General features: G+C 40.6%; 1 protein-coding gene and 1 long non-coding RNA gene across 5 annotated transcripts; one reads left to right on the top strand and one right to left on the bottom strand.

The window, feature by feature from the left end:
* Positions 1 to 18052: 18052 nt before the first annotated feature.
* On the top strand, positions 18053 to 23348 carry PAGE4 (PAGE family member 4). Of its 4 annotated transcripts, XM_042241920.2 has the most exons (6): positions 18556 to 18642; positions 19163 to 19263; positions 19859 to 19944; positions 20422 to 20527; positions 21960 to 22085; positions 23235 to 23348. In XM_042241920.2, exons 3-6 carry the CDS (start codon positions 19867 to 19869, stop codon positions 23246 to 23248), a joined length of 324 nt encoding a protein of 107 aa, XP_042097854.1. In that variant the 5' UTR covers positions 18556 to 18642; positions 19163 to 19263; positions 19859 to 19866; the 3' UTR covers positions 23249 to 23348. The 4 variants fall into 4 exon arrangements, with proteins under 4 accessions (XP_011962103.1, XP_060263216.1, XP_042097854.1 ...); XM_012106713.5 differs by lacking the exons at positions 18556 to 18642; positions 19163 to 19263 and adding an exon at positions 18053 to 18124; XM_060407232.1 differs by lacking the exon at positions 23235 to 23348 and having other exon boundaries at positions 21960 to 22744.
* Positions 23349 to 34406: 11058 nt separating this feature from the next.
* On the bottom strand, positions 34407 to 71084 carry LOC132658842 (uncharacterized). Its single transcript, XR_009598916.1, has 3 exons — positions 70999 to 71084; positions 47566 to 47820; positions 34407 to 42752 (listed from the first exon to the last, which is right to left on the bottom strand). It is a non-coding gene; the product is annotated as an uncharacterized LOC132658842 (long non-coding RNA).
* Positions 71085 to 72089: the final 1005 nt, after the last annotated feature.

Below are 72089 nucleotides of genomic sequence, written 5' to 3'. Positions count from 1 at the left end.
GGCTCCAAAATCACTGCAGATGGTAATTGCAGCCATGAAGTTAAAAGACACTTACTCTTTGGAAGAAAAGTTATGACCAACCTAGACAGTATATTCAAAAGCAGAGACATTACTTTGCCGACTAAGGTCCGTCTAGTCAAGGCTATGGTTTTTCCAGTGGTCATGTATGGATGTGAGAGTTGGACTGTGAAGAAGGCTGAGCACCGAAGAATTGATGCTTTTGAACTGTGGTGTTGGAGAAGACTCTTGAGAGTCCCTTGGACTGCAAGGAGATCCAACCAGTCCATTCTGAAGGAGATCAGCCCTGGGATTTCTTTGGAAGGAGTGATGCTAAAGCTGAAACTCCAGTACTTTGGCCACCTCATGCAAAGAGTTGACTCATTGGAAAAGACTCTGATGCTGGGAGGGACTGGGGGCAGGAGGAGAAGAGGACGACAGAGGATGAGATGGCTGGATGGCATCACGGACTCAATGGACATGAGTCTGAGTGAACTCCGATAGTTGGTGATGAACAGGGAGGCCTGGTGTGCTGCAGTTCATGGGGTCGCCAAGAGTCGGACACGACTGAGCAACTGAACTGAACTGAACTGATACACTGAACACTGAATGCCAGATACCTGGGAATAAATCCCTGAAAAACAGGTTGTCAATGAGTTCAGAGACCATATGCACTGAACACGGATTCCCCCATTACCTAAAACTTTGGTCAAAGATCATCAAAGTGCTGAGAAACTTCTAATCCTGAATGCACCCACCAAAATGTCACAATAAAACCTTGGGAAAAACATACTGAAAGAGTTCAGAGACTTCTCATCTGAATGTAGACCTCAGAAACCTTCAGATTCAATCCTGGAACACATGGGTGCATGCGAAGTCACTTCAGTCATGTCTGACTCTCTGTGACCCTGTGGACTGTAGCCTGCCAAGGTCCTCTGTCCAGGGGATTCTCCAGGCAAGAATACTGGAGTGGGTTGCCATGGCCTCCTCCAGGGGATCTTCCTGACCAGGGATCAAATCCACATCTCTTATGTCTCCTGCATTGGCAGGCAGGTTCATATACAATGAATTAAGATACTTCCTACTCCCTGAATACAGAATCCCAAATATCTCTGATTCAAAATTTGAAACAAAGGCCTACAAAGAATTTAGAGACTTTACATCCTCAACACACAACCCCCCAAAAGCCACACACTCAAATTTTAGAACACAGATCCTCAAAGAGTTCAGAGATCTCACATTTCAAACACAGACCCTGAACACCTCAGACTCCAACCTTAGAACACAAACTCTACAGTGTTCTACAGTCTTACAACCTGAAGAAACATTTCCAAATACCTGAGACACAATATTTGAAACTGAGGCCCTCAAAGAGTTCATAGACCTCATACCCAGAACACAATTTCCAAATACCTCAGACTCAAATTTTGTGACAAAACTCTCAAGGAGATCAGAAACCTAAAAACCCAAACACAGAGTCCCCCCCAAATACCTGAGATTTAAATTTGGGTCATCAAAACGTAATGAGTTCAGAGATTACACTGACTGAACACAGAACCCAAATACCTCACATTCGAACTTTAAACCACAGATGTTAAAAGAGTTGTGAGTGCTTATACCTTGAACACAGATCCTGACACCAGAGACTCAATATATAGAACATAGATGCTCAAAGGGTTGAGAGACCTGACATCTTAAACACAGACCTGAAAATGCATCAATTAGAAATCTTAGGACACAGACCTCAAAGGCTTCAAAAATGACTTTAAAGATGGCGGGGATCATTCTAAGACAAAGGCTTTCAAGGAATCAGAAACCATGTACACACCCTCAAAGACTCTGACCTTGCAACACAGACCCTTGATTGAGTTCAGAGACCTCATGTCCTGAAAACAGATTCCCAAATTTATCAGTTAAATCACAGACTTTCGAAGGGTTCAGGGACATCACAGTCTAAACACAGATTGTCAAATATGCCAGACTCAAATCTTAGAACACCAGTCTTCAAAAAATTCTAAGGGACTCCCCAAATGTACATCCTAACACAGACCTGCAAATATTATACATGAGACTTTACACCCTAATATGGGTCTGCAAAGACACCAAGCTCAGATTCTTAGGACACAGATTCTCAAAGAGGTCAAAGACCTCATACTATGCAAAAAGTCCCCTACGTACCTCAGACTCAATCCTGAAAAAAAAAAAAAAAAAAAAGAACTTCAAAGAGTCAGAGACTTTCACTCTAACACCTACCTCCAAATATCATATCTCAGGTCTTGTAACAGAGATACAGAGATGCTTAAAGAGTTCAGAGCTCTCACATCCTGAATATAGATGCCTAAACAGCTCAGATTCAAAATTTGTATGACAGGCCCTTAATGATTTCAGAGACCTCACATCCTAAATACATGTTCCCTAAATACATTCATTAAAACTTTAATATACAGAACCTCTAAGAATTCAGAAATCACAGTTTAAACACAGACTCCCAAACTTCAGAATTAAGCCTTGGGACACAAAACCTCAAAAAGATCAAAGGTCCCACACCCTGAACTGAGACATCCGAAAACTCATTTGCAAATTTAGGGTACAGACTCCGAAAGAATTCAGAGATTGCTTGCCTCAAACACCTCAGACCAAAACCTTGAGAAATACACACTCGATGAGTTCATAGAGTACACATCCTGAACATAGAATCCAAAATACTTCAGGGCTCATATATTGACAGACAGATTCTTAATGAGATAAGGACCCTCACACCCTGAATTCAGAACCCCAAATGCAAAAGATTCAATCTTGGAACACATATATGCAAAGATTTCAGAGACTTCACAATCTGGACCTTTATGTCTGTACCCTAAACACTTCACACCCAAACCTTAGGCACAGGTTTGTGGCTCTAAAATTTCAGAGATCTAATGTGCTGAACCCAGACTACCAAGTGTATCAGGCTCAACCCTCACAAAATAGACTCTAAAATTTCATATACCTCATACCTTGAACAATGACAACCAATACCTCCAGCTCAACACAGGCTCTATAAGATTTCAGAGACTTCTAGCTTGAACACATATCCCCAGACACTGCTGACTCAACACTTGGAATACAGACCATCAAGGAGTTCAGAGACCTCACATCTTGCATACATACACCCAAGAGCTCACACTCCAACTTGAAACATATATACTCTAAAATTCAGAGATGCCCACCTGAATACATACTATCCACTGCCTCAATGGGACACAGATCCTCAAGGTGTTCAGAGCCTAACTAATGCTCTGCAGATCAGACTAAAATCTTGAAATAGAGACAAGATTATAGAGACTGAATACAGACCTCCCAATATCTCAGACTCAAACTTGGAATACAGATCATCAATGTGTTTGGAGACCTTAAATCATGAACTCACACCCTTATACATCAGAATCAAACACTGGGACAAACACCCTCAAAGAGGTCACAGGTCTCTCATCCTGACCACAAACCCCCAAATATGTCAAGTTCAAACCTTGGTGCATAGACAATAAGTTCATACACTCCTTACTCCTTGAAAACACACCTGCAAATAACTGATTTACATGCTGGAACATAAGCCCTCAAAGAATTCAGAAACTTAACATCCTAAACATAAATCCCTCAAACGCTACAAACTCAGATTTTCATACGTGGACACCCAAAGAGTTCAGAAAACTCAAACCCTGAGCAAAGAGCCAAAGAACTTCAGAAGAAAACTTAGTACACAAATTCTCAAAAATTTCAAAGACCTCTCACCTTGAACACTGACTGCAAGAGTTCTGTGACCACTCAACCTGTTCACACACTTCTAAACACCTCAGAAACAACATTTGGAACCCAATTCTTCAAGCGTTTATAGTCCTCAGACCCAAAACATAAACTTCCAACCATTCAGACTCAAATGTTGTGACACAAAGCCTGAAAGAATTCTGAAGATCTCTCAACTGAACACAGACCAGAAATAACTCAGATTGATATTTTGGTCACAGTCCCTCACAAGTTAAGAGACCCAACTCTTGCTCATAGAACCCATAAACCTTATATTCAAATATGAAAACACAGGCCCTAAGGATTTGTGAATGTTTACACCCTAAACAAAAACCCAAACACCCCATACTCAATCTTGGAGACACAGACTATCAATGAGTTCAAAGACCTTACTCAGGCCACAGATACCTCAGACTTAATTCTATGAAAAAAAGAACTTCAAAGAGTTCAGAGACCTCATACTTTGAACCTGAACCCCAAAATACTTCCGATTCAAACCTTGGAGCCTAGATACTTAATAAGTTCACACTCCACTCACTCCATGAGTACAGTCCTACAAATACCTCAAGAGTCAAACCCTGAAACACAGGCCCTCAAATAAGTCAGAGGCTTCTCACCCTAAATATAAATTCTCAAACACCACAACTCAAACATTGGAACAGAGAACCTCCAAGAGTTCAGAGACCTCATACTCTGAAGAGAGACACTAAAACCTCTGGAGCAAACTTAGGACAAAAACCTTAAAACAGTTCCTAGACCTCGCACTCTGAACACTGACCCAAACACGTCAGATGCTAACCTTGGAACAGAGAGCCTGCAAGAGTTCTGCATCTTACAGCTTGAACGTGCGTGTGTGAGTGCATAGTTGCTTAGTTCTGTCCAACTCTTTGTGACCCCATGGACTGTAACCTGCAAGCCTCCTCTGTCCCTGGGATTTCCCAGGCAAGAATACTGGAGTGGGTTGCTATTTCCTACTGCAGGAGCTATTCCCAACCCAGGGATTGAAACCACGTCTCCTGGATTGCCTACACTGGCAGGCAGATTCTTTACCACTGAGCCACCTGGGAAGTAACTTGAATATACACCTCAAAATATATCAAGTGTAATATTTGGAATGCAGACCTTCTAGAGTTCACAGACTTCACATCCAGAACAGGGATTTCTAAACACCTCCAACTCCAACCTTGTGACACAAATGTTCAAAAAATTCAGAGATCTCACACCCTAAACCTAGAATGCATATGCTTTGTATTTGTATATTAAAACACAGACCCTAAGATATCTGTAAATGCTTATTATGAATACAGATCCCAAATATCTCAGACTCAAATCTTGTAAAACATGCCCTCAATGACTTTGGAGACCAAAACGCTAAATGAAGAACCACAAATACATCGAACTCAGAATTTTATGTCACACTCAAAGAGTTCAAGACCTCAAACTCTAAATACAGAACACAAAATAACTCAGACTCAACCCTATGAAAAAAAAACAAAAAAACCTTCAAAAACTCAGTGATCTCACACTCTGAACACAGACCCCAAAATAATATGCATCTGAACATTAGAGAGTGCTCTGCATCATCACAACTGAACACATACCTCCAAATACTAGTGATTCAATTTGGAACCCAGGCCCTCAGTAAATTCATAGACCTCATACTCAGGATGAGGTCTCACAAATACCTTACAAATATCTGAGACTCCAACCTTGGGCCACAGGTCTTCAGCAAATTCAGAGAACTTACTTCTTTCAAAAATAACCTATATATGTCATATAACCATTAAAACACAGGCCTTAAAAGATCTGTGAGTACTAACACTCAGAACACAGATATAAAACACCTCAAACCTTGGAACACAGATCCTCAAAGATTTCACAAGATGAAAACTCTAAACACAGATGCACAAATACATCAAATTCATTATCTTAAGACATAGGCTCTCATAGACTTCAAAGACCTTACATTCCATATATAGATGTTCAAATGCTTCAGACTCAATCTTATATTTTTAAAGATACTCAGATAGAGAGGAGTCAGATACTTCATACCCTGAGATGTAGCACCAAATGCCTAAGACCCTTACCTGACAACATAGCCCTTCAAAGAGTTCAGAACTCTCATACTCTGAATGCAAGCTCCAAAAACTCATATTCAAAATTTATACCAAAGACCCTCAATGGTTTTAGAACCCTCACACTCTAAATCCCCAAATACATCAATGAAAACTTTAAGACACAGACCTTCTGAGATACCATATTCTAAGGACAAAGTCCCAAATACCTCAGATTCCAATGTTGGATCACAGAACCTTCAAAAAAAAAAATCAAAGATCTCATGTCCCAAAGTTAGATATCAAATAACATAGAAACATACTTAGGGCACAACTACTCAAAGAGCTCACAGACTTTATATCTTGAACACTTGAGCTAAATACCTTAGATAAAAACTTTGAAAAAATGGACCTTCAATGAGTTCAGAGACTTCTTACCCTAAACACCAACCCCAAAATACTTCATACTCAGACAATGGAAGACAAACCCTCAATAACATCACAGTCTTCTAACCCTGAATACAGAACCCCAAATCTCACAGGTTCAGTCTTGGAACACGGATAAAGAAAATATGAAAACATCAGACACTGAAAGAGTTGTGAGTATTTATAACCTATATGATGGTGGTGGTGGTGGTTTATTCACTAAGTCGTGTTTGACTCTTGCAAACCCATGTGCTGTGGCCTGTCACACTCCTCTCTCCATGGGATACTGACCCCAAATACTTAAGACTCAAATTTGGAATATAGACTGTCAAAGGTTTCAGAGTACTCACATCCTGAACACAGACCTGCAAATATACCAGATTCCACTCTTAGTAAACAGATCCTCATAGAATTCAAAGAATTTACATTCTAAACCCAGAACCCAATACCTCAGGCTCAATTCTGAGAAAAACGTATTTCAAGTTAGAGGCCTCACATTCTGTACAAACACTGCAAAACATCTCAAACTCCAACCTCACAAGACAGACCCTGAAAGATTTTGGAGCCTGCCTATCTTGAATATAGACTTCCAAAAAGCTCAGATTCAAAACCTGAACCAAAGAAAGACCTTCAATGATTTCAGAGCCCTCACAAGCTAAACACAGATCCTCAAATATAATCAATTAAAAATTTAAGACATAGCCCCTCAGTGAGTTTTGAGACATCCCGTTCTAGAGTTCCAAGCATCTCACACTTAAACCTCCGGATGAAATTGAAAGTGTTAGTTGTTCAGTCATGTCCCACTCTGTGCAACCCCATGAACTGTAGCCCGCCAGGTTCCTCTGTCCATAGAATTTTTCAGGCAAGGATACTGGAGTGGGTTGCCATTTCCTTCTCCAGGGGATCTTCCCCACCTAGGGATCAAACCCAGGTCTCCCACATTGCAGGGAGACTCTTTACTGTCTGAGCCACCAAGGAAACCTCAGGATACCAAACCTCAAAAAGATATCTGAACTCACACACCAAATAACACAGAAGTAATCAGGATACAAACCCCCAAAGGCGTCAAAGACCTCATACTCTGAACACTTCCCTCACATACCTCAGACTAAAACTTTGAAAAATAGACCTTCAATGAGTTCACAGACTTCTTACTCTGAACACTTAGTCCAAAATACTTCATGCTCAAAAATGGGGGACAAAACCACAATGATAACACAGATTTCACAGCTTAAATTCAGAAACCAAATATCTCAGATTCAGCTGTGGAACAGAAACAGCAAAAGATTTCTCTTCTGAACAAAGACCATAAACATCTCTCACATAAACCTCACATGTTGAAGTCAGACTCCCAAATTTCTCAGAATTAATACTTGGGAAACAGGCCCCATAAAATTCCAGATAGCTTGGGTACTGATACATAATATCTCCTCCAACTCAAACATTGGAACATAGGCAATATAAGATTTCAGAGGTTTCATATTCCCAACACAAATCTCCTAATACCACAGACTCTCCAGTTGCAGCGGAGACTCTCAGAGGATTCGGAGACTTCATGCCCTGCTCATAGACTTTCAAACACTTCAGACTAAAAGTTTGAAACAGAGATGCTCAATGATTTCAGAGACCTAAGGGACAAACCCAAATTCCCCGTAACATCAGACTGAAATCTAGGAAGGCAGATCATCAAAGTGTTTCAGAACCTCTAACCTTGAACTCAAAGCCCACCCCATAGAGCATGATCAAACTTTGGTACTAATGCCCTTACAGCATCAAGAGACCTCATAACCAGATCACAGACCCCCAAATACTTCAGATCAAATCTGAGAGCACAGACAGTTGATAAGTTTGGACACCTCTCACACCTTGATCACAACCTTCCAAGAACCCTGAACATATACCCTCAAAGAATTTGGAGAGCTCATACCCTTAACACTGATCCCCAAATACCTCATATTCAAACTTAGGGACACAGGCTTCAATGAATCCAGAGAATGTGCACACATAACACAAACCTCCAAATTTCTCACATTCAAATCTGACTTTCAAAATTTCAGACACCCTTCTTCCTAAACACAGATCTCCAAATATTTCAGATTTAAACTTTCATAAACTGACAGAGACCCACTAGTGCTTCATATTCAAATCTTACAACATAGACCTTCAAAACTTCAGATGAAACCTTGGAGCACAGTTAATAAGTTTGCATACCTCTTAAACCCTGATCACAGACCTCCAGAACCTTGGAATACAGACCCCTAAAAGAGTTCAGAGACCTCACACCCTGAACAAAGATGTCTAAACAACTCAGACTAAACAAACAAACAAACAAAACTAGGAACCCAGAACTTAAAAGATTCAAGGACCTTACTCTTTGAATACAGAGTACAAATACCTCTGAAGCTTGGGATCCAGGATTAAATTTCAAAGACTTCACAGCTTGATCATAGGTCTTCAGTTACCTCATATTCAAACCTTACAATGCAGACCCTGAGAAAAATTCAGAGATCTTATACCTGAACCACATACCAGCAGTTACCTCAGACTCAAACATCTGGACTGACCCTGAAAATTTTCAGAGAACATGAGCATATACCTCTGAGTATCTAAGACTGAAAACATAGAACATATGCCTTTAGAGAGATCAGAGACCTCATACCTTAAATATGCACTTCCAAACACCTTGGGCAAAAAGTTGGAACAAAGACCTTCAAACAATCCATGAACTTCATTTCCTGAACACAGACCCCCAAATACCTTGGACCCAAATGTGGGGCTGAGACCTTCTAAAAGTGCAAAACCCATACACGCTTTGAACTCAAGTCTCCTAATCCCTTAGAGTAAAACCTTGGAACAGAAACTGGAAATCTCAGGGACCTCAAACTCTGAATACAGACCTCTAAATAACTCAAGCTGAATCCTTGAGACACAGATCCTCTAAAAATACAGAGACCACAGGCCATGAATGCAGGCCTCCAGATACATGAAACATAACTTTTGAAAATGGATCCCCATAGATTTCAGAGACCTCTCACCCTGGACACAGACCCACAATGACTTGAGATTCAAACCTTAAATCCTCAAAGACTTTACACTGTGAACACAAACCACTACTTTAAAGGCAAAACCTTGAGTCACAAACCTGAAAGAAGTTAGAGAGCTCACATCCTGAACACAGACCTCCAAAGCCCTCAGAATCAAACAGAGACTCTTAGAACAGAGACTCTCAAAGTTTTAGAGGCCCTGCATCCTAACTATGGATCCTCAAATAACTCCAAGCGAATTCACGTATCTATGAGCACCTTATTTTTGATAAAGGATCTAAGAATATACAATGGAGAAAAGACATCCTCTTCAATACGTGGTGCTGGAAAAACTGGACAGGTACATATAAAAGAATGAAACTAGAACACTTCCTGACACCACACACAAACTCAAAATGGATTAAGGACTTAAATGTAAGGCCAGAAACTATAAAGCTCTTAGGGAACACATAGGCAGTACAGTCTTTGCCATAAATCACATCAAGATCCTCTATGACCCCACCTCTTGAGTAATGGAAATCAAAACAAAAATAAACAAATGGGACTTAATTAACCTTAAAAACTTTTGCAAAGAAAACAATAAACAAGATGAAAAGACAACCCTCAGAATGGGAAAAAATAATTGCAAATGAAGCAACTGACAAAGGATTAATCTCTAAAATATGTAAGCAGCTCAATATCAGAAAAATAAACAGCCAAATCAATAAATGTGAAAAATATCTAAACAAACATTTCTTCAAAGAAGATACACAGATGGCCAATAAGCACATGAAAAGATGCTCAACATTGTTTATTACTAGAGAAATGCAAATCAAAACTACAATGAAGTATCACCTTATACCAATCAGAATGGCCACCATCAAAAAATTACAGACAATAAATGCTGGAGAGAATATGAAGGAAAGGGAACCTTATTGCACTGTTGGTGGGAATGTGATACAGCCACTATGGAGAACAGTATGGAGATTCCTTAATAAACTAGGAATAAAACTGCCATATGACCTATGGATCCCACAACTGGGCATATACCCTGAGAAAACCACAATTCAAAATGACACGTATACTTCAATGTAGACCGCAGCACTATTTACAATAGCTAGAACATGAAAGAAACCTAGATATCCATGACAGATGAATGGATAAAGAAGTTGTGGTACACAAATAGCTAGAGCAATCTTGATAAAGAAAAATGGAGCTGGAGGAGTCAGACTCTCTGTCTGCAGACTATACTACAAAGCTACAGTCATCAAAACAGTATGGTACTGGCACAAAAATAGAAATATGCATCAATGGAGCAGGATAGAAAACCTATAAATAAACCCATGCACCTATGGTCAATCAGTCTATTACAAAGGAGGCAAGACTATACAATGTAGAAAAGACAGTCTCTTCAACAAATTGTGCTGGGAAAACTGGACAGCTACTTGTAAAAAAATGAAATTAGATTATCCTTTAACACCATACACAAAATAAGCTCAAAATGGATTAAAGACCTAAATGTGAGACCAGACACTATAAAACCCCTAGAGGAAAAGGGAGGCAGAACACTCTCTGACATAAATTGTAGCAATATCTTTTTTGATTCACCTCCCAGAATAATGGAAATAAAAACAAAACTAAACAAATGGAACCTATTTAAAAGTTTTTTGCACAGCAAAGGAAACAATAAACAAAATGAAAATACAACCCACAGACTGGGAGAAAATATTTGCGAATGATGTGACTGACAAGGGATTAGTCTCCAAAATTTACAAACAGCTCACAACACTTAACAGCATAAAAACAAACAACCCACTCAAAAAATGGGAAGAGGACCTAAACATTTCTCCAATTTCTCCAAAGAAGACATACAGATGGTCAAGAGGCACATGAAATTATGTTCAACACCACTAATTATTAGATAAATGCAAATCAAAACCAAAATGAGATATCACCACACCAGCCAAAATGGCTATCATCAAAAAATCCACAAATAATAAATGCTGGAGAGGGTGTGGAAAGAAGGGAACCCTTCTACACTGTTGGTGGGAATGTAAATTGGTAGAGCCACTATGGAGAACAGTATAAGGTTCCTTAAAAATCTAACAAAAGACCTACCATATGACCCTGCAATCCAAATCCTGGGTATATACCTGGAGAAAAAAATGATCCCAAAGGGTACATGCACCCCAATGTTCTTAGCAGCACTGTTTACAATAGCCAGGACATGGAAACAACCTCAATGTCCATTGATGGATGAATGGACAAAGAAGATGTGGTATATATATACAATGGAATAATACTCAGCCATAAAAAGGAATGGATTTGAGTCAAGTGTAGTGAGGTGGATGAAACTAGAGCCTGTTTTACAGAGTGAAGTAAGTTAGAAAGAGAAAAACAAACATCATATATTAATACATATATGGAATCTAGAAAAATAGTATGGATGCACCTATTCACAGAGAAGAAATGGAGACACAGACATAGAGAACAGACTTGTGGACACAACAGGTGAAGGAGAGGCTAGTACAGATTGTGAAAGTAGCATTGACATATATACAATATCATGTGCAAATTAGATAGCTCGTGGGAAACTGCTGTACAACTCAGGGAGCCCAGCCTGGTGCTCTGTGATGACCTAGAGGGGTGGAATGGGAGGGAGGAGGCTCAAGAGGGAGAGGACTGATTCACACTGATGTAAGCAGAGACCACTATAACATTGTAAAGCAATTATCCTCCAGTTAAAAAAGAAAACTCCGAGCCCAGATGGCATCACTGGAGAATTCTACCAAACATTTAAGGAACAAATAATACCAATTCTACACAAATGATTCCAAAATACTGAATAGGATACTTTCCTATTTATCTCATTCTATAAAGCCAGAATTTCCTTGATTCCAAAACCAGCTAAAGATCTTAATAGAAAAGGAAATTATAGTTCAATAACCCTCATAATATAGACACAAAAATTCTAAAGAAGATTTCAACAAATTAAGTCCAACAATATCTTCCATCATGACTAAATGGAATTTATCTCAGTAATGCAGGGCTGGCTCAACATTTGAAAAGAAACCAATGAAATTCACCATATTAACAAACTTGAAAAAAAAAAAAAAGACCCATATGATTGTCTCAGTGCAGAATGCTTTTGCCCAAAGATCAGGAACAAGACAGGGATGTTCACTTTTACCACTTGTATTTGACATTGTACTCGAGGTTCTAGGTAGTGTAATCAGGCAAGATAAAGAGATAATATGCATCCAGTTTGGAAATGAAGTAGTAAAACTGTCTATTCACAGATAACATGATCATTTTCATAGAAAGTGTGATTAAATCTAATTAAAAATTACCCAAACTAGCAAGTGAGTCTACTGAAGTTGCAGAAAACAAGCTCAATGTAAATAAATCAGTTGTATTTCTATATACTAGCAACAATCAAAAATTGAAATAAAAACCAATTTACAAGAGCATAAAACATAAGAAATAAATAGGGATAAATCTGACAGACAAAGTAAAAGATATGTATATTGAAAACTACAATATATTGCTGCTGAAAAAAATTAAGATCTATGTTAATGGAGATATATATTGTTCATGGGTCTGAAGACTCAAAATTGTTAACATGGCAATTTCCTTCAAATTGACCTATAAATTTAATGCCCTCCTAATCAGTTCTTTTTTTGTAGAAACTTACAGGCTGATTCTAAAATTTATATGGAAATGCAAAGGACCTAGATTGCAAGAATTCTTATAAAACTACATCATAGCAGCATAGTATCAGTGTAGATCAATGTAACAGAGTCCAGAAATAAACCCCTACATATACAGACAACTGACTTTAGGCAAAGGTATACAAGCAGGTGGATAAGAGCCAGCAAAGGCCAGGATGACCATACCCTTACCAATTCATTGCCTAATTGCTGGCATATGTGCCTAAGAGGAAATTTCCTGGAGAGAATGAAGTCCAAAACCAGATGAGCTTTCTAGGCCACATGAGAAGCCTGAACAGCATCAATAAAGACTGAAAGCACAACTACAAATTTGAATTCTGTTGACATGGAAAGGTAAATTTGGAGGCTTCTGTATATGGAGGAGGGGGAAAGGGGCAACTCCTTTGGGTGATGGAGCTGCCAAGAACCTTCCTTCCTCACTACTACTTCAGGTGAACCATCCAGATATGCCAACACTAAGTAATTACTATCTGAATATATGTGTGTGTGCAACAACTACATGGGCATGAGTAGTATCTGAAGGGGTTTATAGATTATTGGAATGAAAGTTCAAAATTATATACTTTATCATTGAGATTTACATGAATGCTCCTTTGCAATCAGGTAAACTTCCTTTGTGTTTACCAGACATTGATTTAGAAAAATTCCCTCTCAGGGTATTTATATTCACAATCTACTTGTGCACTTATTGTGGTCTCCTATTGGTTAGGAACACCAAAGAAAGGATCCCCGTTTCATCTGTAGCCTGAATCTCCAGCCTCACTGACCTCTGCAGTTGCCAAGCATGTCATGGCCTGCCAGCTTCCATGCCAGCTTTCATGATGTTCCTTCTGGGAGTGTTCCACCTCACACACATGGGTACTGACACCACCTGCACTTACACTTGTGCATGGCGGTCATGGGGTTGCTAAGCTTCTCCTTGAGCTAAGGGATTCAATGGAACCAGCAGATCTATAAGTCAGAGATGTAAAGAAACAAGCAAAGGCAAGAGGAGCTGCAGAAAGATACAGGTTTACTGCCTGGAATACCTTGCCAAGGGTGTGATGCTGGACATGTTAAAAATACTCTCAAGCCCCTATTCCTTATGTAGGATTTTTTCCTAAAGAAATCATTAAGGAAGTGGGTGGGGTAAGGATGTTTGTACGGATGATAATCTAGAATGAATGTGTGAGACATACATATGGAACTATATGAACTAAAATGGCAAAAGAAGTTTTTAATGAATGCTTGAGTTATAAGGTTGATTCTTAATTCTCCTCTTTCTGATTTTATGGACTTTTTTTACAAGCATAAATTATTTGAATAATATTGTTAAACCTTATTACTTATAAAAATACAAATTCAGATACTAGCATCCATCAAAACAGCAGGAAAAAAACCTAATATTATACACAACAATTGCAAGGGTAGAAGAAAACAGGGCTTTGTATATGCCAGTTGGAGTATAAATGGCTTCTCATTTCTTTGAGTCATTTAGCAATACATATTAAAAACCTTTGAATGCTTACTTTCCTTTCATCCAGCAATTCAATTTACAGAAATATATCATAAGAAAATATGAGAAAAGTATGCTACAGCACAAGTGTGTTACAGTACAAGTTCATTCCAAAACAACACTAAAAAAGAACATGAACAAATCAATATAAATACATACACACAGATATAATCACATGTCTGCTTAAAACAACCATAGACTACTAGAGTGTTCTACAGATCTATTTTGTACTATTTAACTTTCATTAATGGATATCATTCTATATCAATACCTGTTAATTTATCTAACTCTTCAACTTTCATGGTCTAGTTTTACTGCAATTCATAAGGGCAAGTACATCACTGAACACACAGGCACTTTCGAATTTTCACTTTTGCAACTGTTATGTATTTACTGCAGTCTGCTTGGCCAGATATACCTTTAGGATGAGTTCCAAAAGGCAGATTTCTGGCAAAGGGTGCTTAGAGCACTACTAACTGAGAGACACTGAGAGTATTAGGAGTTTCTCACAAACCTCTAAACCTGCTCCCTCCCCACCATCTAAAATAGGATGGGGATGGGTTGCACGAACTGCTGGGGCTCAACAGACATCCTGTAATACACCCCAGTTGCACCCTCTATTGTTCTCTCTCTCCAAGGCTGGCTGTTGGGATTTCCGCCAACTTTGGGTGAGGGTAATGGTTGTTGGTAGTAATGCCCCCAGGTCTGGCCTACCCCTAGACCCACAGGGCTGGTACCCTAGGACGGAAGAAGGCCAGAGTACCCCCTACCACCATAACCTCACCCTGGAGCACACACCTGTAGTCAGTATGTAACCCTGACTCTTTCCCTTCTCCAGGTATAGGAAATGGGTGGGGTCATCATTTCACCCACTGCATAGCCACAGCTGCCGCCTCACCACAGCCTTGTGTCTGTACGTTCTGTTCACAGCTGGCCCAGGTAGCATTTCCCACATTTCTCCAATTGAGTTTCTGGACAGTCTGCAGATAGCTAACCTTTGACCCATGTACCACCTGGGCCTTGAACTTGACACCTGCTCCACTTCACACTGGGTACAGTTGCCAGTTCCCATTCTTGATAATCATCTCTGACTGTAGCAAATGGATGAATAAAGGGTCTTTTTTCCCCTCTGCTAACCTGAGGAAGGGCTTCCTTGGTGGCTCAGATGGTAAAGAATCTGCCTGCAATGCAGGAGACCCAGGGTCGATCCCTGAGTCAGGAAGATTCCCCTGGAGAAGGAAATGGCAACCTATTCCAGTATTCTTGCCTGGAGAATCCCATGGACAGAGGAGCCTGGCAGGCTACAGTCCATGGGGTCACAAAGAGTTGGACATGACTGAGCAACTAACACTTTCACTTTCAACATGAGGAAGGGAAGTATGGAGGGACAGGAGGGGATGCCTTGTGGCTCCCCTCAGTGGTCCCAGAAACACAATTACTGTGAGGTTGGGTGACTTTATACTGGGATTTAAATAATGACAAAGACCGTGGGACTGGCCAATTCTTCATGACTGAATTATTTATAAGGAGCAGGTATCACCTGTGTCATAGAACAAAATCAAATCATATCTACAGTCATCACAGTGATACAAACAAGGGCTTGGGAGTGCCCGACTGTCCTTGGTGAGAGTACTTGCTCTGCACTAATACTGCTTGAGGATGAGGTTACCCAGGAAAGCTTGCAGCACTGAGCAAGTCAACGTTTCTTTTTCAGTTCAGCCTCCAAGCTCTCACACAGAAATGGCCCCAACTTTCCTCTAACTACTTTGCAGTGTCATGGAGAAACTTGATCCTAACTCAGAGAAGATAGCTGCTGCATATAGGCAAAATCCCAAGGTAAGGAAGCTGGGCTGCAGATAGCCTTTCACGGAGATAAGAAAAGACTAAGAGTCAATGAAAGCACTTTGCATGAGGAGAAACTTAAGACTGAGGTCAGCATCCACAGTTTATGCTGATTAAACAATGTGAGAACTCAGTGCTTCTTAAATTTTTATTTCATACACATAAAAATCTGAGTTGTAGAAGTAGTTCCTGCATGTGTGTGTGCTTAGTTGCTCAGTTGTGTCTGACTCTTTGTGACCCTTTGGACTGTAGCCCGCCAGGGTCCTCTGTCCATGGGATTCTTCAGGCAAGAATATTGGAGTGGGTTGCCATGCCCTCCTCCAGGGGATCTTCCCAACCCAAGGATGGAACCCTCGTCTCTTTTGTCTCCTCCACTGCAGGTGGATTCTTTACCTGCTGAGCCACTGGGGAAGCCCTTGAAGTAGCTCCTGATTAGATATTAAAACTGATGATCTCTAACTGGTGAGATTAAGGAAGAATCATATATTTATACTTGGCTCTAAATAAACTGTATCTTATTTGTATGAGAAGATGAGGGAGAGGGAGGGACAAAGGGTGGGATGTGGAATTCTATTTTTGCCACAGGGGATCTTTCTAATTTTCAAAGAATATGTGCTTCTCTAAAGGTAACCTGTAGGGCCCAGGAACTGTCCTGGACATACAAGTACAGAAAAGTTTTTTTTTTTTCTTTTGGAGGGAGGAGGGGTGGGGAAAGCAGGGAAAATTCCTTCCTGTCCTGTAGGTACTCATCTACCTTTGTTCACCCAAAGCAGGAACAGTGGGCTGCTGTCCTCCTCCCTTCCCCTCACCCCACCTCTTCCCTGAGAGGAGAGGACCAGCCCACCTAAGTGATGTTGAAATCCACCCAGGTGCACCAGGCACAGAAGACGTATAACCCCGAGGGCTGAATTTTATCTGCTGGGTTACCCTTGGAGAACCAGATGTCTTTGGAGCCCTGGAAACTGTTGACTTCAGAAAAACAAAGAATATTTACTGTCTGAGAGGAGAGTTGGTGGTGATAGTGCTGGTAAACTTCTCCAAAGCCTCCCACTTCTACTGGGATCAAGTTGCACACAAACAACGCTACATAACTGGCTGTTTCTAGTTAGTAACAATGCGAGCGGCACCTCTATGACAGCAAACGTTTAGTATTCGTTTTGATGGGCAGTCATATCTCAAATGTGCCTCAGTTTACTGATATATCAAGTCTGTGACCATGCATTTACAAATTAAGCTGCTTTGGAAGTCCCATGTATCTAGGTCTTTGTTCACATGCAAGGTAGTTACCTTAACACAAAATTCCAGAACAGAAATGCTGGGTCATAGGACCGCTTAAGGCTTTAGTTTTATTTGGATTTATCAACACATTTCTTACATTTTCTGGATCCCTCTCATGCTTAAAAATGCCTTTGTTCTCTTTCAGATCCTAAAAGCTTTCACACACCTCTGGGGAGACTAAAGACTCCCTTGAGGGCCACCGACAGCTGCACTGAAAGAATTTGGAACATTCAATCAGGGTTGGGAATGTTCTAGACACAGGACTGAAAGATTTTTGGTGTAGAGAAAAAAAAGAAAAACCCCTTTTGGGACTGGGATGTAACACTCTTTCAGGTGGGGCGGAGCCTCTACCTGGTCAGAGAGGGCTGTAACCATGGCCCACGTGACATACACATTACTGTACCGGCGCGGGGGAGTTACCTTGCACATCTCCGAGGCTTGGGCTTGGCAGGTGGTGGTGACTCTGCAGAGGTCCTGTTTCGGCGGCAACGAAAGGTAGGTAGATTATCATTCCCTTTCTGATTCTCCACCAGGTGCTCTGCTGTCACACTTGGTTTGTGAACAGATATTAATGAGTGACTGTGAGCAAGGGGGATCTGGGTGGGTGGGTGCAATACCTGGCTTCCCAGGAGGAAGATCCTCGGGGGGTCGTCATTGTTCTCTTTACCAGGCATCGCGGCTATGGCCGTTTGCAGTGGGGCAGAGAAGGGAGAACGGTGGGCCACAGAGGGGAGAGAGGCAGTTGAAAGTAAAGCGAGTCTTGGGGGCATTACTTGAGATATCTGAGCCCTGGAAGCACCAGAACTGGCAACAGAACACATATTTGGGAGTCATCCTTTTGGAGACGGGGGAACCAGCCCACGCGGCTCACGGGAGACAGAGTGCGCAGGCCCAGGGTTGCGTGCCTTCCCGTCGGCCCTTGCGGTGAAGCGTGTGCAACACGGTCTGGGTGCCAAACTTTGCGTGTTATGTTTTAGCATCTGGATTCTTTCTACCTGGCTGAGACTCACCAGGTAGGTCCACAGATCAGTCCTATCTGGAGTTTAAGTGTGCGTGCATCTGAGGGGGAGCCAGCGGGCTTTAAACTGGCCAGGCGGTGTGGTCTTTAGTCTCTTGAGGAGGAAGGTCCTCGAGGTCGTCGTCTTTCTCCTCACAAGTGTTGCGGCCGCCATAGCTCTTGTCCTAGTGGTGGGGGAGTCGGGTGGAGTGGGGTAGGGGAGGGGTGGTGGTGGGTGGGAATGGGGGATGGGAGGCAGGGAGGAGGAAGGGGGTGGGCGGCAGAGAGCAGGGGGTCAGATGAACGTGGGGCTAGCCATGGGGGTGTTATTTGCTGTATTTGGGTCCTGGAGGCACCGGAACTGCTGACAGAGCACCCATCAGGGAGTCTTGGGGGGGCGGGGCGGGGGGACGAGGGGGGGGCGGGGGGCGGGGGGCGGGGGGCGGGGTCGGGGGGCGGGGGGGGGGGGGGGGGGGGGGGGGCGGGGCAAGGGTGTAGGCCACGCAGCTCACGGGAGAGAGTTGCTCACTTTCCAGTTGGCCCTTGGCGTGAAGTGTGCGCAAAGCGTTCTGAGTGCCGAGCTCTGCGGGTCGCGTCTTAGTGTCTGGGTTCTTTCTACCTGGTTGAGACTCGCCAGGTAGGTCTACAGATCTGTCCCTCTGGAGTTTAAGTGTGCGTGAGTGTGAGAGGGAGCCACTGGGCTTCGGGCGGGTTGGGCGGTGCGATCTGTGGCCTCTGTGGAGGAAGGCCCTTAAGTCGTCATCTTTCACCTTACAGGTTTTGTGGCCGCCATACCTCTTGTCCTGGTGGTGGGAGAGAGGGCGGTGCACAGAGGAGGGTAGGGGATCAGATGAAGGTTTCGAGTCTTGAGGGTGCTATTTGAAGTACCTGGGTCCTGGAGGCCCTGACACTGACGACAGCACAGAATCCAGAGTTGGAAATGGGGAGCTGGACGTGGTCGTATATTACAAAATCTTTCCATATTCAAGGGTTAGAAAGTGAGATCGAATTTCTTTAGTAAGGTCATGCCTTTTTTTAATATCAAGTACTTGAAGGTCCTTTCTCTGCCAAATTGGCTGTGAGAGAAACAAAGGGGTTTGCAGACAGCCTTATTTGATGTTATTAATAACATTATATTGTAATAAAAAAGAATTTCCAACCAGCTTGGTAATAGTCCAGTATAGTCTTTTAAAATTAACTACATTCTCCAGTTCACCGTTTTCTACTTTCAGTGTGAAATATGAGTGCACGAGTGAGATCAAGATCTAGAGGAAGGGGAGATGGTCAAGAATCTTCTGATACTGCTGAAACTGTGGCTGTAAGTGCTTTGATATCTTACTTCCATTAGCAGAAATTAATAAAAGAAAAAAATTTAAAGTTTAACCAATATAGATCTGTTGTACAAAGGGCTATCTTGCTGAGAATAGTTGAGTGATGAATCTCATGACTGAGATATTGAGCAAGGAGACTTATGTTCTGGTATTGCCTGCATATGTATATTGGTATGAGCCTGGAAATCATCCCTATGACTTCTCTATTGTGGTTATTAATAAATAACACACAGTCTAGAAAAGATGAAGATGGTTTCCAGAATTACTGGTCCTTGTAGATAACTCCTTTCTTAGAGTATTTTCTCTATAGGAAGAGTAACTTTGTTAAGACTACTTACATAGAAACAGAAAAAGCCTCTTCAGATTATTGATTAGTTACCTCCATGTAGCATGTGTATTTGTGTTTTCTCTTGCCATAGTATTAATAACAGTACTTTTTATTTGCCCCTACTCTCCCCCCCAAGGCCCGGAAACTAGGTGGCAAAAAATCTCAGCGCAAGGAACCACCAGCTAAGAATGTAGAGGTGGAACCTGGACAGGAGAAAGAAGGAGGAGCGTCTGTGGTTCAAGGTAAAGGGCATGGAAGGACAATTTGTATTTCATTTATGATGTTTTACTAGTGACAGGTATAAAGGGTTCCCTGAAAATTGGCTGGAAACCTGTTTGGTAAGGAAAAGATATATTTTTCAGCTGACTGCAGTCCCTCTCTGTGATAAGTTTTCCCTCCTTCAGCATTTTACTCACCTGTGTTTTAATTTGGCATGCTTGGGAAATGTATTTCTTGCCAAGGCCCTAAATTGGCAAATCAAAGGAGGCAACAATAAATTTTGACAAAATTATACCCTATTTTACTAGTTAAACTTGATCTTTTTGGAATGTTGTTTTCAGGGCTTCTGAAGTCATTGAATCAAAAGTTTAAGCAAAACTAGATATATTTTGGTTAGCTCTTAGATTGTAATTCAAATTTATAATGCAGAGAAATAAGAAATGTGAACCCCTATTGTAGTTGCTATTAAAAGTCTTGAATATTTTTGTCTTCCTGAACCATAATCTAGTTATCACATATTTTCTTTACTTTTTACTTAGAAAAGTTTTAAAAAGTACAGAAAAGTTGTAAGAAGGCACGGTGTACTTCTGTATCCTCTTTACCTTAATTCAGCAATTGCTAATATTTTGCCATATACTACCCTTGCTTTAGGTATTAATATACATATTATTATTGCCAAACCATTTAAGAGTAAATTTCAAATAAAGCTCTTTACTCTCTAATTCAGTAAGTATCTCCTAAAAACAGGGATATTCTCCTGTGTAACCCAATACAGGGATCAAATCAGGAATTTAACATTGAGAAAAAAATATGTAGTCAGTTAGCCTAGTGATAACCAGTTTTGTCAGTTGGCCTAGTAATGTTCTTTATAGCATTATTTTTTTCCTGACCCAGGATCCAGCCCAAGACTACCCATTGCATTTAGTTGTCATCTCTTTTTGTACTCCTTTAACCTGGAAGCATACCTCAGTATTTGTCTTTCATGATTAACATCTTTTAAAGGCCAAAACCAATTGTTTTCATAAACTGTTCTTCAGTTTGGGTTTGTCTTATTTTTAAAGATTTCCCCCTCCCCCCACTCATTTATGAGGCTTCTTGGTGGCAGGTAATAACCTGGGTGCTGAGGATATAAATACAAATAAGAATGATTTCTGCCTTGAGTTCACAATCTTGTCAGAGAAATTCATGTAAACAGTAGCTGATCTAATGAGTGCAATAATAGATCTGTATATAGGTTACAAAGGAGACAACTAAGTTTGTTTTAAACAGTTTTAGAAAAAAGATTCATAGAAGAGGTAACATATGGACAATATAACTTCACTTTATAGCAAAAATCTTTAGTGCTCATTACAGTTTTATGTATCACATTTAGGGTAATGCTAACCTCCAGTGCTTTATTTAATAGCATTAATTTATAGTTTGCCACTTGTAGTAATAACTCTCTATTTATATCAGAACCTGAATTGGAAGGTTCCCGCCAGGAACTGGATGTGGAAAAGGTTGAGGGTGAGCTTGGAGATGGCCCTGATGTGAAAGGGAAGATTCCACCTAATGTAGTGCCTGCTAAAATTCCGGAAGGAGGTATATTTGTCTATTAAGAATGCAAGTTGTGGAATGGTTGTTTTCTGCAATATTATTATACTTTAATAACAAGTTGTACATATAGAGATTATTTGAAAAGTAGTTCAGACACAAAACACTGTATGAGGAAAAAAATGAATTGTCAGGTCCATGTTGTTGAATTATAAAACATGAAAGAAAGTATTATTACTTTGGAGTGGAAGTCCTTTTAAACCCAAGGCAAGTTATCAAAAACTTCTTAAAGTACATAAATTAACATATTCCCGTGCTAATTGGATATCTAGGCAATACAATAGTATTTTTTTTAATTTTCCAGATTTTTCTCAAAAATCATTGTCTTTTAAATGCCAAAAAATAGAGATGTGTATGTTTCTGCTTTTCTAGGTTGGTTTGCTGTTTTTGTTTTTTTTCAATTGTGAGCCTTGCTGAGAAATGGTAGTATTTTCCTTCCTATTTTAATGTCATCTGTCATGGCCATGGCTTAAAACTAGTATGACCATCTAATTTTTATCATCCAAACCGGGGTACCCTTGAGAGTTAAAGGGAGTGCCGTGACTACTTATTCCAGGACAACAGGTGTGAATGGAACAAAATGCCACCTTACTTTATATAGGCTATATAATGGTTGAGCTAAATTAATAAAATACTTTCATATAAAAGAGATGAACCAAATGGAATGCTATTCTTTGCCTTCTCTTTGAAAAGTTCCAAGTATGACATTATTATTTTAACATACATATATATATATATATATATATAAAATTAGAAGGATACATGAAGTAAATGTATTTGAATAACACTGGGTTTGCTTGATTGTTTTACTTCTCAAAGTTTTTGGTTAATTTTATTTTGACTGAAATCACTGGCAGTTTTTGCTCGTTCCTTAAATTTTCTTTAAATAGGCTAGTAGGATTTAATCTGTTCTGAGCTTGATTAATCTGTTTCTTCACACCACCAAAAAGAATGATACATTAAAAAAATTTAGTGCTCATATGCCTGAAAATGTTCATTAGCGTGGAAGCATGTGCAGTAGTCAGGGTTCTGGTTTTAGTTTCATCTTATAAAACCCAAACTGTAGTGTCTTGTGTACCTTTTTTATTATCTAAGTAAATTTCTAAGTAACTTACCACTGTTACATTTATGTTTTAGGTGATGGACAGTAAGAAGTTAAAAAGAAGACAAGCTGAAGCCATGCATATTATTACGTTGATTATTTGGCTTAATCAGTTCTCTCAATAAAAATCTGCAGCTTCATGGAAAAAATCATGCATGTCTGGTCTAGTCTGTTCCTAGGAAGTTGATACTATTGTAAGTGGTATCTCAAAAAGATTCTTCATGTTATGTTTAGAGCTGGTCTGTAGAAGTGCTGTTTATTTTGTGTGTGTGTGTGTGTGTGTGTGTGTGTGTGTGTGTGTGTGTGTGTGTGTGATGATTTTGTATCTGGCAACTTTGCTAAACTTACATTAATAGTTTATGTCTACTTTCTTTTAGATTTTCTACATACCCAATCATACTCTATACAATTTTGTTTCTTCCTTTTAAATCTTTCTTTTATTTCTTGTCCTTACCTTATGACACTGGCTGAACCCTTTGAGTATAGTGTTGAATAGAAACGATGATAGTGGACATCTTTGTCATATGCCTGACCTCAAAGGGAAAATTTTCAATGTTCTACTATGATGTATGCTACAGGTTTTTTAAATTAGATCTCTATTAGATCAAAGTTCCTGTTTATGCCTAGTTTTCTAAGAGTACTTACCATGGATATTGGTTGAATTTTATCACACACTCATTCTGCATCTATTAAGGTGATCTTGATGTTTCTCCACTAATCTGTTAATGTGGCATTCCTAGAAAACAGTTTGCATCATGATACAGTGACCCTTTTCTGTATTGTTGGATTCCTTTTCCTAATGTTTTGTTCAGGATTTTTGCATCTTTATGAGTTAAATTAGTCCATAATTTTTAAAATATACTCTCCATATTGGGTTTTTATATCAAGGGCTAGCCTGGTTTTATAAACTGAGTTAATATAAATAGCCTCTTTTTCTGTTTGCTGGTAGAATTCATCTAACATTGGAAATATTTCTTAAATGTTTGATAGAATTTGTCAGTGAGGCCATTTGGGCCTGGAGTTCTCTTTTTAGGAAAATTTTAATGATTCAGTATCTTGGTTTCTATTCTTAAGTCAGTTTGGATAAGTTTTATTTTTATGGGACTTTGGCTATGTTATCTAAATTTTCATTACAAAAAGTTGTTCATAATAGCCTCCTATTATCCTCCTAATGTCTGCAGAATCTGTAGTGACACTGCCATTTTCATTCTTAGTACTAATAAATTGTGCCTTCTCTCTTGCATTTTTATCAGCCTCACCAAAGGCTAACTGATATTTTTGACTAGTCTTTTCAAAATAAGACCAACTTTTGGCTATACTGATTCTGTCCTGTTTCATTTTTCGCCTTTATTATTTCTTCTTTATCTATTTGCTGTTCCTTTTCTAACTGCTGGAGATGTTTAGCTTATTAATTTTCAGCCTTCTAAGCATATACTTTAAAATTATAATTTTCTCTTTAAATGGGTCTTTCGTTACTCAAAATGTTCTAATTTTATTTCTGATTTCTTTGGATTTTGGATTACTTTTAAGTGTTAACTTTAAACATTTGAACACTTTCTTTTTGTTACATAGCACAAATAACTGATATAACTGTTTAGAAGAGACACAGCTAAAACACAAAAATTCAGAAAAGTTGAAAGTAAAAGGATGGACAAATGATAACTCTACACAAAATAACTAAAAATAGGCTCTAAGATAAACAGGCATTACTAGAAATAAGGGACACTTCATGTAGAAAAATTGAATTTATTGTAGTTTAACAACAGTTTTAAATACGAATCTAATAGCATGGCTTCAAAATATAATAGATTGGCAGAGCCAACAAGGAGAAATCAGTAAGGCTATATAAGATTTGTACATGATTTGTTGTTGTTCAGTTGCTCCGTCATGACCTACTCTTTGCAACCCCATGGACTACAGCATGCCAGGCTTCTGTACTACCTCCTGGAGTTTGCTCAGATTCATGTCCATTGAGTTGATGATGCCATCCAATCATCTCATCCTCTGTTTCCCTCTTCTACTCCTGCCCTCAAACTTTCCCAGAATCGGGGTCTTTTCCAATGGCTATTTGCATCAGGTAGTCAAATTATTGGGGCTTCAGCATCAGTCCTTCCAATGGAAATCCAGGGTTGATTTCCCTCAGGATTGACTGGTTTGATCTCCTTGCTGTCCAAGGGACTCTCAAGAGTCTTCTCCAGCACCACAGTTCAAAAGCACCAATTCTTTGGTGCTCAGCCTTCTTTATGGTCCAACCCTCACATCCACACATGACTACTGGAAAAACCATAGCTTTGACTATACGGACCTTTGTTGTTAAAGTGATGTCTGCTTTTTAATATGCTGTCTAGGTTTGTCATAGCTTTTCTTCCAGGTAGCAAGCATCTTTTAATATCATGGCCGCAGATACTGTCCACAGTGATTTCAGAACCCAAGAAAATAAAATCTGTTACACATTGTACATTATAATTAACAGATTTTATGACAGAAAACTCAGTATTCAACAACATATTCAATACATTATTTTTGTTGCAGTTATTTATAAGAGGACATACACTGCTTTTCAGTTCTTTGAAATTTGTTGAAATGTGTTTTATGACCCAGCATGTGGTCAGTTTTTGTAAAAAAAAAAATTCCATACATGCTTGAATGTATATTCATTGTTGAACATGAGTGGTGTACTCTGCGTAACTTCATATTCCTGTTCTTCACTTACACTTCACAAGATTATTGTGCTGTGGTCCCCTTACCCTGACAAGGCAAGGAACCCTTGGGCAATGGCTTCAGTCTTGCTGCTTTCCTAACTCTCCATGCGGCCTGTAGGAAACTAGTTCATTCTTGCCATACCTGCAGAGTGGTAGTAGAGCATGTTCCTAGACCGTGGTTTCTTTTTTCTCAGCTGTCACTGGCAGCTCTGCAAGCCTTTCTCTAAAACCACTAGGCAAAGACTAGGCTCCTGTTTCCAGGGGAAATATTTCAAGCTCTAAAAACTTGGTCATCGCATTTCATTCTGGTTACAGCACTAGAATGGGTCTCTGATTTTCTACAGCTCAGTGAACATACAGATGGTGAGATGCCAGTCTTCCTTTTTAAATATGTTTCAAGTGTCTTTGAGTGGATTGTTTAGCTCCCAATTCATTTGGTTTCAAATGGGGTGGGTAACTTACCCTCTCTCTAACCTAGTGCAGAGAGAATTTCTTTCACACCGGCCCTCACTGAGTTGACAACTCACAATTTAGGTACATTATTTTCAACAAATCCCTGTTTAAGGAGTTTTTTTCCTTCTTTTTTTTTCGGTTGTGCCATGTGGCAAATGAGATCTTAGTTCCCTGACAAGGGATTGAACATGCACTCTGTGCAATGGAAACATGGAGTTTTAACCACTGGACAGACCTCTAGGGAAGTCCCTGAGGAGTTTTCAAACTTACACTAATCTTGTTTTATGTAGACGAGTTAGCCTAGCAGGATGAGAAAACGTATCAGTATTATCCCTTGCTCTTTAAAATGTTGTGTTAATTGCTTATTGTCCTGTTGTCAGTAGGAGTTTGGATATAATGAATTTAATAAATTTGGAATTCAGGATATAGATAGCATTTGAAGCCATGAATCCACAGGAACGCACCTGGGTAGAGATTACATAGAAGAGCGCTAGAGGCAGAGCCCTGGAGCACTCTACAAAAGGCAGAACCTAAAAGAGGCTGCCAGAGAGGAAGGAACTAGGTGAGGTATCAAAATCTTAAGGAAATAATAAGTGGTCGGCAATTTAAAATACTAGTGAGAGGTCACACAAGAAGGGTAAAAAGGAATTCACTGTTAGTTTGGCAAGACATGTCACCAGAAACCTTGATAAGAGCCATTTTAGTGGGAGTTATGATAGAGAGGAAAGCCTGATTGAAAAGAAGTGAGAATGGGAGGTGAGCAAGTGGAGATAGTAATTATAGAAATTAATTTTTTATTGAGGTACAGTTGATGTACAATATAAATTTCAGGTGTAAAATAGTGACTAACAATTTTGAAGGCTATGCTCTGTTTATAGTTATAAAATATTGGCTATATTGCCTCTGCTGTAGAATATATCCTTATAGCTTATTTATCTTATACATAGTAATTTGTACCTCTTAATCCCCTACCTCTATCTTGCTCCTCCCCCTTCCCTCTCCCCACTGGTAATCATTCACTTTCTATGTCTGTGAGTCTGTTTCTGTTTTGTTATATTCACGTTTGTTGTATTTTTTAGATTACACATAAGTGATATCATACAGCATTTGTCTTTCTCTAACTTGTTCCACTTAGAATAATACCCTCCAAGTCTATCCATGTTGCTGCAGATGACATTATTTCATTCATTTTTATGGCTGAGTAGTATTCCATTACATATATATTGCTATAATATAAATGGAGTAATATTCCATTATAATGTGGACTTCCTAGATGGTGCTAGTGGTAAGAACCCACCTGCCAATGCAGGAAACTAAGAAATAGGGGCTTGATCCCTCGGTTGGTAAGATCCCCTGGAGAAGGGCATGGAAACTCACTCCATTGTTCTTAATTGGAGAATCCGCATGGACAGAGGAGCCTGGTGGGCTATGGTCCATAGGGTTACAAGGAGTTGGACATGACTGAAGCGACTTAGCACACATATATTTTATATATAATGGAATATTACTCAGCCATTAAAAATAATGAAATAATGTCATCTGCAGTAACATAGATGGACTTGGAGGGTCCCCAGTAGCTCAGTGGTAAAGATCCTTAGAGGTTATGAGGCTCAGAAAGATTATGAAGTGCTCTTGTTTGCACCTGCCATGTATATTTCATGATAAAAAATGATAAGATGTTTATATTTTCCCCACAATGCTGATTTTGTGGTTTCTTTGAATATCTAATTTGAATATCAAATGTTTCTAGCAATCTCTTTTTCATTGCTGGGAGCCCCCTTCTGCCTGGTGATCTAAACACTTGCTTAGTTGGCCTTTAGGGTAATCCAGCAGTGCTATTGGTCCTTCAGGCTTTTACCCCTCCCAGTCCATCACCATGTATTGGATTGCTCTAAGATACAAAGAAAGTTTAGTTGCTCAGTCGTGTCCGACTCTTTGCAACCCCATGGACTGTAGTCTACCAGGCTCCTCTGTCCATGGGATTTTCCAAGCAAGAATATTGGTGTGGGTCGCCATTTCCTTCTCCAGAGGATCTTCCTGACCCAGGGATCGAACCCAGGTCTCCCACGTTGTAGGCAGATGCTTTACTGTCTGAGCCATCAGGGAAGTCTAAGATACAAGGAAACCCAATACAACCTGGACCCTATGCTCAGTTTCTACATCTATCCTCTGGGAGCAGGAGAGAGGTGCCAGATGGTTGGAAAGTGTGTTAAATTAGGTGCCTATGAAAGCAGAGAACCAATTTTAGTGTTTCATCACACACCAGAAAGGGCAGGCATTTATTGGAAGGATACTGGGGTGCTTCAAGGGATGGAAACAAGAATTGGCTTAGGAAGGGGAGGCACCGGGCAACTCTGGGGACCTCGGGTGTATAGGAACCAGCATTCTACCCTCTTTAAGGGCTCATGATTCCTGACAACCAACTCCAGCTTCTGACCCCGGGAGGCCTAGGCAGTACCCCCTACCTGGAGGAAGAGGCCAGGAGGACAGGTGATGTCCATGCCAACCAGGGAGAACTCAGCCACAACATAATGGAGCAGTACAGCCCTACAGGCAGGACAGTGTGTACTGGGCCAAGGGCTCAGGCAGCAGACTCTTCCTGGAACACACTGTCTCTGACTCTCTGCTTCTCGTGAGACTCATCCTGACACCTGCCCTGGGCTGTGGGCTTCCCCTATGGCTCAGCTGGTAAAGAATTTACCTGCAGTGCAGGAGACCTGGGTTCGATCATTGGGTTAGGAAGATCCCCTGGAGAAGGGAAAGGCTACCCACTCCATTATTCTGGCCTGGAGAATTCCATGGACTGTATAGTCCATGGGGTCGCAAAGAGTCAGACACGACTGTGCAATTTTTCACTTCACTGGGCTGCACTCCCCGGGACCAGCACCTACAGCTGCCTCCCAGCATCCCCAAGCTGCCCAAGACCCAAGCCACTTGCTCTGGGCTCAGTCTTCGTGAGCACCTTGGTGCTGCTCCCCATGGCTCCCAGCTCAGCACAGCCGTGCCCTGAAGATGCATGGCTGCCCCTCCCCCTACACTGGCGGCTCCACACATGGAAGCTGGTTCCCTGCCACTCCCACCTGCTGCCTGGGCTGGGCCTCTGCTGGGCTTGAGGGTCTTGGGACAGTGTCCTGTAGTTCAGGCCCCTCTCTCAGCTGTAGGGGAGATGCCAGCAGTAGGCCTGGCCTTGTTGTGCCTTGTCCATCCCGCCACCCCTGGGGTGGCTAGCTCAGTGTCTCCTGGGCCAGAAGGCTGGCTGCCAAAACCTCAGCCCACCCGTGGCCTTGGGAGCCCGAGGGAAAGGTGCAGGGGAGGCGAGGAGCAGGCACGGAGTGTGCAGAGCACCGATAAGATGGGCATGGGATGTGCCCCTTGGGGCCCAATGGCCTTGGGAGCTCTGCCCCTCTGTATCTGGGGTCCAGGCCTGCTCTAGAATGGAGCTTCATTCTTATGGGGCAGGGCAGAACCTGGGGTGGGCAGGGAGCCTCAGACAGGGATGGGAACCTGCTCAGCCTCAGAGATGCTGGCTGATCACTGCTTCTGCCAGCACTCCTCACGACTCGGCCTCTGGGGGGATGTTTCCCAGCCCCAGGGATGTTTCTGGACTAAGATACCCCTCTATCTCTGGCCCTGCAGTGCTGAGGGAGGATACATGGACAAAGGGAAGGACAAGGAGAAAAGGGTTGTGTATGTGGGTGCAAAGCCTATACTCCAGGAATACTGCATGAGCTATAAGATAATCTCTCCCCAGACGCCTTTGGTGGAGTGCAATGGACAGAGACCTGGATGAGAATCAAGAGAACTGAGTTGGCTTGTGGTTCTGCTTAACAACTGTGTATCTACTTGTAAGATGTAGACAGATGAGCCTCTTTGAATGTCAGCTTTGTTGCCTGTAAACGAGATAATTCTGACATCACAGGGATTTTACAAAGATTGAGACGAAAATGGCAGTGTTCAGAGAAGAGTTAGGCCTGTTGTAAAGGCACAATGGATGTTGGATGTATCAAAACCTGTTTTCTAGAACCAGAAATAGAGGCCAGACTACACTAGAAGTAAGGGCCAGCCACCTGCAGTCCACCCACAGACTTACCTCACTCCCTGGCATATCTCACCATACCCTGCAGCCTGTCAACTCCCTTCCTCTCCAATACTCACTGTCACCTGGGGCTTCAGCACACCAGACCACACTACTTGCTCTCCAGTGCACAGGAGAGTGCAGTCAGTATCACATCCACCGCTTATAAATGAGGTCTTCAGGAATAGTGGTCTCAGCCTGCATCTGATAATCCAAGATGAGGTGCTAAGCTGAGCTATATGTTATGGAGCAATGTATGGGATGCAGTCCCACGTGTGTGTGTGTGTGATATACATATAAAATCCACTTTCATATTCATTTAATATGATTATGGAAGAGTACAAAATTTTCATTTCTATGTAAATTTTTGGAGAAGAACCTAAGAAACTTAGTAGTGGTTATCACTAGGCAGTGAAACTGGGGTGGTGGGAAGGGAGACAAGGAGAGTTAAAAAAATTCTTACAAATCATTGTCATTTGAATATTTTTACTATGAGCATGTGTTACTTTTATAATACAGAAAACTTAATTCTGAACTTTTTATTTTGTATTGATTGGGGGATAGCCAATTAACAGTGTTGTGATAGTTTCAGTGAACAGCAAGGGGATTCAGCAATACATACACATGTATCCATTCTCCTCCGAACTCCCTATAATAAAGAAAACTTTAAATTAAAATGTATAAATAATAAATAGGTAGATACAGATGATAGAAAATGAATGATATGTAGACAGATAAAAGATGAGCTAGAAGATGGATATCTCCATGCCTGTTTCCTCATATATCAAATGGTACTTATTTCACAGGATTAATGTGAGGAACAAATTACAGAATGCATACAACCCCTTGGAACAGTTCCTGGCACACACTAGATGCTCAATAAATGTTCTCCTCACTGCAATAATGGTGCTGAGAAAGATAGGCTGGCTGAATGTGATAATCTCTTTTGCCACCTTGTGGTGAGTGCATGCCATGCAGGAAGGTCAATGCCAGTAAGAAGCATCAACCCTCTTGGCCTTAGTGGGGAAGGCAGACCTATGACTTTAAAAAAAAATAAACAAGCAACTTTCTAAATAGGTAGCCAGATGAGACTTATAGTCCTCTACTCATTGCTTCCTGTTTCAACCCCAGCCATGAAAGTGTCTTTGAGAAACTTACAACCAGTGCATTGACTGGTTTCCTGCTCGTTTTCAAGTCTCTATGTATCAGTCTTCTTAGTTGCAAGCGACAAAACTCATTCTAGCTTCCTTAACCAGAAAGGGGATTTTTAAAAAACTGTCATTAGGCAGAGTTCAAGGAAATCTCCAACAGATGAGAGGATCTGGCTTGGGGGCTTCTCAGTCAAAAATTGGTCCCATCCATCTCCTCTGGGGACAGCTACTGCTGAGGCTGAACCTGGGACTGTGCCACTGGGACACCTACTACAGTTGTTTGTGAAACCTCGGCACCTCGCAGCCGTGCTCCACCGCTGTCACCAGGCATGGATTCCACTGGATGATTGTCTCCTTACTTGTTTCTCTCTCCTGAATGGAAGTCTTTATTTAAAAAAAATTTTTATTTGAAGAATAGTTGATTTACAGCATTGTGTTAGTTTCTGGTGTATACAGCAAAGTGATTCAGATATATATATATATATATATATTTTTTTTTTCTTAAAAATTTTTTTTTGGCTGTGTCGGGTCTTAGTTGGCATATCTGTCTTTGGGCTCAGTGGTTGTGGTGCATGGGCTTAGTTGACCTGCCCGGTAGGATCTTAGTTCCCCTACCAGGGATCAAATCCTCATCCTCTGCACTAGAAGGCAGATTCTTAACTGCTGGACTACAAGGGAAGTCCCATATATTCTTTTGCATATTCTTTTCCACTATGGTTTATCACAGGATATTTTCTGCTTGGCTAACTTCATTTCTGTCTTTTTTTATTGGCATATAGTTGCTTTACAATGTTGTTTCTGCTGTACAACAAAGAGAATCAGCTATTAAGTATACATATATTCCCTCCCTCTGAGTCTCCCTCCCACTCCCCAACCCCACCTTTCTAGGTTATCACAGAGCACCAAGCTGAGCTCCCTGTACCATGGGATACTGAATGTAGTTCCCTATGCTATACAGTAGGACCTTGTTTATCCATCCTACATATAATAGTTTGCCTCTGCCAACCCCAAACTCCTAATCCTTCCCTCTCCCATCCTCTCCCCCTTGGCAACCACAGATCTGTTCTCTGTCTCTATGTGAATCTTTTGCTGTCTCATAGATAAGTTCATTTGTGTCATATTTTAAATTCCACATGTAAGTGATATCATATGGTATTTGTCTGACTTACATCACTTAGTATGATAACCTCTAGCTGACCTGAAGTCTTGATGGAGAACATCTGATTAGTGGAGCCTGGGACTCACACCTCTCCTCCGAGCTGAGTTCTGTTTTCCACCTTACAGAGGCGGAACTCAATGTGGTGGTTTAGTTGCTAAGTCATGTCCGACTGTTTGCAACCCTATGGACTGTAGCCAGGCAGACTCCTCTGTCCATGGGATTTTCCAGGCAAGAATACTGGAGTGGGTCACCATGTCCTTCTCCAGGGGATCTTCCCCACCCAGGGATCGAACCTGAGTCTCCTGCTTTCTATAAATTTAGAAAGGCTTTTCAGAAGAGGCTGGATAGGGCAGAGGGTGATGCTCTGTCCCTAAGGAAAGGATATTGAGTGTGTATACCTCAGAGTCCCATGTCCCTTCCTGTTTCGCAACAGGTTATAGATATGGTCCAGGTGCTACTGGGGATTTAGGTCTATCTGAGTCTGTGGTCAGAGTCTGTACTGTTCATCCAGGGGGCGGACCGTGGCGAGACCAGATGGGAGAATTCTTTTAGGCTTGGCCCTCCATGGGGGCAGGGGCCATGTCTGTCTGGTTTACTACTGTATCCCCTAGCATCTAGCTCGGTGCCTCCACACATGATTGAAGGAAGGAATGATACCATGAAAGAACAAATTAGGTTGGCCACTTTCCTTATGTAGTTGTAAATTTTCACTGACGCTTAGGGACCTTAATCTTAGCAGAAGCCTAAAAGATGCTCTCTTAGGAATATCTTGTTAGATAAGGGAGATTAAAAAAGAAGTAGCTTTACTCTCACCGGACTACAACTTCACATAAGGTTTCTGTCTCCCCTCCAGGAGGGTTCTGTCCAAGCAGACACATTGTCTCCATTCAGAGGGAAAGGACAACCAAGTAGGTGTCAACAGGTTTTACTGTCTAACTAGATATGTTCTTGAAAAAATCTGCTCTCAGAACATATTTCCATGGAGGCTGGCAACCCCAGGTATTGAGGTTCACATTTTTTTTCCATGTATCATTTGTACAGCTCATTTGTTGAGGAGATTCTTCTTTTTGGCATGCTTGTGAAAAATTAGTTGAATAAATGCAAGTTGATTCATTTTAAATATATATTTCCAGGGGGGATGCATGCAAGATTCATTAGGATTGTTCAAGATGGCTGGGTCTGAAGGCCTGTTGGAATTGAACTTTGACATCCAATGCTTGCCTCAGCCGGTAGCTTCAGTTGGGATTTGCTCTACTCATCACTGTGTGGTGAGTCGCGTGGTGAGTCCTCATCTCTGGTTGTGCCTACCGAAAGGCACGGACCACCAGGGGGAGCAGGTGTGCCTCCGCTGTGGTAGATCATAGCCATTCCTGTTTGGAACCGCTCCGCCCCCCGCACCCCCGCCCCCACCCCTCTCCCGCCGCTCTGGGAAATACTGTTGCTCTGCAACAGAGAAACGAGTTGTGCGGGGCCCCTACCTCTATCAGTCACCAGCTCTAAGTGAGACATGGCATGCAAAGGGCTGCCTTCAGATCCCATCTTCTACAGCCCTTTGGAACTTTCTGGCCACCCAAAATGCTGCCTGTCATCCTTCACTATTTTGAGGGTCCCCAAGACTACCCACACATTCAGTGAATGCGCTAAAAGGATTCAAGGGACTCAGTATATAATTATCCTCACAGCTAAGGTTTATTAAGACAACAGGATCTACAATAAGATCAGCAAGTCCACTCTTCCCCAGGAATGAAAACACATGATATGTGGATGATGTTTTTATCCAAAGAAGCTCACTCAGTGTCTGAGAGTTGTTTTTTTTTTTTTTTAATTGGGGGATGGTGATTGGACACCCTCTGCCTAGCATGTACCAAAATTCCAGACTCTCAGAAGGAAAGCAGGTGTTCAGTATAAATGACACTCTACAAACAGGTTAAGCACAAAGAATCACACTTATCAATTAGGGAATGGGTAGTGTGCTGTGTTAATAGTCTTATTACTGCTGTGACAAAATTTCACACACTTAGAAGTTTAAACTACACAAATTTATTCTCTTAGAGTTCTGGAGGTCATAAGTCCGGTACTGGTCTCACCAGGCTAAATTCCAGGTGTCAGCAGGGTTACATTCCTTTCGGAGGCCCCAGAGGAGGGTCTGTTTCCAGCTTACTCAGGTTATTGGCAGAATTCAGTTCAGAGGTCCTTGTTTTCTTGCAAGGATAACCTGAGGGCTGTTCCTAGCTTCTAGAGGCCACCACATTCCTTGGCTTATGGCCTCTTTCTCCATCTTAGAACCCAGAACTGTGAGTCAAATCCTTTTCAAGGCATATCTTTCTGACTCCTCCTCATCTCTCTGGCCACAACTGGGAAAGTTTCTTTGCTCTAAAGGATTCATGGGATGAGATTAGGCTCACCCAGATAATCCCAGATCATCTCCTTATCTCAAAGCCCTTGACTTTAATCACACCCACAAAAAACCTTTTGTCATATAAATTGAATATGTTGTCAAGTAACATATTCATAGGTTCCAGGGATTATAACATACATCTTTAGGCAGCTACTATTCTGCCTTCAACAGCCAAGTTCCCAGATGCCAGCCAAAGACCAACCTTGAAAGCAGGCCTTTCTAAAGACAACTCAAGATTGTCTAAAGTCAACTCAAGGTCTTGGTTCAGTTCAGTCACTCAGTCGTGTCCGACTCTTTGCAACCCCATGAATCGCAGCATGCCAGGCCTCCCTGTCCATCACCAACTTCCGGAGTTCACTCAGACTCACGTCCATCGAGTCAGTGATGCCATCCAGCCATCTCATCCTGTCGTCCCCTTCTCCTCCTGCCCCCAATCCCTCCCAGCATCAGAGTCTTTTCCAATGAGTCAACTCTTCGCATGAGGTGGCCAAAGTACTGGAGTTTCAGGTCTGTTCTAATAACTATTTTCTGCACACCAATGCAGACTAAGAAAGGTGACATTATGAGCAATAGGTGATATCACTTTCCAATAGTGTGTGACCCCTCTAGTGCTTGTGAAGTCTTGGAATTTGTAGAAAACTGGCCCCATGGCTCAGTGCACAAAGAGGCCCTTATGCCCCAGACACACTCCAACCTTGAGGCTGCACAGGCTGTCTCCTCCCCAACCCCTTCAACCCTCAGAAGAGCCAAAAGACTGTTAGGCTTTAGTGGTTATTAGCATTGGGCTCTCCAGAAAATAGATTACCATTTAAATTATTAGCTATGTACCAAAAGCAAGTTATATATTCTCTCTTATTCTTATTTCCTCATCTCCTTGTAGGTATAACAACACTATCTTACAGATTTAAATGAGACAATGCACATAATGCATGTGCAAGACAATATTTCCAGATCCTAATGGCCAGTGGGCTAGGAGAGAAGACATTCGGGGTGGCGGGCAAAACTAAAATCTATTTTCACAAGGAGCTTCCTCTTGGGGGAGAAATGAAAGAGTTATGGAATCATTTTTTAGAATTTAGTCTGGTCTTTTTTTTCCCTTTTTGAACCCTTATCTCTTTATTGACTAACTTATTTCTCTTTCTTTCTGTGAAAGTGTGACATTGTGAATCATTAACCTTTGTTTTTCACCCTCAGCTCCAGCTTGCCCTTGTACTCCTGGCCCTGCCTCAGACTCAGCACGTCCACAGTTTTTGCCCCAGGGTAGAGTTATTTTAGCAGAAATGCAAATAGACTCAAAGAGCCCAAGATCAGCTTTTGAGTTTCAGAAGAGATTTCAGAAAATTTACACAGAGGAAATAGAACTGTAAGAAAGGCTTTCTGAGCCATGAGATCTTAGGTTTTCTGAACACTAAGAGATAAGGACCCAGCCTATCTACAAGCATAGAAGAATATGCCTGTAGTGGTCTGTCCAAAGGCATCCAGCCATCTCACACTAGATGAAAATCCCACAGACTGAAAGGAGGGCTGAGAGGGAGGCAGGGAGATACTGATGACATTCAAGGTCGGGGAACTGCATCCCCCATTTCAGACTCCACTGAAGCCTTAAGGAGAAGAAGATATCTCTCTGTGTGTCTCTGTCTCTTCCTACTCCCCTGCCTCCATCCCCACAGGATTTGGGCTCCTTCTCATCTCCAAATATCATGATGGTATGACCTGGAGTATAAGAGGGGCCAATCAAGTACAGAAAGGCTTTTTAAAAGCCTGGGCCTTGGGATTGAGAGAGGAAAAGAGTCTGTGATTTTCATAGAAGGTCCAACACCAACTATCAGGGTAGGAGGGGGTTGCAACCAAAGTCCTGCATTATTAAAGATTTAGAGTTTGCCTGGTGTGGGTCCTTAGCAAACTACCTCACGTTCTCTGAGAAAAAATACACTGCCATCCTGGTGTGGGAGTCACTATGAGGTAAAGACTCCATTCCTCTCATGACGAGAACAGCCATGAGTTCTCCTGACAGCACAATGACAATGTCTAGGTTGCAACAGCTGAACAAAACACACCTGGACAGAGAATCATGGGCTCTGTGGTTACTTGTTGGTTAGATGATATCAGGACAGAGTTTGGAGGCACCAAAATTGAGGCAGATTGAAATTATGAACAACTCAGTGATATCCAATCCCTTCTGCCTGCAATTACTAGCCTCCCATGTCTTCTCACTAGCAACCCTCTGACTTTGGGGTAAGCTTCATGCAAGCCCCACAGAAAATAAATAAAAAGACCCTGTGAGCACTATATAGCATGGATTAAAAACAAATGAATATTGTTCTTGCAGCTGGGTTGCATGGATGTACATCAGGGGGAACCATGAGTCCCACTGAATAATAGGCAAACTGTAGTGTATAAGTTGATTTTTGCACATTTTTCAAGGAAGAGGAGCTGTGAATGTGATCAGGTTCTTAGAGGGTTCAGAGATGTACATTTTTGCAGGAGGGCCTCCTGGATCTGTGCTTTATTTATCTGTGCACCCTATGAGAACTCATTTATAATTGCAATGTCATGGTTTCCCTGCCTGTGGAGTGGAAAAAACAATACTAAGCACACAGAGTTATTGTGAGGAATTAATTAGAAGGAGCTTTGTAAATAAATTGATTTTAAAATAAGAGGTATTCCTGTGTTAGCCCTCTTTACCACCCCAAAATGAATAGCTCTATTAAATAATAAGCATTTGGTTGAGATTTTTGGTATCAGAGATACACAATTTTTTAAAAAATGTATATGTATGCAGTTTATAAGTGACATAATGATGTGATTAATCCTTTATTTTTTCAAGGAATAATTTTCATAGATCATTTGATATTGTGTGCTCCTAAAATGATGATGATGATGATATGATAATTCCTTGTACTTGCATAGTCGGTAGTCCTCTCATTTACCTAATCGGTTGTTGACAAAGCCCTCCTCTTACTCTTGTAAATGAAATGAGGCTATTGCTGGGTCCACAGTGTTTGGTTGCCATGGTTTGAGTTCGTTTCATAAGCTGTTGCTTGGCAATCCCACGCGTCAGCTGGCTCTTTTTCCTCAGCACTCACCACACACTGAAGTATAATGAGACTGAGACTGGGCAAAGGAGGATAATGGCCCCTGAGCGCTTTCTATCTTCCCCCACAGTGCTGTTACCATGATGTTTGACAAATGAGTTGAGAGCAGAGGAATGAAGTGGTTACAAACATGGGATTTAGAGTCATGCAGACCTGGGTTCAAATTCAGGCTCAGGATCTGGCTTGATGTTTCCTTTAGCTATTCACTTAGAGAAGCCAATCTGAGTCTCTGTTTTCCCGTGGGGATAATTACATTCAGCTCCTAGAGTGGTTGTGAGGATTGAAGGAGAAAATCCATGGAAAGCACCTGCACACAGTAGGGGCTCGGTAGGTGTAACCTATGCTAATAAGGGTGATCGGAGGTGGTGGAACCACAACTTTCCTTGTTCTGCAGTAAAATGCCCTGATGTCATGGTCAGGTTGGATTTTATTTGTATAGTTATGTCCCAGTTTCCTTTAAGCATAAGACTGAGTGGGCCCAGTGCAAATTCATGGAGTAAAAGAGAAATTTATAAATAATCAGGACCAAGGAAAAGAACAGGGGGTGTTAGTACCAAAAGGAAAACAAGTGGGGATGCAGCAGACAAAAAATATCAATAGAAGATGCCCACTCCAGGTAGTGAGTGGGTATGTGCTAGACATTCAAAGGGGCTTGCATGGGGAACGCCCGTCTCCTCCCTAGACAAGCACATGCCCACAGGCAGTGGTGTATTGGTGAAACAGCTCTCAGGGAGAGAAAACCCCTGATTTGTAGCATTTGCCTATTTCTATGGTGTAAATGCTCCCACTAGGGCTGATTTCAAGTTGCCAATACAATGTCATGAACAGAAATGTGGAGTTGGAAAGAGATGCCCACAAGCCACTCTCCCAAGGCCTTTAGAGACTGCTCTAGCCCAGAACTAATCGCTTCCCTAAGGGCATGTTTCCTGTTTTGTTCTCATTACTGGGCATCCCTAAAAAGCTTCTGTCTGTTTTTATAGCAGTTTATGGAGATCAGTTCTCAAGCCTGCTCTTCTGGCCTTCATTTTCCCGGACAGGAAGGATATAGCTGAGGAAATCTCTTGCGCAAGCCCAGCCCCCACCTTTTTATAGACTGGCTTCTGTGGCCTTTCTGACCCAGGGCTGGGACCCCATGACCTTCCCCGGATCCATAGGAGACTTGGGACCTAGACTTAGGACCTAAGAATCACCTAGGTAAACGTACTATTTGAGGTAATCTCTTCTTTCAAAGTTATCTTTGTTTACCTTTTTTTGTGTAACCCAACTCAAACATGCCCTGGTCATGGTCTTTCATATTCTTAGTTCTACAACATATATAACCTTAGTATTTTTTATATGTATCACCAACCAGTTTTAAAAAGAACCAGTTTTTAAATAAACCTGGGCAACTGTACTATTTCTTAAAGTGGTAGTAGAATTTCAGTGTAGATGTCTGATTCTCAGAGCTGGAGTAAACAAACAACTGTGTGTGGGGGGTGGATTCCCTTATGGCCTGATTGGTTTCAGGTGTCAGTCACTGATTTTCAGTCACAAGAGTAGGCACGTTGACCAGCTTTTGGTGAAAATATGTCTTTTACAGTATACTTGGTCCATTATTTGTATTTCCTCCCCACTCACTATCTGACAATTTCCAGTTGAATGGCTTCTGCAGATCACTGTCTCCCCTACAGATCAGCTGAAAATACCAGGATGTTTATGTTGCATAAGCAGCAGAAGAGAATATTAGATGTGATATCATATAACTTTCTAAGGAAGGTAGATTTAGTAACAGAAGAGGGTTTTTTGAGGGGAGTGTGAGGGGCTAGGTACAAAGTCATTAACTTTATAATTAATGGCCTGTCATAGGGAGTGAGGGATAAGCTTCCAGAAGTCGGTGGAATGCATAAGTTTGGAGGGAGAAGCTAGGGGAGACAATAATTTCCCTGAAAGAGCAAGAGGAAAGATCAAGACTGCCTGGGCAAGATCCTCTGAAGGAGAGAACAATGCATGGGAAAATGGAAGACTGTTGGGTGAAGGTGCAGGTGGGCGGGACAAGGTGGAGTTGATCACTAGAGACTAAAAAGAAAGCTGTAGATGAAATAATATCTAATGGCAACTTTCAAGTTAAATTCTATGGGAGCAACCCCTCACATTGGCATATCTCCCCTTAGGAAATCTTCTACAATTTAATTCTACAAACCTCACTGTTGTGATTTTCTATGGGGGATATGAACAAAATCTGGTTTCAAGGTTTAGATAAGGAGAAAAACAGAGCCCATGAATCAGAGTAGCAGATGTGGGGCTTATAAACACACATGTGAAGGAAGGGATATCTTTGCATGAAGAGATCTACTGTTCACCACCCACTGGTTAGGGTAACGTGGAGGGTATTTACTGTGCCTTGCTAGAGGACCACAGGTCAGAGAGACATGGGGAGGACCCAGATGGAGTCTCCTTGAATGTGAGCCTATAGGCTTGTGCAACTCTTCCTTAAGCTATCCACCCAGAAATGGGCCTGGCCTTCATGATCCCCAAAGATGTACTTAGGAGGGGTAGGCCCCCACTGGGGACAGTCTTGCTAGATATGGAAGAGCAACTTATCAGCAAGGATAAGCATACATTCTGTCTTAAACACACACAAAGAGTCAACGATTCTTTCATCATAATATTTTCCAAATATTTGAAAAATTTGTGTTATCAAGGAGTTTGGGGACTTTTAATAATTTTTACCTGAATTTCAGCCTTTGTGCCCAGCTATTTAAATGTTGGTGAAGAGTGAGGGTGTTATTTTTTCTGTTCTGTGAAAAACTTTAAACTTTTCAAGTCCACTTTGATATTTGGGGCCAACTTTTGGATACTAAGAGGTTTTATTTCTAATTTATTTCCAGGAAATTTTGCCTCACTGCCTTTGTATAGAATTTAACATTTTATCTTCTGCGATGATTGACTTAGAAGCTGATTATTTGAGAAAGAAAAAAGCGTGTGTGACTGAGATGGCTCAGTGGCCATCTAAGATTCATGCTCTCTTTCTATGGCATGGAATTGTGGCTAGAAGCAGCTGCCCAGTTGGGGATTACAGTTCTCAGAACCCCTATCCTGACCCCAAACCATCCAGGTGATTAGTACTTGCTAGTAGAGTGTGAGAATTACTACGTGCCAAATAAGGGGCTGTGCCTTCCCTGTGGTCTCTTTCTTCATCTGCCAGCTAAATGGTGGGAACACTGGAACCCTAGGAAAGAGTGAGGTCACAGGATAGAAGGAGGTCACCGCCAGGAAAGAACAACATCACTGGGTTAATCGAGCAAGAATCTAATCTATCATGTTAAGCCACTGAAATCGTTTCAGGGTTTATTTATTTACAGTAGCTAGCATTACTTTAACCAGTACAGGGGTTTCTCCAGTCAATCATCAATCTTGTACACAGAGCTTAACCTTGGAATATGCTCAGCCTTTCCAAACTCCCTAACTTTGAAATACATTTCAGAAAACCATACAAAAATAATGCCTGGGGTGATGGTTGGGGGTGGGGCTGGTATTCTTTGGTAAGCCTTCAGTCCAAGCTGGGTCAGGTTCTATCAGGTTTGCCTTTCTGGAAAGGTCACAGGCAAGTAAACCCAAGATTGGGCCCCAAAGGAAGGTGTTTAGGAATTTATCAGCCGGAAAAGACTTAATGCTAATAGGCAGGTGGTTAATAGGAGCCTAGAAAATGCAATTAAAAGGTTAGAAAACTCAGAGTATAGGTTAAACACGGGTAGCAGCCCAGACAAGTGAAGTGAAGTGAAGTCGCTCAGTCGTGTCCGACTCTGCGACCCCATGGACTATAGCCTACCAGGCTTCTTCGTCCATGGGATTTTCCAGGCAAGAGTACTGGAGTGGGGTGCCATTTCCTTCTCCAAGCAGCCCAGACAAGTAAAGCCTAAAAAGAAGAAAGATGACATGAATGTGGAGGTGAGGAAGGGCTGGTTAGGTCCTGATTTGGTGAAAGTACAACTTGTGTAGTCGTCTGCATGGCCTAGCAGCCTTTGTGTACTTTTCTTTGGGCTGTCCAGGGGCCTCCCGATGCACTGAGCCTTTAGTGAACATAAGTAGCATTGCACATACAAGCATTCTACATGGCAGCACCGTCCTCATTCTCAGATTGATGTGACAACTTGTGGGAATGTGATGATGCCAGGCAAGCAGTGAGCAGGGCTGCTGAGTAGATAGCCTGTTACCCAGAAGAGCTCAGCAGATTGACCCTTCCATTCTAGATGGCCCCAAGGAGACAGCAGAGCCTGCCTGCCAAGCTCCTACATTTTGAGTCCTTGAAGCTCACAATTTTTGCTCTTTTTCTTTTGATGCCCTGCTAAAGATGATGTGTACCTCACCTCCTCCCTGTTTGGACTAAGTCTCTGCTGTCAGCTGTGCTGTCTGTGCTCACTCATGTCCGATTCTGTGTGACCTTGTGGACTGTAGCCACCCAGGCTCCTCTCTCCGTGGGATTTTCCAGGCAAGAATACTACAGTGGGTTGCCATTTCCTCCTCCATCTGGAATCAGGGTCCTGAGCAAAAAAGAGTGAGACATTTCTCTATTAAGTCAATTTATTCTAAGATGGGAGATGCAGTAACTAAAAGCAAATTCCATGGAGGATAAGGAGTTCTAATTGCTCAGAGAAAGGAGTTTCTCCGTCCACACCTGATAAACTCTTTTCATCTGGTCACTAGTCTGGGATTTGTGAGTGATGAAAGAGGCTCTGTACCTGACATGCCCTAATGAAATTCCTTAAAAGGAATAACAAGTTGTGGGACTTCCCTGGTGGCACAGTGGATGAGAATCCATCTGCCAATGCAGGGGACGCAGGTTTGATTCCTGGTCCGGGAAGATGCCACATGCTGCAGAGCAACTAAGCCTGTGCCCCACAGCCACTGAGCCCAAAGTCTAGAGCCCGGGAGCTGCAACTACTGAAACTGGAACGCTTAGAGCCCGTGCTCCACCACGAGAGAAGCCACCACAATGAGAAGTCCAAGCACTGCAAGGAAGAGTAGCTCCCCTCACTGCAATTAGAGAAAGCCTGTGCAATACAACAAAGTCCCAGCACAGCCAAAAGTAAATACATAAATTAATTTAAAAAAATAAGTTGTGTGAGTGGTTGTCTGAAAGAACAATAGTCTTGGTATCCCTAGTAGAGCATTCTTGTTGGAAGAACTTTATTTTTAAAATTTCTAGTTATTATAAAATGTTGGCTATATTCTCTGTGTTGTGTAATATATCTGTGTAGCTTATTTTATACCTAGTAGTTTATACTTCTTACTGCCCTACCCCTCTCTTGCCCCTCCCACTTCCCTCTCCACTAGTTTGTTCTCTGTATCTGTGGGTCTGCTTCCTTTTTGTTATAATCAACGTTTGTTGTACTTTTTAGGTCCCAGATACAACTGATATCATAGAATGTCGTTTAACTTATTTCACTGGCATAATGCTCGCCAGTCCACACATGTTGCTGCGTATGGGAAAACTTTGTTCTTTATGGCTGAGTAGTATTCCCGTGTGTGTGTGTGTGTGTGTGTGTGCGTGTGTGCATGCGTGTGTGCACTACATCTTCTTTGTGGAAGAACTTTATTTTGATCAGCATGTGTATTAATCAAAGTTCAGTTGCCCATAACAGAAATCACTCTGCTTACTTTAACAGGGTATGGACTTAAGAGAGGGGAAAATGTGCTTACGAAATCATCAGAAGGGCTGAAGAGGCAACCCTTAGGCTCAGCTGCCAGGAATGACTACTAACACAATAAAATGAAGTGCCCCGCTAGGAAGACTGTTACCTCTGACACACAGGGATCTGGGGAATTAGGAAGTTTCTTCCCTGACAGCTGGGTTCAGGATCATAGTATCTTAGTCACAATCCTGGAGTCAGGAATCTGCCATCATGACCGTTGGCTCTAGGAATATACTCCCTTAGCTATGCACCTGAGGTCAGGAAGCTGCTATTGCATCTGTTGTTCCAGAGCCACCTGGGCCTGCTAGACTGCCAGCCATAAAATGGAGGCTTCTAATACTGCCACCACTCTCTCCACTTGACTAAATTTTCAAAGATAATTCACATAGGAGTATATCTGATTAGCAGAACCTAAATCACATCAATTTCCGGTTTCAAAGAAGGGAGAAAATAGAGCTTTTAGCTCTATTTTGTGTCATAAAAGAAGGTGCACCAGGAAAGGGTTAGAAGAGAAACTGGGCAAGCCAATTTACAGAGTTCGCTACCTGTCATTCCCTGACCAGAAAAAAAGCCCTCATTCCTGGCCCTGATGCTCTGAGAGCAGCCTTTCATGATATGAAACAAGCCCAATTAGATAAAAGCTTCAATTCTGAAAGCCAAACAAAGTAGCAATATAATGTCATTGGACTGGGAACATTATGTTAACTAAAGCCTGCAATGACGTAAATGATACAGTCAAAAATATAACAAAGCTAGATTCATAAAGTGAATATTACTGTTTGGGAAAAAACCCTAAAATCTGAAAAATGATTTTTGAGAAGAAAATGCTTTAAAAAGTTGTGACATCAAGCAACATACGTACGTGTGTGTGTGTGTGTGTGTGTGTGTGTGTGTATGGAGATACAAACATCCAGGATATATTTCAAAAATATTTATGTGGTAGAGAGAGGATAATGAGAGTAGGAATTTGGGGTACAAGAGAAAAAAATAAAATAAAATTTGAAAAGAAAATAGCCTACACTGAGTGATGATAAAAGTGTGCTATAATCTGCGTGATATGAATAGTTCAACTCCTGCTTTTTTAACATCTAAATAGGATACATAACAGTTACCAAAGTGTTAACTGGTGACTGGAGGCATGCATTTTAAACTAATTTGCAACTGAACGTTTCTTGAAAATACTGCCAACCAGAGCAGGAATAATTGACTTAAACAAGATTTAAAATATAAAATTTGCAATCTACATAATGGGAGAAAATATTTGCAAATCATATATCATATACGGACTTAATATACAAAATATATAAAGAACTCATACAATTCAATAATAAAATCTCCAATAGGTTTATAAATGAGCAGAGAAACCAAACAAGAATTTCTCCAAAGAAGACATCCAGATGACCAACAGGTACATGAAAAGATGCTCAACAGAACTAATCAGGGAGATGCAAATCAAAACCACAGTGAGCTATCACTTCATACCTGTTAGAATAGACATCACCAAAAAGGCAAGAGGTAACAAGTGTTGGTGAGGATGTGAAGAAAAGGGAAATCTTGTGCACTGTTGGTGGGAATGTAAATTGGTATAGTTACTATGGAAAATAGTATGGAGTTTCCTCAAATATTAAAAATGGAACTACCCTATCCAGTAATTCCACTTCTTGGCCTATATCCAGAGGGAATGAAAGTAGGATATTGAAGAGATATTTCCACTCCCATGTTTATTGCAGCATTATTCCCAATACCCAAGATATGGAAGCAACTTAAGTGTCCACCAATGTATTAATGGATAAAGAAGGTAAAGAAGAGGACATTATATATATTCTTTCCTTCATGAGAAAGAAAGAAATCCTGCCATTTGTGACAATATGGATGAACTTAGAGGACATTATACTAAGTGAGATAAGTCAGAGAAAGACTAACACTGTATGATCACACTTATGTAAAATCTAAAAAAGCTGAACTTGTGAAAACAGAGAGTAGAATGGTGGTTACCAGGGTCTGGGGGTGGGGGAACAGGAGAGATGTCGTTTAAGGGTACAAACTTGACACTGGTAGTTAAGTCTTAGAGATCTAACCCACAGTACAGTGAATATAGACAATAATATTGTATTATGATCATCAAACTTGTTAAGAGACTAGATCTTAATTACTCCCACCACAAAAAAGAAATGATAATTATGTGAGGTGTTAGCTAATTGGTGATAATCATATTGCAATGTATAAATGTATGAAGTCAATGCATTGTATACCTTTAACTTACACAGTGTTACATGTCAATTACATCTCAATTTAAAAAATCGTCCCTGGTGGCTCAGACGTTAAAGCATCTGCCTGGAATGCAGGAGACCCGGGTTCGATCCCAGGGTTGGGAAGATCCCCTGGAGAAGGAAATGACAACCCACTCCAGTACTCTTGCCTGGAGAATCCCATGGAGGGAGGAGCCTGGTGGGCTACAGTCCATGGGGTCCCAAAGAGTAGGACACGACTGAGCAAGTTCACTCACTCAAAAATGTAAAAAAAGACAAAAATCACTTTCCAAGTTCTGAAATATATGCAAATATATAATTTTTTAAAGCTTAGAAAATGACACAGTGTTTAAAAATTAATCAAATGTCCAAATGGAAAGCCTAGGAATGTTCACATCCTCAATTCTGATAGAACAGTATATGGTATCAAAATAATATCAGAAATTGATAAAAAAATTGTACAAATGAAAAGCTTATTGAATATGAAAGAACATTCAGAATAAAATCATTGTTTCAATTGTAACTGAATTTTTAAGAATTCACAAATGATAAGGTGTTTTAAAGCTAGAACAATAACATGAAATAGTTCAAAAATGAATACAGTCAATAGTTACAAAAGTCTTACAAACTGCTGTTGGGAGATACTTGCTTTGAGTCAATTTTCATAAGTAAAAGGCTTATAAAAATTTTAGAAACCAAACAGAATAAAATTACCTACCTTAAAATGAAATTGAAATAAAAATAATATCAAAAGAGCCACAACATAGAAACAACCTGCAAAAACTTGAAACAAATCTGCTTGACTTATAAAATCATTGAAAACTGAACCCCAAACCATTGGAATTTACTGAAAGATCTTAGTTATTGATTGGAAACATTTTGTTTCAAACCAACTAAAAATTTGACAACAATGCCTCACTCTAAAATTCTTCTTTCCCAAGTTCCCTTGTATCATATTTAAACTAAATCCCCCACACAATTAGGCGGCTGAGCAGGCCAGGAGGCATTCCTTTGGCACTTAAAAACAGCAAGAGTCCACAGAAAGGTGAGAGCCCTCACTTCTGCCTTTCATACCATGACACAACTTGCCAAACCCAAACTCTCAGGTCTGCTCTTCATACCATGAAGATATGGGTCTTTGCTCACATCAAGGCCCAAGAAAGACCCCAATAGTTTCCAAATAGACCTAGGGTCCCCCACACTCCTCAGTAGGAAGAGAATGGGAACCCACTTCAGTATTCTTGCCTGGAGAATTCCATGGACAGAGGAGACTGGTGGGCTACAGTCCATGGGGTCACAGAGTCAGACATGACTGATGGACTAACACACACACCCTGGATTTGAACCAGAAGCTTCATCCAGAGCTTTTGGCTGTGCTGGATCATTCTGATGTGATGGGAAGAAAACCCTACCTTTTTCAGCTCCCAGATGGCTGCTGCAGCTGGGTGATTATGGTTAACCTTGGCCTTTTTCTCCTTTGGTGGAGTTGACTGGAGCTGACTCACAGATTCTTTTCTTTGTTCTGGTGTCTTCCATGTGCAGGCCAAAGGCTGGAGCAGTTGGGTGGGGTGTTGATAGGGAAAAGATGAGGTCTAGGTCTAGGGACTGGAGCAGGTTGTAGAGGATGAGTGCTTCATGTTGCAGGAAGCAGAAGGCAGGGCTCTGGTCTGGAATGGAGGTACATCATGTTGAAGTGAGGGTTGTCTGGGGTGGGCTGTCACATCCGGAAGTGAGCCTTGATCTAGACATTAGCATCCTCAAGGTATAAAAGGGCAGAGGTGAATGATTTGGTCAGAGCTGGGCTGTCGTGGGGGGGGGGAGGTGGGCAAAGATATTCACCCAGGTCTAGTTAAGGGTTGTTCTCAGATATGGTGTTTCACTAAAGCTAAGATGCTATCAAGTGTAAGATGTACCATTATTTTATGTATCACTACACGAAGAAAGTGGGCTTCCCAGTTAGCTCAGTGGTAAAGAATCTGACTACCAATGTAGGAGACACAGGAGACTCGGGCTCAGTCCCTGTGTCAGGAAGATCCCCTGGGCAAAGAAATGGCAACCCACTGCAATATTCTTGCCTGGGAAATCCCATGGACAGAGGAGACTGGTGGGCTACAGTCCATGGGGTCACAAAGAGTCAGACATGACTCAACAACTGAGCACATGAGCACAGTAAGAAAGTAAAAAGACTGCCAATTAAACTATGCCATAATCTTTTCTTTGCACTTATCATTTTAAATTTTTACTTATTGAAAGCTTTTTAAATTTTATATAGACATAGTCACTCTTATGAGTGTCTTAAAAATATAAATAATATAAATTGAAGTATCCCTAAATTTTCTTCACATTGATAACCTGATTATTCTGAATCACTTTTTGGTTCAGAGTTGAAATTGTCCATATTTTCTCACAGGATATTGTCCTCTGTGCCATCAAGATAGTTGCTGATGCTGCATTCCTTAAGAGAAACATCCAAGGTATTTTCTTCCAAGTTGCTTCCAAGTTACAAGTTTGGACATGGGCTCACTTGCTCAGCTTGTGACAAGTAATCTGGTTGAACATATCTCAACAACAAAGTACAAAAGAGTTTCAGCTACTTGTAGGTATTTTCCTTGCTTTGGACTCAAAATATACTTTGTTGTTGCACTGCATGAAAATGCAGAATTGCAATAATTTTTCCATGTTTCAGGTATCCATTGCTTCACAACAAACCACAGCTATACAGATCACCATTTCTAGCCTGAGAGTGGCCATTACTCTTTGTGCTAATATGCCTCTGAGAGTTTGATCTTTGTTCCAAAGCTCTTTCTTTCTCTTTTAACTTTTGAAGTACTTTTAACCTCACAAAAGGAGTACAAAGGGGTCTCATGTACCCATTACCCTGCTTATATCAATAGTGACATCTTACATAACTTATAGTAAAAAACCAGGAAACCAATTGGCACAACACAGTTAACTGGACTATAGATCTTAACTCATATTTTATTAGTTTTTGCATGCGTTTTGTTTATTTTGTATGTCTGTGGATCATTCAATGACATTCAATATACATTAGTCAGGTGTATATATTTGCATAGCCACTACCATAACCAAGGCCTTTTCTGTTACCACAAAGATCTCCCTCATGCTACTCTTTATAGTTACACCCTTTATTGGGGCAAATACCCTCAGCCTTCTCTTCCAATTTTGGCTTTTATCTGGCTGTAGATGCCTTAGATGTAGGCCAAGCAATGCCTTTGTTGACTGTCTGTTTTGCCTCTGAAGCAGACTATTTTCTATTAACCATCTCCACAACACCCTACACCACAAGCCCCCCGACTCCTCTTTTGACTTAAAGTATTGTCAGTTGTTAACAGTGACTGCAGCTTCCTGGCTTCTGACAGTTGATTGCTGCCACCTGGCTCTCTTAATTTCAGACTCCATGCTTCCCATGAACATTAATGAGCAGTAACCACCTCTCCTACCCTCAACCCTAGTCAGCAAGTGAGAGTCAACACTGAGCTTCTTAGTGATACTGGTGCTCCTCTCACCAGTACATTCCTGATGGCTTTGGTGAATAGTGAGTTTTCCTCATGCACCCCTTCCCCCACCCAAGGAACATAATCTTCTGATATTATTTCTGACCTCACAGGGTCTATCCATTCCAACAGTCAATTTCCTCCAGCTTCTCTATTCCTTCCTCTACCATCTGCTAGGTGACACAGGCATTTTCACTCCAGCATGAGCCTTTGCCTACTCAAGGCTTCTAAGAGCCACCCTGAAGTGAAGAGAAGTGAAAGTCGCTCAGTCATGTCTGACTCCTTGCAACACCATGGACTGTACTGAATTCTCCAGGCCAGAATAATGGAGTAGGTAGCCTTTCCCTTCTCCAGGAGATCTTCCCAACCCAGGGATCAGACCCGAGTCTCCCACATGATAGGTGTATTCTTTACCAGCTGAGCCACATGGGAAGCCCCAGAGCCACCCTAGCAGTGAGTTTGCTCCATCCCTAAGATACTTGTCAGGGTGTTAAATCTACCTCCCAAGAAAGTACCCTCAAATTGTTAACTTCTTGCTTCTTCAATCTTATGTTCTAGCTACCTTGATCAAGCACCTCAAAATACAGTCTCAGGAGTACTCACTTGGCTCATGTGAATCTGTGTTAGCCAATTCTTCCCAGCTCCTTCAGTATACAATCTATTTCCTTCCTTTTAGGGTCCAGCATGTCTCCAGTTGGGTTATGCTGGGATTTAACTGAGGTTATTAGCCTAGCAACCAGGAGAAAAGATTGGGGCAGCTCCTGAAAGGGAAACCATATGTTTTGTAGAGTGAGGCTTTGTTGACGTCTTCCAGCATGAGATGTGCTGATTCTTACTAGGGAAGGTTGAGCTACCTGTGCATTTTCTGAGAGTTCAGGGAAATCTACAGAGCCAACATCTTAAGAGTATCCGTTCAGATCTCTCCATCCTATTTTTCAGGTCCCAGATTTTTCCAACCAGGGCTCTGACTTTAGCATGACAGACTTGCCTAGGATGAGCATTTAATCATCTTGAGGCTGTTTCTATCAAGTCCTGAGTCTACTCCTCTGATGTGTCAGCTTGTCACCGAGTCCAAGCTCTTCCTGCTCCCCACACAAGAGGCCATTAAATCAAGAGATCTTTCACTGGGGGAAGGAACAGTGACTTTATTCAGAAAGCCTGCAGACGGAGAAGATAGTGGACTGGTGTCCCAAAGAACCATCTTGCCTGGGTTTGGATGCTAGTTTCTTTTATAGAATGAAGAGAGGGAGGTGAGGAGGTAAAGTTAAAAAGATGATTAAGTTATTGCATATATTTCCTGGTTCCAGTCAGACTCAGGCTACCATGATAGCTCAGTTGGTAAAGAATCCGCTTGCAATGCAGGAGACCCCGGTTCGATTCCTGGGTCAGGAAGATCCCCTGGAGAAGGAATAGGCTACCCTCTCCAGCATTCTTGGGCTACCCTGGTGGCTCAGATAGTAAAGAACCTGCCTGCAATGTGGGACACCTAGGTTTAATCCCTGGGTTGGGAAGATATCCCCTGGAGAAGGGGAATGAGTACCCACTCCAGTATTCTGGCCTGGAGAAGTCCATGAACAGAGGAACCTGGCAGGCTACAGTCCATGGGTTTGCAAAGAGTCAGACACGACTGAGCAATTTTCACTTTCACTTTCCAGCCAGACTCAGGAGGGATGTGCGAATTTCTTCTTTCTTGTAGCCATTCACAGGTGGCCCCACTCAGGATGTTTTAAACAAAGGTATTTTTTTAATTTGTGAACTTAAACAAGGGTATTTCAACTTAACAATCAGGCATGGGAAGGCAGCGTTCTGGGAGGCGTGCATTATGTATACTTTAAGCTAAAGGCAGTGTTCCTTTAGTGATTGATTTGTAGCAAAGGCAATGGAAAGCAAAGGTTAAAGTAAAAGAAACAGATCCAATATGGAGTCAGATTTGTTCTGCCCTATTACATACTCTTCTACTGAAAGAGAAGAGGGCATCTTTGTAAGCTATCAACAAGATCTTCTGTCTCTTATGCTTAGGCATTAATTGCTTGTTAATAGCCCTCTATCTCATTATTCCCTTGTAGGGCATCAATACAAATTCGTAATAACCAGTCAGCTTTGCTGATCTTTCTTTCAAATGTCAGAATCATTGCACCGGCAAGAGTGTTTCCTTCCACTGGACATTTCCCCAGGTCACAACTGGTGAAATTGTTGGCATTTGCATTACCGCCTTGTGGAAAGGAATATCTGTTCCCATCTCCAACTCAGGATGGCATTCTCTTTGCCCAACAGGTAGTGAGTGATCCAGTCCCTCAAATCCATCTGGCCATCAACTTTCTTGAATCCCATCAACAGTGTACTTTATGTCTATTCCAAACCTCCAAGAAGCTGATGCTAAGATGGGATTAGATGTGCAAGAAACTTATTGGGAGAAATGCCTTTGGGTGATAAAGAGGAAGCAGCAGAAGTAGGCAAGGGAGAGCTTTCAGATTATAATCTAGGCCTGACACCAGTGAAGGGAGAAGGGGAAGGAAAAGGGACTGGCTAGAGAGAGTTCCAGTCTATAGTACAGTTCAAAAAAAGTTTGAGCCCATCAGATGGGTTAGAGAAATATTGTGTCGCACAAGAATGAGCCTGCACTAGCATTTGCACCGTGCTCAGTCAGTGCTATTGGCAGCCTGTGGGTAGCATGGTCTGGGTGCAAACTTGGTGGTGGACCAAGTCTGAAGGAAGCTAGGGCTACTAGTCAACTATGCTTTCTGCAGCAGAAGATCTCAGTGGCATATTTTTATGGCCACTATAAGTGGCATTCTAAGAGCAAACCTTGCATCTAACTCTGGTTTTGACCCCTGGGGAAAGGGGTTTGGGCTTGTCCCCATGCCTCTTTAAGTGCAATGCATGGACAAACCAGGGATGACTAATCTTTTTATCCCACTTGAATACCCCCAGTATGATCTTCCACATTACCAAGAAAGGCTCCCTCTCTTGAGGGGAACAGGAATGGGAGCTGGAAATACGCCATGACCAATTTTCAACCACTTTAAGGTCTTCTCTTTGGCTTGAGTAGAGCCCTAGCCTGGACCTTAGACTCTACCATACAGCTTATTGATCTAGAATGTAAAACCCTGGGCTAACTTTTGTAACTCTTTGCCAAACTATGTTTTACCCCTGGCTCTCACTCTTGGACCCTCAATGTATTCAGGCCTCCACATAAGGTGGACAGTCAGTTGTTTGCTTTCTCAGGCTTATCAACCCAAAAGGAAGGGCTTTAGCCCAATTAAACCCTAAGACATTTCAGCCCTTAGGCAGCTCAGCTTTAGACCTGATTCATGCTCTTCTGCCTGGCCGCCCATTTCTGTGAGGTTTGCTATTTATCAGGTCATTTCTTAGTTGAAAGTATCCCTTTTGCTTTAGCAGCAAAATATCTTAATTGGATGATTTCCAGTGTGTGTGTGGGGTGGTCCTTCTGCACAGTTAGAATGGCCTCAACTCAACAGGAGTGGCTGTGAATCACCACCGAGAACAGTGCTTTACAAAGATTACCCAAAGTTATGCCCCCAACTAGAGGTTGCCTGAAAGGAATTCTTAAGAGGTTGGTTTGAGGCCATTCTAGGCAGGTAGAAAAAGCAGTTCTCCCCTTCAATGGATAGTGGAACTTCTTTCCACTATCCAACATGAGGGATGGCATAATTATTTCAGGTATACTAAAATGTTTGTTATTTTAGATCCTGTCATGGGTTGTTGTGTCTCTGAAAAGATATGTGGCAGTCTTAATTTCCAGTACCTTGTTTGAATGTGACCTTATTTGGAAATAGCATCTTGGTAGACGTAAGCAGGTTAAGATGTTGTCATTAGGGTTGGCCTTTGATCCAGTAGGACTGGTCTCCTTATAAGAAGAGGAGAAGAGACACAAACAAAGATAGAGACACATAGGGAGAATACCATGTGATGAAGGAGGTAGAGATTGGAGTGATATGTCTACGAGCCAAGGAATGTCAAAGAATGTCAACAACATCAGAAGCTAAGAGAAAGGCATGCAATATATTCTCCCCTGGAGACTTCAGAGAGAGCATGGCACTATAGACGCCTTGATTTTGGACATCTAGCCTCCAGAACTGTAGAAGGATACATTTTCATTGTTTAAAACCACCCAGTTTGTACTAATTTATTATGGCAGCCCTAGAAGACTAAAGTAGATCTCTGTAGTGACTTTGATTAGTTTTGGAAGGAGTTTCCAGAAATATGAAGGGGAAAGATGGGACCTACCCATCAGAGAGGACTGTGTGCAGTACTTTGATGTTCCTGGCCCTCCTCCAACTTTTGTTAGCAAAGAACAAAAGTGCAGAGAAGAGGACCCAGGCTCACGTCTCTGATTGTGAAGTCTTACTAGTTAAGAGTCTGACTGCATACTTTGACCAAGGTATCTAGTGTTCCCAATTTTCATTTCTCCACTTGCTTTAATACTTTGGGCTCCTAGAAATGAAGATAGTAATACTACTAGATAATACTTATGAGAGTTCTTGCTTGTTCTGAATTCTTTTACATTCGTAAAGTCATGACTCACAACAACGCTAAAATGGAGTCATTGATACTACTATATCTATTTTTACATACGAAGAAACTGAAACAGAGATGTTAAATAATCTGTCAATGGTCACATAGCCAGGAAATGGCAGAGAATAGGATTTGAACTCTAGCAACAATGGCTCCAGTGTCTGTGCTTAACTGATATGCCAGACTGTCACCTTCCCTAATAGGAAGCATGGCAGAGGTAGTAGCAAACAGAATTCACCAAGGTTGGATGTTTCAGTGGTCCCACAACCTACTGACTGTCAGAAATAAATAGGCTGACTTTGTTGCCATAGTGTTTGGATGTCCTCAAAATGGATTGCTCTTTGGGAAGCCCAAGGCCACAATTTCAGCCTCCTAGATCCAATTCCATTTTCCAGAGTAGCTTATTGAGATCCCGTGTCCCTGTACTCCCAGTCCAGCTTCTCCTTGTACAAAGGACTCATCCTCAAAATATAATTTGCTTTCTCCCACAGTTAGTAGTTCTCTCCCAAGATTATTTAGAAGATAATAATAAATGTTAGAGAAATATAGTCATTAATTGATATTGATACAGCTATTTCCCATGGAGAAGTTGGAGGCTTCTCCAAGAATTTCTCCACTCAATGGTCTTAGGCTACTACTAGTGCCAGGGGCTTTATGAACACATTGAAACCTCCATAATACAGAATAGTTGTTTACCAAGTTCCATTTGGCTTCCAAATCATGCAGGAATGACTATGGATGAAACTTGTAGTAGCTTTCTTTCCAAGTCAACAATTTTTGGACTGTTATCCTCATTTCTTTGATAACAACAGCACTGGGGTTATGTTTCTGTTGGAGCTTGGGGGTAGCTATAGTCCTTATACCAACTTGAGCTCAAGTGTGAATACATGACTTATCTAGCTGACTTTTCCATTAAAATTAATTGTATTGTGACAGCTATTTCTTTCTCCACAACCTACTACAAAATTTGATGACTGTTAGGTCAGAAAAAGAAGAAGGAAATAAATCCTTGAGATTCCTGAGACATGCTTACTTCAAGCCAATTCAATCTTGGGTGCTACATGTGGGATTTCAGGTACTCCTGCCAATTTTCCCATCCTATAAACAATTCCAACAGTTGATGAGTTTTAAATAAATTACATCTGTACCCAGAATTCAGTGGAAAAGTCTATGTGTCTATTCCCTTCTGTATTCTCAACAAGCCCATTGCAGCCTTGAAAAGTAATTGTGTGCTGAGAACCCACTTCTCCTGTCTTCTTAGTTTGAAATTTGCAACGGCTGAACGTTCAGGTGTTTCTGAACATTCTTGGTGCAGAACCAGAACAATTTCTTCCATTTCCCTCTGGATGCAAAGTCCCATATGTAAAGTGCAATAACAGTCATGCAAAATGTACTGCTTATCAAAGTGCCTCACTCATTTTCCCTGAAGAGTATAAACACTGGTCTCTTCCCAGAGATGACAGAAGAGTTCACATGGGTTTTTGGTTTGGGGCTCTGCCCTTAAACTGAAAACTTGGCCCAAACAGGAACCAACCAGTTTGGCCTATTTAATCCAATGTAGTTTGTTTGGATAATCAGTGTAAAACATGTTTTACAGCATTTTAAAAGTCAGGTTTATTAAGATATAATTTACATGTAGTAAGCCTTATACCTTTTAAAAGTACAGGTGCATGAATTTTGACAAACTTACACAGTTGTGGGCTTCCTTGGTGGCTCAGGCAGTAAAGAATCTGCCTGCAATACAGGAGACCTGGATTCAATCCCTGGGTTGGGAAAATATCCTGGATAAGGGAATGGCTATCCACTCCAGTATTCTTGCCTAGAGAGTTCTATGAACAGAAAAGCCAGGCAGGTTAGAGGGGGTCACAGAGAGGTGGACATGACTGAGTGACTAACACTTCACTTTCTTTTTTGAACAGTTGTATAATGACCACCACAATCAAGATACAGAAAATTTCCAGGTAACAAAAATTTCCCTTGTGTCTCTTAGTAATCAACCCCTTTCCTTGCTCCCAGATGCTGGCAACCACTAATTTGTTTTATATCCCCATAGTTTTACCTTTTCCAGAATATAAATAGAATTGCATAGTATGTAGCTTTCTGATTCTGGTTTCTCTTACTCAGTATAATGCATTTTAGATGCGTCCATGTTATTATATATATTTATAGTTCATTCCCTTATATTGTTGACAATTATTGTCCTTTTATTGAATGAACATACCAAAGTCAGTATACCCATTCGCCGTGAAAGACATTTAGATTGTTTCCAGTTTGAGACTTCTATAAACTTTCATGTACAGGTTTTTGTGTGAACATAAATTTTCATTTCTATATGGTAAGTATCTAGGAGTGGAATTGAAGGGTCATATAGTAAGTGTACATTTGACTTTATAAGAAACTTAACACCTTTCTATTCTTCCCTGGTATCTGCCCACTCCTCTCTGAAAAGGTAACTGCTATCAGTTTGTTGCAGGGTTTCACTATCCCCAAGCCTTTAGTTTACCACCAAAAGATTGTTTTTTAGAAGGTTTCTAGAAAGTAACCGGCATCAGCCATTTGTTTTGACTTTCTAGTTCTTCTGGAAAGTCATATAGTTTTCTGTATTTCACATTACTGGGGCCAAGTGCTTAATTGGTGGTTTAGTCACTAAGTTATGTCCGACTCTTGTGACATGGACTGTAGCCTGCCAGGCTCTTCTGTCTGTGGGATTCTCCAGGCAAGAATACTGTAGTGAGTTGCCATTTCCTTCTCCAGGGGATCTTCCCAACCCAGGAATCAAACCAGGGTCTCCTGCAGTAGCAGGCAGATTCTTTGCAGTGTGAGTCACCAGAGAAGCCCACTTTAGGTGGTGGTAGTTTAGTCATCAAGTCGTGTCCGACTCTTGCAACCCCATAGACTGTAGCCTACCAGGCTCCTCTGTCCGTGGGATTCTCCAGGCAAGAATAGTGTGAACTGTCAAAATTTTGAGTGTCTATTGAGATTTCTGGGGTTGGGAAGACCAGGGTTCCATCCTAACTGAATGGAATGGCTATCTAGCGTCTAGCCCTTGTGATGATCCCAAAAAGGCTTCTTAGTGATTCTCTTGAGGATCTCTGTCTTGATTCACCATTGCCTTGTAATTGACACAATCCCACTGTTATGTTGCCCCATACCTAAGCTCACTCCATCAGTGACTTGGAAAACTTTTCAGTTCTTAAAGCACTCTCCCTGGACTTGAAAACCTTCTTGGAGTCACTGAACTTAAAGGTTTTCAGTGATAAATGTCAATTTCATTGTGGGCGGATGGCAGAGCAGAGTATGTTTTTTGGGGGGGTTGCCCCAGGCTGCTTTGTCTCCCTTTTCTCCTGCAGGTTTGCTGGCTGCTTTTCATCATCTTCCTTGTTTGATTCACCTTGACAGATTCATGTGCAGGCTTGCCCTCTTAGTGAAGTACAGCTGATGGTGCACGTACCATAATGAAAGGTGTTTGTTCCTTTCCTTGGCATTCTTCAAATACCTCATCACTTTCAGACAAATTCTTTCCATTTGTTTCTTAAAATGGAGTCCCTAGTCAATCACTGAGACTAAGAGTCTTTTACAAAAGTTTCTATTTTGATTTAGTATAATTTATCAATTTTTAGTTGTATGGATCATGCTTTTGGTATAATGTCTAAGAATTCTTCACCAAGCCCTAGGGCCTGAAGATTTTCTCCTATTTTCTTCCAAGAGTTTCATAGTTTTACATTTAAATCTATGGTTCATTTTGAGTTAATTTTTTGTGTAAGGTTTGAAGTTTAGGTAGAGATTCATTTAAAAAAAAATTTGGGGCCTATGGATATTCAATTGCTTCAGCACCATTTGTTGAAAAGACTATCCTTCCTTCATTGGATTACTTTTACACCTTGGTCAGAGATCAGTTGGCCATTCTTGCGTGGGTCTATTTCAGTGTTCTCAGTTCTGTTTTACTGATCATTGATTTTTTTAATCATTGATCTCTATTTTTTTCCCATTGATATGTCTATCTCTCTGCCGATACTACACATTCCTGATTAGCTCTGTGTTCGTATGTGCTCAGTCACTTCACTCATGTCCAGTTCTTTGTGGCCTTATGGACTGTAGCCTGCCTAAATAGGTACAGAGATGTACCATGTTGATGAGTTGGGAGTTTTAGCATATAAAGATGTGAGTTCTCCCTCAAATTTATATATAGAATTATTTAATGAAATTCCTAAGAGGAATAAAGTTAGAGGAATCACACTGCCTGATTTTTAAAATTGTGATTTCTCTACCATTATTCCTTTATTACAATATTATTTTAGCTATTCTAGTTCCTTTGTCTTTTAATATAAGTTTTACAATAATCTTGCCTCCATCTGTTAAAAAACCTTGCTGAGAGCTTCATAGAAATTGCATTAAATAATGCTGTATATAAATTTGAAGGAGAAATGACATCTTTATATGCTGAGTCTTCCAACTCACAAACATGGTACGTCTCTTCACCTATTTAGAAAGAGAGAGGTTTTTCTCTAGGTATTACACATACATAACTTACATAACATACATAGTCTGCTGGTATCAACATTTTCCCAGTTTGGATGGAATGTGGAAATCTTACTCAGTTACAGTATAATTGTCTTATACAATCTCCTCTGCATACACTGAAAACCACATCAGATGGTACTTTATACTTCAACCGTCAAACATAATTTAGAAAACTCAATTGGAGAAGGAAAAATCTATTGTATCTATCCATATTTTTACTCTTTCTGTTATGCTTTATCTCCCTCCTGATGTTCCCAGGTTCCTTCTTTTATAATTTCCTTTCTGTTTAGAGAATTTATTTTAGCCATCCTTTCAGGGTAGGTTGGCTGGTGGCAAATTCTCATAGTTTACCTGAGAATACCCTGATTACCTCTTCATTCCTAAAGGATATTTTCACAGAGTTCTCTATTGACAGTTGTTTTCTTCAGCTTTTGAAAAGTATTGTGTCAGTTCCTTCTGACCTCCATGATTTCTGATGAGAAATCCTCTGCGATTCAAATTGTTTTCCTCTTAGAGGCAAGGCATCATTTCTCTCTTGCAACCTTTTTATTTGTCCTTTGTTTTCAGAAGTTTGAGTGTGATGGATCTTGGCATGGATTTCTTTACATGTATACAGTTTGGGATTTCTTCAGCTTCTTGAAGTTATAGATTTATGTCTTTGGGGAGTTTTTCAGCCATTATGTTTTTGAATACTTTTCCAGGTTTACCTTTTTCCTCCTCTCCTTTCCTAACTTTGATGACACAGATGTTCAGTTATTGCATTTTTTAGTTTTAAAAATTCCATTTAGTTCTTTTTTATACATTCTATTTTTTTGATGAGATGTTTCTTATTTTTGTCTTATTATTTTAAAAATTTATTTATTTTTAATTGGAGGATAATTGCTTTAAAATGTTGTTGGTTTCCGCCATACATCAACATGAATCAGCCATAGGTATATGTATGTCCCTTCCCTCTTGAACCTCCCTCCCACCTCCCACTCCATTGCACCCTTCTAGGCTGTCACAGAGTACTGGATTTGAGCTCCCTGTGTCATACAGCAAATTTCCATTAGCTATCTAATTTTACACATGGTAATGTATATGTTTCAATGCCATTCTCTCAATTCGCCCCATACTCTCCTTCCCCTGCTGTGTCCACAAGTCTGTTCTCAAAGTCTGTGTCTCTAGTACTGCCCTACAAATCAGTTCATCAGTACCGTTTTTCTAGATTTCATATATATGTGTTAATATACGGTATGTGTTTTTCTCTTTCTGACTCACTTCATTCTGTATAATAGGCTCTAGGTTCATCCACCTCACTAGAACTGACTCAAATTTGTTCCTTTCTATGGCTGAGTAATATTCCATTGTATGTATGCACCAACACTTCTTTATCTAGTCATTTGTTGATGGATATCTAAGTTGCTTCCATGTCCTAGCTATTGTAAATAGTTCTGCAATGAATATTGGGGTACATGTGTATTTTAGAATTATGGTTTTCTCAGGGTATAAGACCAGTAGTAGGATTGTTGGGTCATATGGTAGCTTTATTCCTAGGTTTTAAAGAAATCTCCTTACTGTGCTCCATAGTGGCAGTATCTACTTACATTCCCAAATAACAGTGAAAGAGGATTGTCTTTTCTCCACATGCTGTCCAGCATTTATTGTTTGTAGATCTATTGATGATCCCTATCAAATTACCAGTGGCATTTTTCACAGAACTAGAAAAAAATTTCATAATTTGTATGGAAACACAAAAGACCCTGAATAGCCAAGGTAATCTTGAGAAAGAAGAATGGAGCTGGAGGAATCAACCTTCTTGACTTCAGATTATACTGCAAAGCTACAGTCATCCAGACAGTATGGTACTGGCACAGAAACAGAAACATAGACCAATGGGACAAGATAGAAAGCCCAGAGATAAACCCATGCACCTATGGGCACCTTATCTTTGACAAAGAAGGCAAAAATATACAATGGAGAAAAGACAATCTCTTCAGTAAGTGGTGCTTGGAAAACCGGACAGCTACATGTAAAAGAATGAAATTAGAAAACTTCCTAACACCATACACAAAGATAAACTCAAAATGGATTAAAAACCTGAATGCAAGACCAGAAACTATAAAATTCTTAGAGGAAAGCATAGGAAGAATACTCTATGACATAAGTCACACCAAGATCTTCTATGATCCACCTCTTAGAGTAATGGAAATAAATACAAAAATAAACAAATTAGACTTAAAAATTTTTGCACAGCAAAGGAAACCATAGACAAAATGAAAAGATAGCCCTCAGAATGGGAGAAAATAATAGCAAATGAAGCAACTGACAAAGGATTAATCTCGAAAATATACAAGCAGCTTGTGTGTGTGTTAGTCGCTCAGTCGTGTCCAACCCTTTGCGAACCATGGACTGGAGCCCACCAGGCTTCTCTGACCATGGGATTTTCCAGGCAAGAACACTGGAGTGGGTTGCCATTTCCTCCTCCAGGGGATCTTTCCAAACCAGGGATCGAACACATGTCTCCCGTGTTTCTTGCATTGCAGGCGGATTCTCTACCCCCTGAGCCATTAAAGGAATGACAGCTTAGGCAGCTCAATATCAGAAAAACAAACAACCCAATCAAAAAATGGGAAGAAGACATAAATAGTTATTTCTCCAAAGAAGACATACAGATGGCCAATAAACACAAGAAAAAATGCTCAGCATTGCTTGTTATTATTATTACAGAGAAATGCAAATCAAAACTACAATGTGGTATCACCTCACACTGGTCAGAATGGAGACTTTCTTTTTAAAAATTTGTTTCTGTTATGTTTGTAATTGCTTATTGGAGCATCTTAATAAACATCTATGTCACATTGCTTGTAAGTTTTAGTTGTCATTTCTCATCAAGTGGAGATTTTCCTGGTTTTGCTATTATGAGTGATTTTTTATTCAAACCTGTACATTTTGGGTATTATGTTAATGAGACTCTGAATGGTATTTACATCTTTTGCTTTTATCATGCTTCTGACACTGCTCTGGCAGGGGAAGGGGAATGCCACTTAATTGATGCCAGATGGAGTGGAGTCCTGGTTCCTCACTTAGCCTCCATTGATACCTAGGGGTTGAGGGTGTCCTCACCCCCATCTGCAAGGTGGGAGTTCTGGCTCTCCCCTATGCCTCTGCTGATACCACCCTGGCTGAGAGGAGAAGAAATGCCTTGCTATAGTTCTCATGACTTCCAGCAGCACCACACTAGGGGAAGGATGCTAGTTTCTGCTAGATGGTAGTTAAAGTGCCAATTCTCTACTGGGATTCCTCTGATACCAGCCCAGTGGGTATAAGAGGAAGGGCCCCTTGTTATCACCAGGTGGGCATAAATCCTGTCTTTCCATGTAGTCTCCACTGACAATGCATCAAAGGGGCCTTGTTATTGCCCAGTAGGAATGAAAGTTCAGTCTCCGAACTTGTCTTTCTCTGAAACCACCGTAGCATATTACAGCCTGCCAAGGGTGTAAGTTTAACTTCTCCAATTGGCCTTTGTTGGCATGGATAGTGGTTTAATATTTTCTGGGGAATTTTCTTGGAGTAGAGTGGTTATTATCTAAAACTTTTCTATCTTGTGAGGTTGTCCCTTTCCTGGTCTCTGCCTAGAGAGAGCAGGTGTTTTTTCTTTTGCTTTTGCTTATTCCCATTGATGCTTCCAGGTTTTCAGCTTCTCTAGCACCCGATCTAGGATAGATGAAGCAAAACAAAATAAAACAAAACCTCAGGGAACTCACTGCTTTGTTATTCCTTGGGCTCTGAGGTCAACAGTCTGCCTTCTTTTGTCTACTTTTCAGACTATTATGTTTGTTTTATAACCAATGTCAAAGGTTTTAAACTGTACTTAGCAGGAGAAATAGGGAGAAGTACACCTACCACATCTTTCTAGACACAGAGGTATCACTTGGTTTGTTTTCACACTTTATTTTATTATGGAAAAACTTAAACATACACAAAAATAGAGAAATGAGTAGAATGAACCCCCTTTAGTCAGCTTCAACAATTTTCAACGTTTTGCCAATCATGTTTTATTTCTCTCCACTCCAAGATCTGTTGCAGTTTTTAAACTCAAATCCTAGATATTATATTATCTCATTCAATGTGAGTGAGCATCTCTAAGAGGAAATACTTTTTTTACATAATCACAATGTCATTATCATAATTTACTAATTAATAATTCCTTAATGTAAGCAAATACTAAATCATATTCAAATTTCTGTGATTGTTTCAAGAAGTATTTTTAAATCTGATTTTTTTTCAAAATAAGACACAAACCAAATGCAATGATGCATTTGTTGTTAGCTCTCTTAAGTCTCTTTTTAAAATCTTTAACTTTCTTAAGTTAGGCACAGAAAGACAAATACTGCATGATGTCACTTATATGTGGAATCTAAAAAGTCCAACTCGTATAGCTGAGCATAGAACATTGCTCTCATGAACTGGAGAGTGGGGGAAGTGGGGACATGTTGGACAAAGGGTACAAAGTTTTAGTTATGTAGGATGAATAAGTTCTGGAGATCTAATGCACAGCATGGTCACTAAAGTCAATAATACTGTACTGCATACTAGAAATTTACTAACAGAGTAGATCTTAACTGTTCTCATGATTTCAAAAAGGTAACTATGTGAGGTGATGAATGTGTTGATTACCTTCATGTGGTAATCACTTCACAATATATACATATATCAAAATATCACATAGTATACCTTAAATACATACAATTTTTACTTGTAAGTTATACCTCAATAAAGCTAGAAAAGAATGTGGAAGTCTCCCACCTTTCTTTTTCTCGTTCTTTCTTTTTCACTTACATATAGACTTTAGACTTCCAACCAGCATAAAAGAGTAGAAAGAAAAAGAAGCAAAACGGTACAAAGTCCAGGAACACATCAAATACTCAACAAAGATGAGATTTAAAATTAATGAAAAAATAATGATTATAACAAATGGCATTGGGATAACTAGCTATCAATTTTAGGAAATGTAACACGGTTAAATCACTATGCCAAAACTTTAAATAAGTTCTAAATGGATTGATAATTTAAATGAAACAATAAAAGTAATCTGAAGAAAAAATAGACTTTAATTTTCTGAGCAGTTTTAAGTTTACAAAAAAACCGAGTGAAAGGTACAGAAAATTACCATATATGCTTTGCCCTCACACATGCATAACCTCCATTATTAACATCCCCCACCAGAGTGGTAAATTTTTTTTTACAATTAATAAACACTTTGGGTTTAGACAAGTTTATACTGACATGTATCCACCATTATGGGGTCTTCCCAGGTGGCACAGTGGTAAAGAATCAGCCTGCCAATGCAGGAGACACAGGAGACATGGATTCGATCCCTGGTTTGGGAAAATCCCCTGGAGAAGGAAATGGCAACCCACTCCAGTATTCTTGTCTGGAAAATTCCATGTGCAGAGGAACCTGGTGGGTTACAGTCCATGGGGTCACAAAGAGTCAGACACGACTGAGTGACTGAGTGTGCGCACGCGCACACACACACACACACACACACACACACACACACACACTCACCACTCACATCCACCATTATAATTTTATACAGCGTAGTTTCAATGCCCTAAAATCCTCTGTGCTCAGTCTATTCATTCTTGATCCTCCCTAACCCCTGGCAACCACTCATCTTTTTTACTGTCACCATAGTTGTCCCTTTTCCAGAATGTCATATAGTGGAATCATATAGTATTAGCTTACTTTATTGCTACTGTTGTTTTATTTAAACATTTGTTGTTTTCCTCATCTTCTTTTAAATGGCATTTATAACTTAAAAAAATGGGTTATTTTTCCTAAAAATTCCATTCTGGATTTGGCTGATTGTTTCTTAGCGGTGACACTGAACTTGTTCTTTTATTTCCTATATCACCATTAACTGTGAATTAGAGCTCCATCTCTGATTAGATTTAGGTTCAGCTTTTTTTTTTTTTGAATCAATATATCATAGGGGATATATGATTCCCACTGCATCACATCGGAAGGTACATAATATCTAGCTGTCCTATTCTTAGTGATGCTAAAATTGATCAGTGGGTTCAGGTGGTATCTGATCCCTCCATTGTAAAACTCCCCATCACCCTTTGCTTAATCTTTTTTTTCATTCATGATCATTGCCCTAGATTAGTGGTTCTCAAGCAGAGATGATTTTGTCCCTCAGGGGACATTTAACAATGTCTGAAGACATTTTTGATTGTCACAACTTGGGGGCAGTACTAACGGCATCTAGTGAGTAGGCACCAGAGATGCTGCTAAAAATTCTGTTAATACAGTGTATAGATAGTTCCCAAATAAAGAATGATCTGGCCCCAAATGTCAATAGTGTTGGTGTTGAGAAACCATGGTCTAGATTTATTATTTCATTAGAGATTTCACTAGAGATTATAACAGATATGCAGATGACACCACCCTTATGGCAGAAAGTGAATAACCTGTTGATGAAAGTGAAAGAGGAGAGTGAAAAAGTTGGCTTTTTTTAGCTCAACATTCAGAAAACTAAGATCATGGCAACCGGTCCCATCACTTCATGGCAAATAGATGGGGAAACAGTGGCTGACTTTATTTCTGGGAGGCTCCAAAAGTCACTGCAGATGGTGATTGCAGCCATGAAATTAAAAGATGCTTGCTCCTTGGAAGAAAAGTTATGACCAATCTAGACAGCATATTAAAAAGCAGAGACATTACTTTGCTGACAAAGGTCCATCTAGCCAAGGCTGTGGTTTTTCCAGTAGTCATGTATGGATGTGAGAGTTGGACTATAAAGAAAGCTGAGCACCAAAGAATTGATGCTTTTGAACTGTGGTGTTGAAGAAGACTCTTGAGGGTCCCTTGGACTGCAAGGAGATCCAACCAGTCCATCCTAAAGGAAATCAGTCCTGAATATTCTTTGGAAGGACTGATGCTGAAGCTGAAACTCCAATACTTTGACCACCTGATGCAAAGAGCTGACTCATTTGAAAAGACCCTGATGCTGGGAATGATTGAAGGCAGGAGGAGAAGGGGATGACAAAGGATGAGATGGTTGGATGGCATCACCGACTCAATGGACATGAGTTTGAGTAAGCTCCAGGAGTTGGTGATGGACAGGGAGGCCTGGCGTGCTGCAGTCCATGGGGTTGCAAAGAGTTGACTGAGAGACTGAACTGAACTGAACTGAGAGATTATAAATAGTGATATAATAATTTTATCATTCCTTCTGCATTTGCTATCTGCAATTACTACATAAAGAAGAATATCATTAACTATGTGAAAGATGCAATAATTCTTGGTTTTTATTTTTATTAATTTTTGCAACAATAACTTGGTGCCCTACAACCATCTAGGGGAGACCAACGTTTTTTAATATCATTATGAACTCATATTTTATACATTTGATGCTTGATTAGTTGCAGATTTTTTGATGCTCTAATTGTCCCAATATAGGCAGATGGGACCTCCCCTTCATCTTGGACCCTGTGTTCCTTTGCCATGATTACATGAGTCTTTGATATCACCCTTGTTTTTTGACAAAAAAGATGTCCCAGGATAATTTTGTACAATTTCCTGTTATATACGTGTAAATAATTATTTTTTCAAGGAAGATTGATTCCTTTTGGTACAAAATGATATTTATAGACCATAATCCAGGCAATAAACATACTCGTTGCTAGTAGGTTGTCATTGCTGCTACGTCTTTTCAGTGGACAGAGCTAGGAAATATTTTTAGAAAGAGAAAAAGAAATAAACCATAAGTTCATAATGTTTCTATAAATGTTTATATTTCCTCAACTTTCTTACACAAAAGGTAGCATACTGCCTATGCTTTATGGTAAAGGATTTTGAGTCCATGTTATGAAGCAGAGAGGTAAGGAATCAAAAGTATGTCACTGTAGTAACATAGATGGACTAGAGATTATCATACTAAGTGCAGTGAGTCAGGTGAAGACAAATATCACAAGATATCACTTACATGTGGAATCTTTAAAACATGATACAAATGAACTTATTTAAAAAGCGGAAACAGACTCACAGGCATAGAAAACAGACTTACAGTTATCAGCGGGGAATGGCTGGGGAGAAGGATAAATTAGGAGTTTGGGAATAGCAGACACAAACTGATATAAATTGCTACATATAAAAAAGATACAACAAGGAACTACTGTGTCGCACAGGGAACTATACTCAACACTGTATATATATATATATATATATATATATATATATATATATATAATCACTTTGCTGTACACCTGGAGCTAATACAACACTGTATATAAGCTGTACCTCAATAACAAAAAAAAAAAGAAAGAAAAGAAAAAGAAAGAAAGAAAAAAGTGTAAGTCAAATGGGGCAGCAGTCTGAAGGGGTATAGCCAGAGTTGCTGAAGACTGATGGAAGCTAAGAAATAGACTACTGGAATCAATACGTTGTGAAAACTGGGAAAATGGCTCATTAGGATATGATGCAGTATAATCTATATCTTTGCTGTCATCTGTCACAAGCCTGACTTTGCTCTCTCTAAGTCTTTCCTTTCTTTCAGCCAGAAAAGGGCCTGGGCCATTGGAATCACAGGGGCACAGGCTACCCAGGAGTAGATGTGTGCTTGAAGAACACCTTGACTTCCATTCTCTGCCCCCGTCCACACCGCTAGCCTACTGCTTCCTTCTGTAGAGCCTGCACCTTCTGGAAGCCTGTGGGGGAGCCTGACGAGCCTCCGGTTCAGCTCCCTGGTTACTAGTATGGCTCTGAGGATGCAGGCTGCAAGTCTTTGTCCTGCTACAATGATGAGCAGGGCTGCTGAGCTGGCTACCTTGGTCATTGTGACCAGGCCGGGAGACTGGCTATTCCTGAGCTTAGGACGGCTTGGCATGATCCAAATGGGATGGGAAGAACCTATCTGACCAGCTTCCAGATCTAAGGGCTTAGTGCTGAGTGAACTTGCCATTCCCCCCCGCCTTTTTTTTTAGCCCAGTGAAGACTCACAGACCATTGACAGCTGGAAAAAGTAGGTGTCAGATCTCGTTGTTGATAGTATGTATATTCTGAATGGGAACAGGTATAGAAGAAGAGAGAAAGCATAAGCAACTTTGAGGCATTTATTGTTTTTGTACCTCAGTTTCATTTGTATAGTGAGAATAATATTGGGATTTACCTCCTCAGGGTATTATGAGGTTTAAATAACTTTGCTGTTGTTCAGTTGCTAGGTCATGTCCAAATCTTTGTGACCCCACAGACTGTAGTCTGCCAAGTTCCTCTGTCCATGGGATTTCCCAGACAAGAATACTGGAGTGGGTTGCCATTTCCTTCTCCACAGGATCTTGCTAACCAGGGATCGAACCTGTGTCTCCTGAATTGCAGGCTGTCTCCTGCATTACTGGTAGATTCTTTACTGCTGAGCCACCAGGGAAGCCCTACTTTTACTATCATTTGAGTATAATCATTGTATGAAAATCATAAATTATATCATGTCATTCCCTTGCTAACACCCTCAAAAATTCCCATCATAATTGACATAATATTTAAATCCTACATAATGGTTTATAAGGCTCCAGGTGATCTGGTTCCTGCCTACATCTCTATCTTGGTCATCTTGTACCACTCTCCTCCTTCTTGGTCACCAAATTCAAGCCATTCTGGACATATTTTCATTTCTTAAAATCATCAAACTCTTTTCTATCTCAGGACCTCTGCCCTTGCTCTACATGTTTACAATCAGAAAAACAAAAAACCTGAGAAACTAAAATCCAGAATCCATAAAGAAAAGTTTGTGAGTCTTGACTATATAATAATGTTAAGCAAACTCTGGGAGATGGTGACGGATAGGGAAGCCTGGTGTGCTGCAGTCTGTGGGGTCACAAAGAATCAGACACGACTTAGCGAATGAACAACAACAAACATCACATGGTTAAAAAAATAAAATAAAATGCAATAGTTAAATGATGAATGGGAAAATAAACATGTACTCGAACATGACAGCCAAAGGACTAATACCTTAGTAGTTAGGAGTCCAAAGTCTAGATTCTAACTGCTGGGTTTGAATCCCAGGTCCATCATTTACTAGCTGTATGACCTTGGGTTTCACTTAATCTCTTTATGTCTCAGTTGCCTCAACTGTAAAATGGGGATTATAACAACTGCTAAGTCATTTCAGTTGTGTCCAACTCTGTGCGACCCCATAGACGGCAGCCCACCAGGCTCCCCCATCCCTGGGATTCTCCAGGCAAGAACACTGGAGTGGGTTGCCATTTCCTTCTCCAATGCATGAAAGTGAAACATCAAAGTGAAGTCACTCAGTCGTGTCCAACCCTCCAGGCTCCTTCATCCATGGGATTTTCCAGGCAGGGGTACTGGAGTGGGGTGCCATTGCCTTCTCCGATTATAACAACACCTACTACTTAATATTGTGGAGAGGGTTAAGCAGTTTAATAGACTGACTCTTGGTATACTCAAGCACCATGTAAATTTTACTTATTATCAGGGTTACTAAGAAGCCAAAAGAAAATTAGGCAAAGGATGTAAACATGCAGTTCACAAAAACGTAATATGAAATATTCAATAAACATGAAAATATGGTTAACTGGTGGCTCAGAAGGTAAAGAATCTGCCTGTAATGCAGGAGACCCATGTTTGATCCCTGGGTTGGGAAGATCCCCTGGAGGAGGAAATGGCAACTCCAGTATTCTTGCGTGGAGAATCCAATGGACAGAAGAGTCTGCCGGGCTACAGTCCATGAGGTCACAGAGACTCGGACATGACTGACATATGGTTGACTTCACTCATGATGAAAAGCATTAATTTATTTCACATATATTTACATATGTATTAAATGCCAAAGATGCACTGGGCATAGAATGGTGAACATCTTACTCTCATGGAGTTTACACTGTAGTAAGTGTGTGTGTGTGTGTAATATTTAATACATCATGTAGTAATAGTTTTTTAAATAAAAAAAAGCAGGAATGGGGTGTCATTTTATAAAAAGGTCAAGAACTCTGAGAAAAGGTGATAGTTAAGCAGTGATCTGAAAAAGTGAGGGAGAAAGTCATGAGGATTTCCAGGGAACAGCTTTCCAAGAAGAGGGAACAATAAGGGCACAGGCTTGGAAGCAGGAGCCAGCTTAGCTTATTCAAGGAATAGCAGTAAACATAATTTGTTCGAGGCAAGGCTGAGTTGATAGAAAGCGAGGTCTAAGAGACAGAGGCCAGATTCTACAGGACTTTAAAGGCCAGGATAAGGACTTGGGACTTTGCTAGGAGTGAAATGAAAAGCCTGCTATCACTTGGGAATTATATTCAGCTACGCATAACAGGGATCCAAATAACAAAGGCTTAAATAGGATGATGCTTTGAGTATTATATTGATTCTAGGACACACCATTATTTTATGTACCAAGAAAGAGGAAATAAATGCTGGCAAATATAATCCAGAAGCTGTCATTCAAAGATTTCAGAGATATTGAAGCACAAAGAGAGATGTACCTTTCAGAGTTGGTACCATAATATGCTATTTTTTTCTCATGTAAGATTAGGTCCTGAGGTAATCAGTTTTTGATTGCAAGATGGCTACTCAGCTATAGCCATTAAATCCTCATTTCAGAGAGGAAGGAGAAATGAAGAAGGAGGAAATGCCTTTTATTCCTCCGTATTAATTTTGTAAAAATTTCCTCCAAAAAATTTACTGACGTTTTTATTGGCATTGCATTGGTTGTGCACATCAACTTATGCCTGATGTCTAGCATAGAATGCTAAGTTGTTGATCCATATGTATATTACAGCCTCATTTATTTTTCATAAAAAGGATAACTGTATGGAACATGCTTGTATTGGCATAGAAAATTTCTCAAAGGATACATGAGAAACTGTTAACAAGTGGCTGTTTGGGGGGAATAAAACTGGGTTTGATTGGCAGGGGAGGGGCTTTAACTTTTCATGTTATGCCGTCTTTCATCTCTTTTTAAAACTACAAATATTATATATATTGCTTTTATAATAATAAATATAAACCAGTAACCTTAAAAGTGGAGTGTGCATTACCCTGGGGGTATAGGAAGACTTTCCGAGGGGTAAATAAGCACTTAGAGTTTGAAGGGGATCAATTTCTACATCCTCAAATTTCATTTTCATATTTCCTAAAATTGATCTGCTAGAGAATACACTAGTAGTGAAAAAATTAAGCCGGTTCTCTTTTTCCATCTCCCTTTTCACAAATAGTTCTCTTTGCACTTTACAAAAGAAAAATATATCTTTGATCCATCCCAAATCTTACCTGGGTGCACTGCCCCACAGTGTAAAATCCTCAGGGTACCAGAGAGACAGTTCCAAACACTGCTGCCAATGGTGAAGAAACAAACTGGCCTAACAAATGAATATATTGGTATCAAATCCTGTTTCAACTCGGCTGGTTTCCAGTAAAACTGAAGGCAAACCCAATTGAGCTGTCAGCTGACAAATCATGAGAAATAATTTTGAAGATAAATCATTCTGTAATTTTCCCCCATATGTCTTCAAAGGAATTCAAATACTTGAGTGACATTTCTAAAACAAAATGTCCCCCCCCAAATACTTAGGAATGTTTCTGTGTGTGGCTTAACAATGTTTCTATGTGCCGTTTAACCAAACAAAAAGTTGTAAGAGAACTGATACTGAATTCTGCCTCATTCTAAAATAAGCAATATTTATCTATTAATTCACGCACCACCTTTTTAAAAAAAGACTTACATCACTAGTAAATTTTTGTTTTTTAAATAATTACACGTTAAAATTTGTCATATGTTTATAATTTTTTGATCCATTGTATTCCAATACTAATTGTCATGATAACACAAGCAAGACTAAGTTATGAACAATACTTACAGCTTTAGGATCACAGGAACTTTTAAAAAGCATTTAAATAGCAAAATATACACATATTTTTGCTACAGAGAAATCTGGTAGGATAATTAACAAAATCATTTCAAATGTAAAAAATATGTATTATTGGGATAAAATTCTGTTATAAGAATAAGATGGAATTGAGAACTCAGGGAGAAAAGGGAAAATTTATACCTCCCAAACTGTCAAAGAAGAGCTCATTTATGAATTTTAAAAACTGATGATGGTGGCTCTCAAATCACAAACAGATTTAGGTTTCACTGTTTTCACATAAAACTAGGATGCTTTGTTTGTGAATGTTCATATTTGTCAGAAATCACATTATTTGCAGCTTGACGTTTTGGATGCAAAATTTGAGATGTCAACCTAAATATGTGTGAAGGAGCACAACATTAAAAATATTTTTAGAGAGCATTGTTATAAACCAATAGTTTTATATAAACATACAAAATAAATATCAGCGGGAGCGTCATATACTCATTTGCC

The sequence above is a fragment of the Ovis aries genome, chromosome X (assembly GCF_016772045.2).
Source record: "Ovis aries strain OAR_USU_Benz2616 breed Rambouillet chromosome X, ARS-UI_Ramb_v3.0, whole genome shotgun sequence".
In the NCBI taxonomy this organism is placed as follows: domain Eukaryota; kingdom Metazoa; phylum Chordata; class Mammalia; order Artiodactyla; family Bovidae; genus Ovis; species Ovis aries.
Note: the sequence above shows the minus strand (reverse complement) of the source record. Positions and strands in the feature narration are given on the sequence as shown.

Bases quoted from the DNA above. Each gene is read 5' to 3' on its own strand.
- PAGE4 (XM_060407233.1), top strand. From the start codon at position 19,867: ATGAGTGCACGAGTGAGATCAAGATCTAGAGGAAGGGGAGATGGTCAA. The intron at 19,945-20,421 runs GTAAGTGCTTTG...CTCCCCCCCAAG, and splicing joins ATACTGCTGAAACTGTGGCT to GCCCGGAAACTAGGTGGCAA. The intron at 20,528-21,959 runs GTAAAGGGCATG...TATTTATATCAG, and splicing joins AGGAGCGTCTGTGGTTCAAG to AACCTGAATTGGAAGGTTCC.